General features: G+C 42.6%; 2 protein-coding genes and 1 non-coding gene across 4 annotated transcripts; all 3 read right to left on the bottom strand.

Annotated features, from left to right (window-relative positions):
* Window positions 1–1,329: 1,329 nt before the first annotated feature.
* ache (acetylcholinesterase (Yt blood group)) lies at window positions 1,330–36,277 on the bottom strand. 2 transcript variants are annotated; one of them, XM_036957785.2, is made up of 11 exons: window positions 35,927–36,277; window positions 18,774–19,208; window positions 14,299–14,403; window positions 13,763–13,976; window positions 13,409–13,672; window positions 13,007–13,189; window positions 12,691–12,789; window positions 12,141–12,336; window positions 11,696–11,888; window positions 11,352–11,530; window positions 1,330–5,094 (listed from the first exon to the last, which is right to left on the bottom strand). In XM_036957785.2, exons 2-11 carry the CDS (start codon window positions 19,109–19,111, stop codon window positions 4,973–4,975), a joined length of 1,893 nt encoding a protein of 630 aa, XP_036813680.1. In that variant the 5' UTR covers window positions 19,112–19,208; window positions 35,927–36,277; the 3' UTR covers window positions 1,330–4,972. The 2 variants fall into 2 exon arrangements, with proteins under 2 accessions (XP_036813680.1, XP_036813681.1); XM_036957786.2 differs by having other exon boundaries at window positions 35,673–36,276.
* A 27,772-nt stretch (window positions 36,278–64,049) lies between these two features.
* snapc2 (small nuclear RNA activating complex, polypeptide 2) lies at window positions 64,050–68,497 on the bottom strand. Its single transcript, XM_021577688.3, has 6 exons — window positions 68,367–68,497; window positions 67,738–67,976; window positions 67,184–67,357; window positions 65,854–66,610; window positions 65,317–65,405; window positions 64,050–64,912 (listed from the first exon to the last, which is right to left on the bottom strand). Exons 2-6 carry the CDS (start codon window positions 67,966–67,968, stop codon window positions 64,304–64,306), a joined length of 1,860 nt encoding a protein of 619 aa, XP_021433363.3. The 5' UTR covers window positions 67,969–67,976; window positions 68,367–68,497; the 3' UTR covers window positions 64,050–64,303.
* A 146-nt stretch (window positions 68,498–68,643) lies between these two features.
* Window positions 68,644–68,725, bottom strand: trnal-aag (transfer RNA leucine (anticodon AAG)). The gene has a single exon. It is a non-coding gene; the product is annotated as a tRNA-Leu (tRNA).
* Between the last annotated feature and the right edge of the window lie 3,364 nt (window positions 68,726–72,089).

A 72,089-nucleotide genomic window follows, 5' to 3' on the forward strand; every position in this document is an offset into this window, starting at 1 on the left:
AGCCTGGTTTCTTCCTAGGTTTTGGCCTTTCTAGGGAGTTTTTCCTAGCCACCGTGCTTCTACACCTGCATTGCTTGCTGTTTGGGATTTTATGCTTGGTTTCTGTACAGCACTTTGATATATCAGCTGATGTATAAATACATTTGATTTGATAACATGTATTGACACAGGGGTGTGAATACTTATGTAAAATATATATTTTTGTATTTCATTTTCAATACATTTGCAAAAATATGTCATTATGGGGTATTATGTGTAGATTGGTGAGAAAATAAAATCTATTTAATCCATTTTAAATTCAGGTTGTAACACAACAAAATGTGGAATAAGTCAAGGGGTATGAATATTTTCTGAAGGCACTGTAGTACAGCTTCGCCTCTTTCTCTCTGATCCAGAAATACTTCAGCATAACTAGCAAGCCCAGGCAACCTCTTCCGCATAACTAGCAAGCCCAGGCAACCTCTTCCTCCTCATGTTACCAAAACCCGTTCCACCGTGTTTGATTGACAGGTCTAACACATTGAAAACGCAAAGGAGAAATACATTTTTAAAAAATAGCAAAATGAAGCATTGCTATTGATTTATTTAATTTGATTGATAATTGGAATTTTGCCTGTCTTAAGTATGTAAAAGCATTGTCAGTTGCTAATTGAGAATTATCTTTATCTTTGTCACAATTCATGCCATCAGAACAAGGAAATTAAATGGCAAACATGAGAAATTATTTGTCGTTTAAGCATTTACTTTTAATTATACACTTTGCTATTTCTTTTTCAAAGTGCTAGACATTGTGCGTACTCAATCATGAAAATCATAATGCAATATCTTTTTTTTGCATTTCAATTCAAATTTTGTCACACAAATGCATACCCATTTAGGAAAAGGAATTGCAAACCATTTGCCCATTTGCTTTTCCAATTGAAATGTGTATATTGTTCTTCGTACTTTGTTACTATTGCCTATTGTATGTTCCGTCCGTGTTTGCGGTGTTGTGTAATGTGCAGGTAGCATGCACATTCATACAGTCCTTCCCTTGTTAATAGCCTTCTTGCTCTACTTGTGCCACCAGTTATTGTATTGTGTACAGTGTATTCATTACCCCTGGTTTCTGTTCATTAAGAACCACTAGCATTCCACGTCCTTTCCACATACATCTCCATGCACAGTTCCTCTGTTCCTGTGTGCGTGAATATAGTTCCCTGTACGTTGACTCTTGGGCTGCCTTATTCACCTCTAACCGTGGGCGGTGTCAGTGGGTCACAGACCAGAAAACACGTAACCCGTGTTGCGAGTAAGGAAAGGACGAGAGAGAGAGCTATAGACTCGGTATTAGAGGTAAGCAAGCAAGGTGTCTTTATTTTGTTGCAATTTGACAAACAACAAGCTGGCATTCATGAATACATACTTCTACAAAAGCCATTCTAATGTATTATTTAAAGTACTAGCGACTGTAACAAATGATGCAGAAGTAGTAGTACTGTAATAGTACAGTAGTGTTACTAGTATAAACTGTATATACTATATATACTATATACAGTAGATACTATGCTGTATATACCCATAATACTGTATATACTCTATATACTGTTTAGACTAGTATACTGTAGTAGTACTGTAGTAATACTGTTGGATTGAAAAAGGAAAAAGGAAAAATAATATAACAATTCAAATAAAAATATGGCACTCTTTATATATATTATATTGCTTTGTCAATCTTCATCATCATCGTCATAATCATCATCATCATACAATAAATGTCATATATTTAGTTATCAATGTGTTATATTATTGCTAACATCAACTGTAATTCCAAAGCTATAATAAATGTAATAATAATCCAAATACATATCAGGACATCAGGGGTATTATATTGTTACGGAAAATAACTGTCATAAATTTGGAGTAGGATACAGAGAGGGGGGGGGGGGGGGGGGGTTGTTGCTCTGGACATGCATGAAGGGATATCATTGGGGGAGCAAGGGTAAGCAGGCCCTCTTATTGGAAAAGAGGTGCTTGAGCAGCTGTCACTCAGTCATCATCGGAACACTCACGCAGCCAGTCCATACATACACACATGCATTCTGTTCAGTCAAACAAAGTGGATGCGTCCCAAATGGCAACCCATTCCCTATGTAGTGCACAACTTTTGACCAGAGCCCTTTGGGCCCTGATCAAAAATAACGCACTATGTAGGGAATAGGGTGCCATTTGGGACCAGTATCTAAATAATTACAGATAGTCTTTGACTTTTTCATTTTATATATATATTTTTTTAAAGCTAGACTACTCTACTCCAGTCGTTAAATAGGAGTTGTACATGCCGGTGAATACACCACTCATAATGATTCGATGAAAGACCCACTGACCAATCACAAGGCTGATCCTGATCCCTTCCACAATGTCAACAAACGCACACATACGTACACATATGACATCACAAAAGTATGACATCATGCAAAAACTGTATAGAGACGGGCGGATGGACACACAGACAAGTAGACAAACACAAGCAGAGAGACAGAGGTGGACACAGATGGACAAACAAACAAACAAAAGGTAGACTCACAGTGACAGACAATTAGACACACATACGGAGAACACACAAAGACAGACAGACGGACGGATTTCTCATGTCAAAGTCCCGGCGAGAGCAGCCAAACTCAGAACAATCTCAACAGATACGGAAGTGATCGTTAAACACTCCACACAGACAGTCTCTTACACTCTGACATCTGTAGTTGGTTTAAACCTGAAGAATGCAACTGCAAAATAAAATACTGAAAAAGAGTAACAAAAACCCACACATATAGTACGTATATGTCACATTAATGATAAATAACCTTAGTATAGACAAGAGTGGAGTACGTAACCCTGTTTTCTTTTTCCTTCCATCTTCCCCTCTCTTTTTATCTTTACCCTCTCTCTCTCCATTTCCCACTCACCCTTGCTCCATCTCTCATCTCTCCTACCCATGCTCTCCATCTCTCGCCCCTCTCTCACCCTCCTCCCTCTCTCTCCATCAGCCCCAGCCACTGCAGCAGTGCAGTACAGCCCAGCCAGGGCCTGTCTGTCTCATAGCCAGCGAATGGCTGACGCAGCATCCTGTCGTTTCACTGGAGCACTGAATTTAACACACACACACACACACACACACACACACACACACCGACAGACAGACACACACTGAGTGAATTACTTCAGTCTCCATTAGACTAACGAGAACCGTTCGTCCTCTGGGGACATGGAGAGATGGAGGAGAGAGAGATGGAGGAGAGAGAGATGAGGGGAAGGTGGAGAGAGAGTGGGGGGGGGGGGGGGGGTTGAGACGGGAGAGAGATGGATAGGACAAAAGAGAGAGATGGAGGGGAGCGAGACACATCGACCCGTTGGCACGGAGACAATATTAGTAGTATGCACACACACACACCCTCACGCCCACAAAATATAATACTTTACTGCATTCTGACGCTAGAACAAACAACAGTGGGTGTGACTGACATTCACAAGTGCTTGGCTACATATAGGTGATTGACAGAGGTATGTGGATATATACCGACAAGTGCATACAAACACTATCGCTCTCGCACACACCAAAACACACACACACACACCGAAACACACAGAGTGGATTGAGAAACGTGCACGGAGTTCAGCGATGAAGTTCAGCGATGAACAAGATAGACGTGTGACATATAACATGACTACATGTCTATCTTGTTGATCGCTGAACTTGTGAGTACTGGTCCTCCGTGCACGCTTTTCCGGTGTGTGTGTGTGTGTGTGTGTGTGTTTTGGTGTGTGAGAGAGTGATAGTGTGTGTGTATGAACTTTGTATGCACTTGTCTGTTTATATCCATGTAGTGTAACACACACACACACACACACACACACACACACACACACACACACACACACACACACACACACACACACACACACACACACACACACACACAGTCTTAACTGTGTTTTTTTTTCAGTGTAGTTATTTTCTAACCCAGCACACAGCGATTTACATGGCTCCAGATTCCTATAATAATTGATCAGAGGTTTTAGGTTTGGACCCACGCAGACTACATCCCAAATCCCACCCTATTCCATGTACTACTTCGACCAGAGTTTAGTCGTGCATTATGTAGGGAATAGGGTGTACATTTGAGATGCAAAAGAAGACGCTACACAGACACAGATTGTATTTCTGAATCCCACCTCTTTTCCACATGGATTGCACTACTTTCAACCAGAGCTTAGTAGTGCACCATATAGGGAATAGGGTGTCATTTGAGACACGGGAGAAGACACGACACAGATACAACAACAGATCACCTAACTAATACAGTCAGAGAGAAAGAAAGAAGGATAGAAGAACGGGGGGGGGGACAGATATAAGAGATAGACGAACGCCAAGTGAACGGATACATGGTTAGACAGTGGAACAGTGGTCATAATAGCTGTTTTAAATAAAGATCATTCAAAATAAGCAGATAGCGAGATTTGTATCAACTGGAAAATAATAAAGTGAAGTAAAAAAAAAAAATAAGAGTGATGTGGAACACAGAGGTTCAGTCGTACCACACTTCCGCGCACACACACACACACACATGCCCACGGATGCATGCATACACGCACACACACATACACACAGTCTTCAGAGGTACTGTAATGACACACCTTTGAAATGTTCACCGTTTCACAGCCTTCATCAATGACCACCTCCTTCCATAATACATTTGATGCTGATAAATTGTCAGCTTATGGACGTGTTTTAGACAGCCAAACATCTGCAATGGAAAAACAAAAAACACACAGAAAGTATGAATTGTGACACATTAAATGTGATTTTGTGGGGGAAAGGAATCCACTGTTTGGCCTTCGTCGAGTTAAACTGCAAAGCCTTAACAAATCATATCACATGAAGAAATGTAGGAAACTATGGAAGGACAAGGTCTTCATCATCTCTTTCTCTCTCTCCTCAGAGGTCAGTGCAGCGCTCCTGCTTGCTGTAATGGTCGAACTGGCTCTTCCAGTGCATCATGTAGGAGGACCAGCGATGGAACTCCACCTTCCACTGACGCTCCGCCTCATCTATGTTATCTGGGGAGGAGGAGAAAGAGAGAGAGAGAGAGAGAGAGAGAGAGAGAGAGAGAGAGAGAGAGAGATTACCACAAGTGAAAGACAGGGTCACCACTGTCACCTACAGATGGAATCACACAATATCAGACATAATCCGAAAGGAACCCGAGAGACAGTGGGGACGAGCCAGGAAGCGACATCATCCCTGTTTATCTGACTAGGGGCCATAGGTCATAGGTCAGGAAACTAACCAGACATGTTTCACACAGACCTCTAACAGTGAAACACAGTGGCTTTTGGGGTTTGGAACATTTCCAATGAAAAGTTGGCATTATACTCATGTTTAGGTTTTTGGTATACAAAGATGGATCACACACACACACACACACAGTGAGTCAAGTGGCTATTGACATATGTTCTGTTTCTTATAGCAAAGGCCTTCTGGGAATTGTGACAAAGTAGGAGGGAAAAGAACGAGGGATGAAATTGAAGTGTTGTACATAAAAAAAATATATATATTTTTAAATGCAACATGAAAGGATAAGAAAGTAGAGAGAAAGGGAGTTTTAGAGGCTTCTCACTGCGCCTGCCAAGATTGAGAATGATTTAAAATACCAAAGAGAGGATTGTTTTGTATAAAATAATAGTTGTGAGATAAAATTATATTAGCAAAAAAGATAAGGGAATTCAGATTGAAAGGAGAGTGGATGGTGAAGTCAAAAATAGAAAAAAAGGTCTAAGTTTGGAGAGAACAGAGAAAAGGCATAAGGCCCTAGAATGAGCTAAATAAGGCCTAGGCAGCGGTGATGTCATAGAAGAGAAATAGAACTAGAGATGGCGTGGAGGGACCAGAGGAATTCCATGATTCCCTTCACCCTGCTAACCTTTTTGGCTAAGTCTAACATTTTCTGATCTGATAGTCTATGTATTGATCATTAGCCTGCATTGTACACATTCACAGCTTAAAGCTGAATTGCAGTAAAATGTCAAAATCAGAAAAGGTGATAAAAGTTAGTTCAAGAAGAAAGAAAAAGTACTTTTGACAGGTTCGGATGGTGCCTGCTCTTCTTGCTGAAGGCCTCTAGTCTTGTAGTCGAGTTGAATGGTACTAGGGAGGGACAGGTTTGATAATGGTGATGGTGTTGCTGGAGTTGACTAGACGTCCTGACGTTCCCAATCCTCAGCTCTCTGTGGAAACTGGACGACTCCTCCACTAGCAATGTGTAGCACCCACTTCTTCCCACTGTTTCTTCTGCTGCCGAAAGGGCTCACCACACATCAGTCCAGTGTATAAAGTCACCCTCACTAAGAGGGAGCCTTCTGCCATCTCCACACTTCAGTCCTCTCACTTTGGGTGGCTGAAACTAGAAGCCGGTGCTGAATGATTTTATGCAAGGTGAGGCTTACTGTATGGCTGCCGCCTTGAGCGCTCCGACCCAACTTTGCTATTTTGTGACAATTTTGGTGTTTATCGTTACTTTTCTTGCACTAAATGTATCTGCTATCATTTCATATGATCGACAAAAAAACGTTTGAATATCAGATCGGAAGTTACGAACCTCAATTTTGGCTTCAACTTTGACTCATCCGCCCTGGGCTCTTTATGTACCTCCGATCCAATCTTCGGGCTACCCAAGAGGAAACACGAGCGAAAAAGAGGCAAGAGATCGGGCGTCCTGTTGAGACTAAGGCAAAGGGAAAACCGGCCACCACTTCCCTCCATTCTATTGGCCACTTAATAATAACATGACATCCGATCGTGGATTTGCTATCAACGGGACTCTCGTAACTGCAATATTCTCTGTTTTTCTGAAACATGGCTTTTGGACAAGATACCCCGTATGGCTATTCAACTCGATGGATTCTCCATTCTTCGATGGGAAATCCAGAGGGGGAGGGGTATGTCTCTTCATCAACAACAGATGGTGTGCAGTCTCAGAGCATGCGCAGACCACCTGGTAGGCACCTTCATGTTTATTTTCGACCTCTCCTTGTCCCAGACTGTAATCCCCACGTCTCAAGCTGACCACCATCATTCCTCTTTCCAAGAACTCTACCTGCCAATTTGCACACCACCCCAACAGATCTACAGATGATGCAATCTCAATTGAACTTCACACTGCCCTCTACCACCGGGACAAGAGGAATACCTACAATGGGGAGAACAAGTATTTGATACACTGACGATTTTGCAGGTTTTCCTACTTACAAAGCATGTAGAGGTCTGTAATTTTTATCATAGGTACACTTCAACTGTGAGAGACGGAATCTATAACAAAACTCCAGAAAATAACATGGTATGATTTTTAAGTAATTAATTTGCATTTTATTGCATGACATAAGTATTTGATCACCTACCAACCAGTAACAATTCCGGCTCTCACAGACCTGTTAGTTTATCTTTACGAAGTCCTCCTGTTCTCCACTCATTAACTGTATTAACCGCAACTGTTTGAACTCATTACCTCTATAAAAGACACCTGTCCACACACTCAATCAAACAGACTCCAACCGCTCCAAAATGGCCAAGACCAGAGAGCTGTGTAAGGACATCAGGGATAAAATTGTAGACCTGCACAAGGCTGGGATGGGCTACAGGACAATAGGCAAGCAGCTTGGTGAGAAGGCAACAACTGTTGGCGCAATTATTAGAAAATGGAAGAAGTTCAAGATGACGGTCTGTGGCTCCATGCAAGATCTCACCTTGTGGGGCATCAATGACCATGAGGAAGGTGAGGGATCAGCCCAGAACTACACGGCAGGACCTGGTCAATGACCTGAAGAGAGCTGGGACCACAGTCTCAAAGAAAACCATTAGTAACACACTACGCCGTCATAGATTAAAATCCTGCAACGCACGCAAGGTCCCCCTGCTCAAGCCAGCGCATGTCCAGGCCCGTCTGAAGTTTGCCAATGACCATCTGGATGATCCAGAGGAGGAATGGGAGAAGGTCATGTTTTTTGGTATAAACTCCACTCACTGTGTTTGGAGGAAAAAGAAGGATGAGTACAACCCCAACAATACCATCCCAACCGTGAAGCATGGAGGTGGAAACATCATTCTTTGGGGATGCTTTTCTGCAAAGGGGACGACTGCACCGTATTGAGGGGAGGATGGAAGGGGCCATGTAATGCGAGATCTTGGCCAACAACCTCCTTCCCTCAGTAAGAGCATTGAAGATGGGTCGTGGCTGGGTCTTCCAGCATGACAACGACCCGAAACACACAGCCAGGGCAACTAAGGAATGGCTCCGTAAGAAGCATCTCAAGGTCCTGGAGTGGCCTAGCCAGTTTCCAGACCTGAACCCAATAGAACATCTTTGGAGGGAGCTGAAAATCCATATTGCCCAGCGACAGCCCCGAAACCTGAAGGATCTGGAGAAGGTCTGTATGGAGGAGTGGGCCAAAATCCCTGCTGCAGTGTGTGCAAACCTGGTCAAGAACTACAGGAACGTATGATCTCTGTAATTGCAAACAAAGGTTTCTGTACCAAATATTAAGTTCTGTTTTTCTGATGTATCAAATGTCATGCAATAAAATGCAAATTAATTACTTAAAAATCATATAATGTGATTTTCTGGATTTTTGTTTTAGATTCCGCCTCTCACAGTTGAAGTGTACCTATGATAAAAATGACAGACCTCTACATGCTTTGTAAGTAGGAAAACCTGCAAAATCGGCAGTGTATCAAATACTTGTTCTCCTCACTGTATGTGAGAATGCTGTTCATCGACTACAGATCAGAGTTCAACACCATAGTGCCCTCCAAGCTCGAGACCCTGGGACTAAACACTTCCCTCTGCAACTGGACCCTGGACTTCCTGACGGGCTGACCACTGGTCACTATTACTCCTTTTTACAACTATATTACCATTAGTATATTACCATAGGTATTTATATATTCCTGCCACCAGACACTTTTCAACTCTGATACATGGTGTGCAGACTCTAGTGCAGTGGAAGTCTCAACCTATTGTTCACCCATTTTAGGTCACTTTTTATGACTTTTTACGTATAAACCCACCTCAACTACTCACATTGAATAAGGTACTGACACTGACCTGCATTAACAGTGCATTCAGAAATTATTCAGACCCCTTCCATTTTTCCACATTTTGTTACGTAACAGCCTTATTATAATATTAATTAAACCATTTTTTCCCCTCATCAATCTACACACAATACCCCATAATGACAAAGCGAAAACAGGTTTTTAGAAATAAATAAATAACTGAACTACCTTACGTAGTAAGTGTATATGTATAAGTATAAGTATATAAGTATAAGTATAAGTATATAAGTATATAAATACTTATGTATAAGTATTCATACGCTTTGCTATGAGACTCGACATTGAGCTCAGGTGCATCCTGCTTCCATTGGTCGTCCTTGAGATGTTTCTACAACTTTATTGGAGTCCACCTGTGGTAAATTCAATTGATTGGACATGATTTGGAAAGGCGCACACCTGTCTGTATAAGGTCCCACAGTTGACAGTGCACGTCAGAGCAAAAAAAACAAGCCACGAAGTCGAAGGATTTGTCCATAGAGCTCCGAGACAGGATTGTGTTGAGGCACAGATCTAGTGAAGGGTACCAAAAAATGTATGCAGCATCGGAGATCCCCAAGAACACAGTGTCCTCCACCATTCTTAAGTAGAAGAAGTTTGGAACCACCAAGGTTCTTTCTAGAGCTGGCCGCCAGGCCAAACTGAGCAATCAGGGGAGAAGGGCCTTGGTCAGGAAGGTGATCAACAACCAGATGGTCACTCTGGCAGAGCTCCAGAGTTCCACTGTGGAGATGGGAGAACCTTCCAGAAGGACAACCATCTCTGCAGCACTCCACCAATCAGGCCTTTATGGTAGAGTGGCCAGACAGAAGCCACTCCTCAGTAAAAGACACATGACAACCTGCTTGGAGCTTGCCAAAAGGCACCTAAAGGACTCTCCGACCATGAGAAACAAGATTCTCTAGTCTGATGAAACCAACTCTTTGGCCTGAATGTCAAGCGTCGCGTCTGGAGGAAACCTGGCACCATCCCTATGGTGAAGCATGGTGGTGCCAGCATTATGATGTGAGGATGTTTTTCAGAGGCAGGGACTGGGAGTCAGGATCAATGGTAAGATGAATGGAGCAAATTAGAGAGAGATCCTTGATGAAAACCTGCTCCAGAGCGCCCAGGACTTTAGACTGGGGCGAAGGTTCACCTTCCAACAGTACAACGACTCTAAGCACACAGCCAAGACAACACAGGAGTGGCTTCGGGACAAGTCTCTGAATGTCCTCCAGTGGATCAGTCAGAGCCTGGACTTGAACCAGATCAAACATCTCTGGAGAGACCTCAAAATAGCTGTGCAGCGACGCTCCCCATCCAACCTGACAGAGCTTGAGAGGATCTGCAGAGAAGAATGGGAAAAACTCTCCAAATACAGGTGTGCCTAGCTTGTAGCGTCATACCCAAGAAAACTCAAGGCTGTAATTGCTGCCAAAGGTGCTTCAACAAAGTACTGAGTAAAGGGTCTGAATACTTATGTAAATGTGACATATCGGTTTTTATCTGAAATAAAATTGCTACATTTACTAAAAACCTGTTTTTGCATCTTTTGAATGCAGTAGACAGTTAGCTATAGCTAGCTAACTACCTAGCTAGCTAGTTTAGCAAACTAAACAAATCGATCTGCCATCAATTCTGCCAGCGCTCTCAAGGTAAGTCAACTAGATACTGTATATTAGATAAACATGTAATACGTTATCAAACACACCCCAAACAACTACAACACGTAAATCAACTAAATATGCACAATATTTTTTACAGAAACTCTCAGATAACTCCGCTATTATGGCGCCATGGCTACGGGCCCATGGGCTACGGTCAAAAGTAAAGCACTATATAAGGAATAGGGTGCCATTTGGGAAGCAACAGTCCTATCCTTCTTCATCCAATCTGACCCTGGGTCAGTTTAGCAGGGAAGTGTTGTAGCTACTGTAGTGTGTGCTATGCGCTTTACTGACCATGCACAACTTTCCATTGCAAAACCAAGCAAACCACACCACCATCTCTCTCTCTCTCTCTCAGTTATTTTTTAAAAGTTCTGTCGGTTGATTGAGCCTTTTTCCCTGTAAAAGACTGTAAGCCGCAGCTAGCTCTCTTTGAATATTTCTTTGAATATTTATGTTGTCAGTATGGTTGTACTGTCATGAGCATTGCTTTGATGTCCTTAATGTGCTGTTAGAGGCCCAGATTGTGTCATTGTAGTGTGTGTGTGTAACCCTCTTACCGGTGATGTTGAGGAGGCGTGGCAGGAAGCGGTTCCAGAATGCACACAGCTGATTCCGCAGGCCCTTGTGGATCTTCATGGATTCCGTGTTCAGACCCACGTGTTTTTGTTCACTGTTGGTGAACTGGGGCCACTTCCGCCTGCTATCCACACTGCCATCAAAGTTGATATTGGGGTTACTGGAGAGAGAGAAAGGTGGGAGAGGGTGGGAGACAGAAAGAGAGAGAATAGAATTAGGGTTTGACAGCTTTCAGTCTGCTACGATAGACACACACACCAACCCATGCCCTTTTACAACTCCCCATTTCTCTATCTCCCTCTCACCCCCCCCCTCTCTGTCTTACCCGGTGCGTGCAAAGTTGGCCCAGTATCTCATCATGCGTCGGCTCAGTTTCTCCTCCTCGGCTGTGTAGTTCAGTCTCTTCTCAAGCGGCATGCCGAACACAAACTCTATCTCGTAACCATGGATGACGCCCATCCACTCAGGCCACGCCAGGTTAGACGCACGGTGGTCAAACAGGTACAGGTACACTCCACCTAGAGAGTTTGGAATAGAGCATAGAATGAAATAGAACATGTATCCCCACTCTAGTCTTGTATATGTCCCAAACAGGTACACTCCACCTGGGAACAACAATAGGATAGGAGAGACATTGGCATGGAATATTGACGCAGGACTTCGAGTTCGCCTTTTGGTTTGAACAACTTCAAATTTGTGTTATTCCTTTTGAGCACCATTGAAATAACATGAAATAACGTCTTTGAAAAACATTCGTGAACCATTCTTACCTTGTGAGTTCCCATCCTTCGCCGTGGCCCCTGCGTTGCCCGCTGGTTGCCCATTGTTGGCACCCTGGTTAGAGTGAAACTGGGCATAGCTCCTGGCGAAGTGCTGCAGGGGGCAGATGACATTATGGTCTCCGACCACATCGTCCAGGGCATCACGGTTCTTTACCCCGTTGTTCTCATCGAACCAGTCAGTATACTGCAACACAATACAACTGTATTAATCAATAATATTTATTATATACAATCACTTGTACATCCACGGTTGTCACAAAGTACTGTAACACAATACATGGTCAGACATTAGTGGTTACCCGATTGCCCTCGAGAGGGCATGTAAACTGAACTGCCATGCAAGTAGAGTGTGCTCTGTGCTGTGGTTGCCCTGATTGATACAACTTTATTAGTCCATACGTCACAGCGAACAACTAAAATCTGTCTTCTAGCTGTCCATATCAATTCCCCTTTTCTTTCCAGCACATGGCCCAACCAGGATTCGAACTGGCCACCTTTCAGCTACAGGTCCACCTCCTTAACCGGCTGGGCTACTTACCTGCAGAACCACAGCCTCCTGGCCGATCTCATTGGCATGCGGAACGCTCAGTTTCACGCTTTCCAGGAAGTCCTCGCGCGAGATCAGTGACTCATTGTCCTATGGGGAGTCAATGGAAGGTTTGTGTGAAATTGTATCAGTGACAGTGGAACACACACACACACACAAAACAGGCATTAATGTACAAACACACACACCCACGCTACAAATGCACACACAGAGAAACACACACCAGGCTCACACACAAATGCACATTTGTAGCCGCTCCTCCCCGCACCCCCCCAAAACACTCCATCCCCTCTCTCTCCTCACGTACCTTGCTGAAGCCAGGGGCTCCATAGAGGAGGAAGAAGGACCCCTCATCCTGGTTGACCCCCAGCAGGATTTGGGTGTCCTTGAAGTTGCCTGAGCTGAGCATGGCCTCGGGGTTGTCTGGAAGCACCACGCCGTCGATGACGGGCACAAAGGAGAAACGGAAGATGGCAGACCACGGCATGACCTGAGAAGACAAAACAAAATTTATTTATTTCACCTTAATTTAACCAGGTAAATAATTGAAAACACATTCCTTACATTTAACTATCGTTAAATGTGAACTTAAAACATAAATGTATACGGAAATGCTATGGAAATGCACATTTAAATGTCAAACGTAACTCTAAAAGTAAACATAAATGTAAGACTTAAACCTAAACATAAATGTAATAAATGAATGTACCTGCCACTCCTGGTCAATGAGCTCCTGCGGGGGCTTGTTGCGAAGACAGTCCACCAGCTCCGTATCGTTACCCCCCGAGGGGCACCCGACGAGCTTCCCCAACATGACGGCCCTCCGGTGGGCTTCAGCTGGCGTAACAGTGGCCCAGGGGCAGTTGGGGGCTCCACTCTGGAGGATGGCTCGGGTGAAGGTGGGTCGACTGTCGGGAGACAGGAGGTGCATCCCAACAGAGACTGCTCCGGCACTCTCCCCAAAGATGGTCACCTACGAGTAGTAGTAGTTAATAACAATAATATTGAATTTATAGAGTGCACAAGCTTGCTGACACATACATTTCCTCTTTATTATCATTACCTGTTTGGGGTTGCCCCCAAAGAAGTGTATGTTATCCTGGACCCACTGGAGGGCCATGCGTTGGTCTAAGAGCCCCACGTTCCCAGGGGCCTCTGAGGAGCCGTGGAGAGCCAGGAACCCAAAGGCCCCGATGCGGTAGTTCATGGAAACCACCACCACCTTCTCCGAGTGAGCCAGGTAGCGCCCGTCGTACACATCCAGGGATGATGATCCGCTGTAGAACAATACAATACAACTTTATTGTCCATCTGTTACAGCGAACAATGAAAATGCGTTTCCTGCTCAATACCCCCAGATAGCACCTTCATGCATACACACAAACTTGAAAAGAGCACAGGGTCCTAGCCGCAGTGCAGCATCCCTGGATGGAGAGCATGTTGTACAGTTACGTGCTTGTGAAATGCTGCTGGGATGTGAAAGCCTTTCACTTTCCAGATACAGATCAATTCCCTCCTTTCCTCCAGTGCCCTGCCTGCATTTCGAACTGGTTACCTTCCGGCTACAGGTCAAGCTCCTTAGCCCACTGGACTACCTACCTGTAGAACCCTCCTCCGTAGATCCATACCATCACGGTGAGGTTGTGAGGTCTGGCGGAGGTGGGGACCCAGATATTGAGGTAGAGGCAGTCCTCGCTCATCTCCCTGTTGGAATTAAATCAAACTTTATTTTGTAAACATCTAGCTACCACCTGGTATAACAAAACTTTATTTCAAATGAAATCAAACTTTATTTAACCCTTCTGTGGTGTTCGGGTCTGTGGGACCCATTTTCAATGTTTACTAAACCTGAGACTCATTGGCCTTGGCTCATTAACACATTTTCATTGAGTGCACACTGTGCACCCCCCTACACATTTATATTACATATGTGGTGTTCGGGTCCACTGGACCAGAGGGTAATAAAAGTGTGTGTGTAGGTGAAAACAAGTAAACTTGAAACAAAAAGGTTTGCTGTGTGCCTTCACTCTGTCTTCCTCCTCCCTGGGCCTGCTGTTTCAACATAGCACCAAGAACCTGTCTGTCTCCCTGCCTGTCTCCCTTTCTCCCGCTTTTCTTGGACTCTTTACCCTTTTTAGTGTGAAACTACACAATGTCTTGCGGGAACCTGCACAATGTTATTACAATACATTATTTCAACTCATTGTAAAAAAAAATCTGTATTTTTCACGCTCTACCCCAGCCAGGTGCAAATTGTGGGAGGGACATAGCAAATAAAAAGCTTTGCATGTGTGGCTCATTACCACAATCAATCAGTATGGCAAAAAGGATCTCGGCTCAACTAGTGTGGAAGGAACGTCTTCCACTTTGGAAGATGAAGAATTTTCAGAATATGAGGATCATGTCTCTGCCAATTCGGAGTCTGACAGTGAGTTGGAAGAAGAGGATGAGATTGACCCTCAGCTAGCCCCAGGACCAGCCCGTCAGCAACCAGCTCATCAGCAGCCTGCAGGAGGAGAAATATGGATGTTCAAAAATTGGGAAATTGAATGGTCTTCTTGCCCAAGGAATGAGCCACCCCACATGGCTGCCAATGTGATAAGGATGTAACCAGGGTCGACACGGATGGCGGTTACTCATGTGCAGGACATAAAGTCTTCTTTTGAACGGTTCATCTCAGACACCATCCAGAAAATCATTCTGGACTGCACTAATTTGGAGGGAAGGTGTGTTTTTTTGGAGAGAGATGGAAAGAGATGGACCAAAGTCATTTACATGTATAGTTTGGGGTTCTTATCCTTGCTGGTGTTTTCAGATCCAATGGGGAATCCACAGAATCCCCGTGGGATGCAGAAACTGGCAGAGAACTTTTCCTGGCAACAATGTCTCTGGAAAACGTCCAAATTATTTCAGGGATTATCCGCTTCGATAACCGTGACACCAAACCAGCTCGGCGGCAGAGAGACAAGCTAGGTGCAATCAGGTCAGTGTGGGACAAGTGGGTCAACTGCCTTCCCCTGTTTTACAATCGTGGGCCCAACATTTCTGTTGATGAGCAGCTTCTGCCATTTAGGGGCCGTTTCCCCTTCAGGCAGTACATACCATCTAAACCCGCAAAATATGGAATCAAGATCTGGGCTGCCTGGGATGCTGCTTCATCATATACGTGGAACTAGCAAGTGTATACGGGGAAGCCAAATGGAGGAGCCCCTGAGAAGAACCAAGGGATGCGGGTTGTCCTGGACGTGACACAGGACAACATCAAATGCAATAACTTTTTTACTTCGCACAAGCTGGGACAGGAGCTCCTCAAGAGGAAGCTGACGATGGTAGGAACAGTACAAAAAAACAAGCCAGAGCTCCCACCTCCACTGTTGAATACACTGAACAGGCCTATCAATTCCTCTAAGTTTGTGTTTCGGGCCGACACATCCCTAGTGTCCTATGTGCCAAAGAAAGGCAAAAATGTGGTACTCATGAGTACGCTGCATAGGGATGGGAGAATTTGTGGCCAGGAACATCAAAAACCAGAAATCATAATGGATTACAATGCACATCCAACCCGGAAGCCAGCCGCACCAATGTGTCAGAGGAAACACCGTACACCTAGCGACCTGGTCAGAGTGCACTGCACCCGGCCCACCACAGGAGTCGCTAGTGCGCGATGAGACAAGGATATCCCTGCCGGCCAAACCCTCCCTAACCCGGACGACACTGGGCCAATTGTGCGCCACCCCATGGGCCTCCCAGTCGCGGCTGGCTGCGGCAGAGCCTGGGCTCAAACCCAGAATCTCTAGTGGCACAGCTAGCACTGCGCCACCCGGGAGGCCCTCAGGGGTGGATAATTTAGACAAGCTGGTGACTGGCTTCAGCTGCAAAAGAAGAACCCTATGCTGGCCACATGATATTATTCAACATGTTGTACATCTTGGCGTACAACTCGTTTGTCACCTGGATGGCATTGAACCCAGATTGGAACAGAGGGAAGCTCCAGAGGAGACGGCTCTTTCTCGAGGAAGGAATTGGTAAGACCTCAAATCCAGAGGGGGCAATATATCCCAAGGATGCCAGCTTCTGCAGCCACTGCAGCCACCCAAGGACCCCAGCTTCTGCAGCCACTGCAGCCACCCACGGACCCCAGCTTCTCCAGCCACTGCAGCCACCCAAGGACCCCAGCTTCTGCAGCCATGCTGGTGCCCCATCCGCTCGACCCACAGTACCAACAACTCCAATACTGGAAGTAAGTGTGAGTGATGTTGTTGCATGTGTGTGTATCTGACTCTCCTACCTTGGCCTGCTGTAACTATACATGTGAGTGAGTGAGATGTTAGCAAAATTCTTGAACTAAGTGTTTTCATCATTCTAGATTGCAGCCGGTAGCAACAAGAAGAAGCGCTGCGATGTGTGTGGACCCAAGAAGGACAGGAAGACGCAGTACACATGCATCAAGTGCAAGAAATACATTTGCAACACACACACACAGTAAAACTCTGTCCCTCATGTGGTGTGTAGACCGGCCTTGACTTGTGTTCAATGGGGCTAATTTATCATTTCCATACAATAATGTATGTAAAATGTATCTTTCCAAATTGTTCAGTTCAAAGCAATAAACATCGATAGTGATGAAAATCTTTTTTCGTTTATATTTGTTCAAGATAAACATGATTTATTCCACCCATGTCTTTATTCCGCAAATAGCGTTTTTTATTGATAAATGTGATCTAGCAGAGGTAAATGGCAAATATTAACCATGTATGCTCTCTATATTGCTTGTAATTGATATCAGTCAACATCGAAGTATTTTTACGTAAGTCGTTCTGGCTGCATTGTTTTAAAAACCCAATAATGTAGTGGGTCCATCAGACCCGCAAACATTGGGTGAATAACAACAACATGAACACCAAGTGCATTTAAAATCGCAAACATACTTTAAAGTAAAACAAGGAAATGAAGTAAAAGCAAACAAGTAGCAATAAAATAGATTAATAATACAAAAGTTAAATAAAATGCATCCCAAATGGCACCCTATTCCCTACATAGTGCATTACTTTCAACCAGAGTTCAACCAGAGTCCAACCAGAGTCAACCAGAGTCCAATCTAGCAAGCTAGATCTAGTCAGGTTTTTATGAAGCTAGCCATCTTCAGTTAGTGTCACATTAAAGATCAGCCCAACTCATTGTCTCCAACTGAGACAATGCTGAAACATCAATCCACGGGCCGAGTGAGGGACACATTTTCATTTGTGCCAAAATCAAAATGAAGGAAAAGTTATCTTGCAAATTCTGCAGACTACGGTGTGAAATAGACTTTTAGAAGTGCTGTCTTTTTGTTATTACCTATTGTTAAGGCCGTATTTGGTGTGCTTATCAATACACAATCATCTTTTTTTCCCCCACCTATTATACATCTACTGTATAATGCTATGCATGATGTTTCAAATGCATTTATTTAACTTGGCAAGTCAGTTAAGAATGACGGCCTAGGAACAGTGGGTTAACTGCCTGTTCAGGGGCAGTACAACAGATTTGTATCTTGTCAGCTCGGGGATTTGAACTTGCAACCTTTCCTAGTCTAACGCTCTAACCACTAGGCTACCCTGCCGCCCCAATGTGATGCATGCCAATTTTTTATACACAAAAAAACATTTGATGAATACAATATTGAATCAGTCATCTTTCTCAAATGAAGGGGATGATGATGCAATCTTTGCGAGAGGGAGGGAACCTAATTTCATTGGTCCTCAATTCGTGGCTCAGTTACTTCATTCGGGATAAATTAAGTTAGCCCTGAGTTAGCCTGTCCCGGAGCAAGGTTATAAGAAGGATTTGTTGCCATTGAAAAATGCCTTGCTAAAAGGTGAGTCACTTTCGTGGTACGGGTTATCCTAAATTAAAGTTACCTTGCTAACTCCTCAAACCTGATTTGTAGTATACTCCTCTGGTCAAAAGTAGTGCACTAAATAGGGAATAGAGCGCAATTTGGAACCCAAACAAAGCATGTCTAAAACCATAGACCTCTTAAGAGTTTCGCATCTTGGAAACCTGGAAAATGTAAACGTGAAAGAAATGTAAACCTGTTGGGGTTCCACATCTCGCTTCCCTGGAACCCGGGGAAAGAGGTGTCAACGAACTGGTAGCAGGCGTTGGGATAGGAGCTAGCTTCGAACAAGTCCGACCATGGCTTCTTGGGCTCCGCCTTTCGGAAGCGCTTCTTGCCCAGTGGGGGCTCCGCGAATGGGATTCCGAGGAAAGCGGTCACGTGACTCCGGTCCGGCGTCGGTAGGCGGACGCCGCGGACACGTCCTGCCCGCGTGGCGACGACGAGTTCCGGAGAGTCACTCTGGGAAGAAGAAGAGGAGGCGAGGAGAGAGAGGAGGAAGAAGGGGAGGAGGAAAACGATGGAGGTATGCATGGCGCTGTTGCTGTTGTTTGCTGATTGTGGACTTCTTGGTTCTGATGTTAGGTAGTCGGAGGTGTGTGGTCTCTGTTCTGTCTGGAGTCCCTCAGATCTGTAGGAGAGAGGAGCAGAGGGAGGGGGAGAGCAAGAGAGAGGAAACGTGATTAGGAGAAAGAGAGTGACAGAGAACAGATGACACAAAGGAGAGAGGAAGATAGAGAGAGAGAAAAAGGGATATAAATACTAGCAGATATATATGGAGAAAGAAAGGGAGTTGCGTGTTGGAAAGAGGGAGAGCTTGAGGAAAAAAACTGCGGGGCTTGATAGTATTTACTAAGCAGATATTTACTAAGCATGTATTTACTAAGCAGGTATTTACCCTAGCAGGTATTTACTAAGCAGGTATTTACCCTAGCAGGTATTTACTAAGCAGGTATTTACCCTAGCAGGTATTTACTAAGCAGGTATTTACCCTAGCAGGTATTTACTAAGCAGGTATTTATCCTAGCAGGTATTTACTAAGCATGTATTTACTAAGCAGGTATTTACCCTAGCAGGTATTTACTAAGCATGTATTTACCCTAGCAGGTATTTACTAAGCATGTATTTACTAAGCAGGTATTTACCCTAGCAGGTATTTACTAAGCATGTATTTACTAAGCAGGTATTTACTAAGCAGGTATTTACCCTAGCAGGTATTTACCCTAGCAGGTATTTACTAAGCAGGTATTTACTAAGCAGGTATTTACCCTAGCAGGTATTTTTACTAAGCATGTATTTACTAAGCATGTATTTACTAAGCAGGTATTTACTAAGCAGGTATTTACTAAGCAGGTATTTACCCTAGCAGGTATTTACTAAGCAGGTATTTACCCTAGCAGGTATTTACTAAGCAGGTATTTACCCTAGCAGGTATTTACTAAGCAGATATTTACCCTAGCAGGTATTTACTAAGCAGGTATTTACCCTAGCAGGTATTTACTAAGCAGGTATTTACTAAGCAGGTATTTACTAAGCAGGTATTTACCCTAGCAGGTATTTACTAAGCAGGTATTTACCCTAGCAGGTATTTACTAAGCAGGTATTTACTAAGCAGGTATTTACTAAGCAGGTATTTACCCTAGCAGGTATTTACTAAGCAGGTATTTACTAAGCATGTATTTACTAAGCAGGTATTTACTAAGCAGGTATTTACTAAGCATGTATTTACTAAGCAGGTATTTACTAAGCAGGTATTTACTAAGCAGGTATTTACCCTAGCAGGTATTTACCCTAGCAGGTATTTACCCTAGCAGGTATTTACTAAGCAGGTATTTACTAAGCAGGTATTTACTAAGCAGGTATTTACTAAGCAGGTATTTACCCTAGCAGGTATTTACTAAGCAGGTATTTACTAAGCAGGTATTTACTAAGCAGGTATTTACTAAGCATGTATTTACTAAGCAGGTATTTACCCTAGCAGGTATTTACTAAGCAGGTATTTACCCTAGCAGGTATTTACTAAGCAGGTATTTACCCTAGCAGGTATTTACTAAGCAGGTATTTACCCTAGCAGGTATTTACTAAGCAGGTATTTACCCTAGCAGGTATTTACTAAGCAGGTATTTACCCTAGCAGGTATTTACTAAGCAGGTATTTACCCTAGCAGGTATTTACTAAGCAGGTATTTACCCTAGCAGGTATTTACTAAGCAGGTATTTACCCTAGCAGGTATTTACTAAGCAGGTATTTACCCTAGCAGGTATTTACTAAGCAGGTATTTACCCTAGCAGGTATTTACTAAGCAGGTATTTACCCTAGCAGGTATTTACTAAGCAGGTATTTACCCTAGCAGGTATTTACTAAGCAGGTATTTACCCTAGCAGGTATTTACTAAGCAGGTATTTACCCTAGCAGGTATTTACTAAGCAGGTATTTACCCTAGCAGGTATTTACTAAGCAGGTATTTACCCTAGCAGGTATTTACTAAACAGGTATTTACTAAGCAGGTATTTACCCTAGCAGGTATTTACTAAGCATGTATTTACCCTAGCAGGTATTTACTAAGCAGGTATTTACCCTAGCAGGTATTTACTAAGCAGGTATTTACCCTAGCAGGTATTTACTAAGCAGGTATTTACCCTAGCAGGTATTTACTAAGCAGGTATTTACCCTAGCAGGTATTTACTAAGCAGGTATTTACCCTAGCAGGTATTTACTAAGCAGGTATTTACCCTAGCAGGTATTTACTAAGCAGGTATTTACCCTAGCAGGTATTTACTAAACAGGTATTTACTAAGCAGGTATTTACCCTAGCAGGTATTTACTAAGCATGTATTTACCCTAGCAGGTATTTACTAAGCAGGTATTTACCCTAGCAGGTATTTACTAAGCAGGTATTTACCCTAGCAGGTATTTACTAAGCAGGTATTTACCCTAGCAGGTATTTACTAAGCAGGTATTTACCCTAGCAGGTATTTACTAAGCAGGTATTTACTAAGCAGGTATTTACCCTAGCAGGTATTTACCCTAGCAGGTATTTACCCTAGCAGGTATTTACTAAGCAGGTATTTACTAAGCAGGTATTTACCCTAGCAGGTATTTACTAAGCAGGTATTTACCCTAGCAGGTATTTACCCTAGCAGGTATTTACCCTAGCAGGTATTTACCCTAGCAGGTATTTACTAAGCAGGTATTTACCCTAGCAGGTATTTACTAAGCAGGTATTTACTAAGCAGGTATTTACTAAGCAGGTATTTACCCTAGCAGGTATTTACTAAGCAGGTATTTACTAAGCAGTTATTTACTAAGCAGGTATTTACCCTAGCAGGTATTTACTAAGCAACGGCGTGAGGTCGGGTTTAGAGAAAGAGGACAAGAGGCGAAGGAAGGGAAAGAACTTAAGCAATATTAAATATTGAAGGACACTCTACACCACAAAGCACCCTATAGTCAAAGGAATCTAATTAAACAAACCAACTGTGTTGATATGACTGTAAGGATCTCTGAAAAACACACACACACACAGCCATGCAAGCGCTAACATGCACTCACACACACACAAACCTGTGAGGTTGTAAGTTGTTGTTCTTGTTTTTGCGATGCGTGGTTGCCATAGTGACAGGATTCGTTTGGGAGTCACAGATAGGGGTACATGACTTTCACTGCAGCTGTGTGTGTGTGTGTGTGTGTGTGTGTGTGTGTGTGTGTGTGTGTACTATTTCGGTTCTCTTTCTCTTCGCTGTATGTTGATCTATTTTTGGTGGTGTCACCTCTCTCCCGATCCTCTCTCTCACGCACGCACACACACACAAATGCACGCATGCATGCACGCACGCACACACGAATGCACGCATGCACACACACACACACACACACACACACACACACACACACACACACACACACACACACACACACACACACACACACACACACACACACACACACACACACACTGCATCCTCTTCTCATATAGGCCAACTGTACGCTTATATGGCATCATCACATACAGTCAGGTCCAAAATGATTGGCACCCTTGATAAAGACAAGCAAAAAAAGCCTGTATAAAGTAAATAATACTAATACTGAGCTTTATTGTGTGCTCAAAACATTGGGGAATTATATACTTTTTTACAATTAATCAGAGAAATAGATTTTGTTTAACTAAGTAAAAATGATATACACTACCATTCAAAAGTTTGGGGTCACTTGTTTTTTGAGAAGACAAGCACATTTTTTGTCCATTAAAATAACATCAAATTGATCAGAAATACAGTGTAAACATTGTTAATGTTGTAAATGACTATTGTAGCTGGAAATTGCAGATTTTTTTATGGAATATCTACATAGGTGTATCGACGCCCATTATCAGCAACCATCACTGCTGTGTTCCAATGGCACGTTGTGTTAGCTAACCCAAGTTAATTATTTTAAAAGGCTAATTGATCATTAGAAAACACTTTCTGTTAGCACAGCTGAAAACTGTTGTTCTGATTAAAGAAGCAAAAAACTGGCCTTCTTTAGACTAGTTGAGTATCTGGAGCATCAGCATTTATGGGTTTGATTACAGGCTCAAAATGGCCAGAAACAAATTATTTTCTTCTGAAACTCATCAGTCTATTCTTGTTCTGAGAAATTAAGGCTATTCCATGTGAGAAATTGCCAAGAAACTGAAGATCTCGTACAACGCGGTGTACTACTCCCTTCACAGAACTGCGCAAACTGGCCCTAACCAGAATAGAAAGAGGAGTGGGAGGCCCTGGTGCACAACTGAGCAAGAGGACAAGTACATTAAAGTGTCTAGTTTGAGAAACAGATGCCTCACAACTGGCAGCTTCAAGAAATAGTACCCGCAAAACACCAGTCTCAATGTCAACAGTGAAGAGGCGACTCCGGGATGCTGGCCTTCTAGGAAGAGTTCCTCTGTCCTGTGTCTGTCTTCTTTTGCCCATCTTAATCTTTTATTTTTATTGGCCAGTCTGAGATATGGCTTTTTCTTTGCAACTCTGCCTAGAAGGTCAGCATCCTGGAGTCGCCTCTTCACCGTTGACAATGTTATGTTATTTAATGGACGAAAAATGTGCTTTTCTTTCAAAAACAAGGACATTTCTAAGTCACCCCAAACTTTTGAACAGTAGTGTATATTAAAAAAAATAGCAGTCAAAATGATTGCCACCCCTGCGTTCAATAATCTTGCACCCTCTCATTGCGAGGATAAAAAAAATTCATTGATTCATCCATTGATCTCAGTGGAGGAAAACTGATATTCCCTTGTTGATTATTGGATATTATTAGTGCACGAAATGACATATTAGGATCTCGACCCGTAGCCACTGCAGAATTTACATAAGCTGCATTCACTGTTGTCTTTTTCATCCCTAGAATCAATGCTTGGTTCGAGTGTGTAAATCTGTGTGTACTTCAGTAGATAGATTTCCGATAGGAAGGAGGAAATGCACATTTTGGGAGGAAGGAGAGATAATTGGGACATAGCCCATGTTCAGTCTTGAAGGAAACTCAACTACCTCAATATATACAATACAGTATACACCGTACACTGAGTATACCAAACATTTGGAACCCCTTCCCTTCCCCTGTTGACCTCAGAACAGCCTCAATTCGTCGGTGCCCATGTTAACTCCAATGCTTCCCACAGATGTGTCAAGTTGGCTGGATGTCCTTTGGTAAGTGGGCCATAGGGATGGGCATTTGACATTAATATTGTGAAAAAAACATAATATCCAGTTAAAATATTAAAGAAATCTTGACTCTTGACCAATCTGTAGTTTTGGCTAAAAGCAAAGGTGATATATTTTAAATGTCATGGTATTTTAAATGTCATGGTATTTTAAATGTCATGGAGTATCCTTGTAGGTAACAATGTCACAAGGATCATCTAATTTCATTTATAAACAACGCTTTTTCATTGTCAAAATAGACACTGACTCCAAGTAATCGAATGACAACGTCCGTTCGGATATTAGATGAACCGTGTCCCTCCCTAGTGAGTGTGTGTGCGCGCGTGTGTGTGTGAGTGTGGTCACTGGTCAGGCTACAGTACACTCATGATGTCTAGTCAGTAGACTGGACACCCTATACTCTTCTCAAATGTAGGATGAGCTAAGTGAGGACTGACTTAAGGGGGGGGGGGGGGGGTGAAGGAGTGAGAGAGAGTGTGTGTGTGTGTGTGTGTTTGATTTATGTGTGTGTAAGACTGTGTGTGTGTGCGTGTGAGTGTGTGTGTATGTGTGTTTGAGAATGCATCTGTGTCTGGGTAGATACTAGGGAGCGCCAAAGAAAGACTACAGGATACAGGTTGGCTAGTCTGGGGGCTGCTTCCCAAATTGCATCCTATTCCCTATTTTTGTGCTAGTTGTACCTTCACCAAAATGTTTCCTTCATAGCTTGTTCTCCATCTTTAAAAAAAAAATAGGGAGCCCATTTTTTTCAGCACATTTATTTCCATGACTGATCAAAACTAATTTTCTCGTGGCTCTCTCTTTTCTCTGCAGCAGACAAATGTTGAGCAATATGTTAGGAACATCGAATCGCAATAAAGACCCAGTATCGAATCGCAATACATATAGAATCGTGAGACTCGCAATAATTATCGTATCAACACCTAAGTATCATGATAATATCGTATCGTGAGGTCCCTGGCAATTCCCAGCCCTTCTATTTAGTACACTGTTTCATCAAAACTCAATAGGGCTCTAGTGAAAAGTAGGGGAATAGGGTGCTATTTGGGATACAACCTGGGTGTCTCAATTGAGTTATTAATATCTGAAAGGACAGCTGAGGGGCGGAAGTGGGGGAGGGAGGAGTGAGGAGGAGGAGGAGGGGGGGGGGGGGGGGGGGTGAAGAGGGAGAGGGGAATGAGAGGGGTGTCCGTTCTAGAATTAGCTCCTGGAATCTGTGTATGAAGTTCACAGGGGGATATGTTTCAGTGTGGGGGTTTACACCGCCGTCATATATACGTTATGCGTACGCGCTCTCCTCTCTCAGGCGTCTGTCTATCTTTTTCTCTCCTTTCGTCTCTCCGTCACTCCCTTTCTCTCGCCATCTCTCTCCCTCTCGTTCTCTGCCTGAGCCTCAGTGTGAACTCTGGCTTGGTTGCTGTGGAAACGCTGGGCCCACACCACCTACTGCATCCTCTCTGTCCATCTCTTTACCTCCTCCTCTCTCTCTCTTCCTCCCTTTTTCTCTCTCTCGCCCTCCTCTGCCGCGGCCTCTTTCTCTTTTCACTCCACCGTCTCTTCACCTCCGCCCTCTCTCTCTTTCTCTCTTCCCTCACCATGTCCATCTCTCGCTCTCTCTCTCTCGTCTCTGATTCTCTCGTCATCTCCCACTAGCACTCTCTCTTCCTTACTCTCTCCTCATTTTTCTCGCCGTCCATCGCTCTTTCTGCTAATGCAAACTCCCTGTTCGACCTATTAATCCTCTATCCATTCTCTACCCACACTTCTGTCTCTCCATCTTTCTCTTTCCTTCCCGTCTCATCCTTTATCTCCATCCATCTCTTTCTGCTCCATTATGTGTTCTTAGAGCTTTTCCTGTTTCCTGTATGTCTTCCTTCATGCGATCTTAATTCAACCCCCCCCCCCCCCCCCCCACACACACTGCACGAGAGATCAAGTGCCACTAGCAGCAATGGCACTGGTGACATCACTGTACAGTCATCGGTCTAGTAGTTCCACTGTCTTGCTTTTGAGAGACCGTGGATAGGTTCATATTTGCCTACTAGTATACTATACTGTAAAGTACAAGTTAGGCAATAGAGCTACTGTATAAGCCTTATAGCGAGAGACAGTGGCCTAGTACTTCTGTACAGTAATGTAGATCTAGGATAATTTCAGCTTTGTTCATTTGTAATGAATGACCATGCTGATGTTGATCTATATCAGGGATGGGGAACTTTGACGGGGTCCATAAAAATCTGAACTCCACATGATGGGCCGCAATTGCTTGCGGGTCTGCACACACACACACACACACACACACATATTCAAACGCACGCACACACTCGCTCACGCACACACAAACACACACACTCATCTTTGCCTTTTTGTTGAGGAACACGCCCCAATCTGTCACTCTGGGTGACATGGAAGATGAGCGGCACAGGAATCGCTGGAATTTTCCATTTCGTGATTGGCACGGCTAATGTTTCACCCACCAGACTCTTTACACACGCACACACACAAACACACACCGGTATTGGAGGTAGGCAACCATGCATTATACTGTACAAAGAGTCTATTGGCTATCCAATATAGGCCTATTTCGTTGAAGATAAAACTGGTTACGGGATCAGATGGATCAGAGTAGAGAGAGTAGAGTAGATTAGAATAAAATAGAATCTGAATATGAGCTTGCCTACTCATCACAACAAATACTAGACTACTAGACATGGGCATGCAGGGTCCTGGGCGGCGCCCAATCAGGAAAATACCATTAGGCCAAACCAGTACAGTGGTTGCTGCAGCAAATGACAGAGTGGGCTTATCTAAATTGTATCAACATGTAGTAGAATGATTGAAGATATATATTGGGTCTGTGGGGGCCTGGGGAACAGAACCAGCGTGATGTTCTACAAATAAGCATGCTTCTTCATCTTTTGATGACATCATTTCCAATATGAAACTGGCGGCCAATAAGCGATTCAACAATGTAAAGACTATTCAAGTTTAGTTCAAATTTTACGGCCAGTAAAGTTGAATGGTCTATACCACAGCCAACCGCGCCAACTAACATTGTGATATTTTAAGTGTTCACGTGAGTCTGTGATGTTTTCTGGGGCGCGTCTTTTAGCGATTCTAGGGGCAATAAATGGACAGATGTTGCGCACGGCCCCCTCACGCTTTTAATCAAAAGTATAGATACAGTGGGGCAAAAAATTATTTAGTCAGCCACCAATTGTGCAAGTTCTCCCACTTAAAAAGATGAGAGAGGCCTGTCATTTCCATCATAGGTACACTTCAACTATGACAGACCAAATGAGAAAAACATTTCCAGAAAATTACATGGTAGGATTTTTAATGAATTTATTTGCAAATGATGGTGGAAAATAAGTATTTGGTCACCTACAAACAAGCAAGATTTCTGGCTCTCACAGACATGTAACTTCTTCTTTAAGAGGCTCCTCTGTCCTCCATTCGTTACCTGTATTAATGGCACCTGTTTGAACTTGTTATCAGTATAAAAGACACCTGTCCACAACCTCAAACAGTCACACTCCAAACTCCACTATGGCCAAGACCAAAGAGCTGTCAAAGGACACCATAAACAAAATTGTAGACCTGCACCAGGCTGGGAAGATTGAATCTGCAATAGGTAAGCAGTTTGGTTTGAAGAAATCAACTGTGGGAGCAATTATTAGGAAATGGAAGACATACAAGATCACTGATAATCTCCCTCGATCTGGGGCTCCATGCAAGATCTCACCCCGTGGGGTCAAAATGATCACAAGAACGGTGAGCAAAAATCCCAGAACTACACGGGGGACCTAGTGAATGACCTGCAGAGAGCTGGGACCAAAGTAACAAAGCCTACCATCAGTAACACACTACGCCGCCAGGGACTCAAGTCCTGCAGTGCCAGACGTGTCCCCCTGCTTAAGCCAGTACATGTCCAGGCCCATCTGAAGTTTGCTAGAGAGCATTTGGATGATCCAGAAGAAGATTGGGAGAATGGCATATGGTCAGATGAAACCAAAATATAACTTTTTGGTAAAAACTCAACTCGTCGTGTTTGGAGGACAAAGAATGCTGAGTTGCATCCAAAGAACACCATACCTACTGTGAAGCATGGGGGTGGAAACATCATGCTTTGGGGCTGTTTGTCTGCAAAGGGACCAGGATGACTGATCCGTGTAAAGGAAAGAATGAAATGGGGCCATGTATCGTGAGATTTTGAGTGAAAACCTCCTTCCATCAGCAAGGGCATTGAAGATGAAACGTGGCTGGGTCTTTTAGCATGACAATGATCCCAAACACACCGCCCGGGCAACGAAGGAGTGGCTTCGTAAGAAGCATTTCAAGGTCCTGGAGTGGCCTAGCCAGTCTCCAGATCTCAACCCCATAGAAAATCTTTGGAGGGAGTTGAAAGTCCGTGTTTCCCAGCAACAGCCCCAAAACATCACTGCTCTAGAGGAGATCTGCATGGAGGAATGGGCCAAAATACCAGCAACATTGTGTGAAAGCCTTGTGAAGACTTATAGAAAACGTTTGACCTCTGTCATTGCCAAGAAAGGGTATATAACAAAGTATTGAGATAAACTGTTTTTGACCAAATACTTATTTTCCACCATAATTTGCAAATAAATTCATAAAAAATTCTACAATGTGATTTTCTGTATTTATTTTTCTCATTTTGTCTGTCATAGTTGAAGTGTACCTTTTATGAAAATTACAGGCCTCTCTCATCTTTTTAAGTGGGAGAACTTGCACAATTGGTGGCTGACTAAATACTTTTTTGCCCCACTGTATATCTATCAATCAATCTAGGCCTATCTATCAATCTGTCTGTCTTTCTCTATGGAGTAGCCTATGGGCATTTCCATCTAAAAGGACCCATGAGCACCAACATGTTGAGTTCATAGGAGCATAACAAAATGGGTGTCAAATGAAAGATACGAGTCTATATTTTGGAAATAGATACATTTTTCAACCTTTTTCCATCTTAAAAATGAGGCACAAGTAAAGGCTTTGATGTCTGGATAAACAGATGGAAAAGGGGTCTTAGGAAACATCTACTAGAAAAAGTCTTCAACTGTATCAGAAATACATCAAAACAATGATGTTCAATGTAAAGACCCCTGCCAACTAATATCAACACACATTTAGTTTTGGAGAAATTGTTTACCTTCTGTAAGTCTAAGAAATATTGGCTTGTAATTCTGTTACCTAAAACCCACGTATCTTTATGTGGAGGTAGGATAATGAAAGTTTAGAGGAGAAACACGTAATGGTACACCTAACAATTCATTATAATGATTTTACTTATATAAATGTTGTTCATAAATTATTAAGTGATTAAAACTTGTAATTATGTTACAAAATTGGTAACGGAATTACGTAAAAATCAGTAACGGAATTACTGCAGCTGAATTTGGCTACAATGGGAAATCTTAATAGTCACAAACCACAGTTGGGTCACCTGCTACTGTCCTCCGTTCCACTGGCATACTGTTATGTTCAGCACATTACTGTTTTCTTTCTGTTTCTGTCATCTGGTAGTTAAACCAAGAGTGTTAAAAAAGTCTGAGTCTGGACAACCCCTCCCTCTCTCTCTCTCTCTGCCTTTCGCTCTCATTCTCCAGTGAAGGTCACCTCTCCCAGCTCTTACTGCCACCTACCCATTAGCTCCCTCTCTTTCCATTTACTGTAACCAGCCCCCTCACCCACTGAGCACCGACCGACACCGGACGTTCATGGACGTTGAAAAGTAGTTGAAATTCGGTCAGTTCACCCTGGCCTTGATGTTAACGTCCACAGACAAACCGGACTGGACCAAATCTGAACCTATCATAGACGTACAGAACCGGTCAAAAGTTTGGACACACATACAGTGCTTTGAAAAAGTATTCATCTCTCTTGGTGTTTTTCCTATTTTGTTGCATTACAACCTGTAATTTAAATGGATTTTTATTTGGATTTCATGTAACGGACATACACAACATAGTCCAAATTGGTGAAGTGAAAAAAAAAAAAAAACGTTTCCATTTTTTTTTAAACATTTTTAAATGGAAAAGTGGTGCGTGCATATGTATTCACCCCGTTTGCTATGAAGCCCCTAAATAAGATCTGGTGCATCCAATTACCTTCAGAAGTCACATAATTAATTAAATTAAGACCACCTGTGTGCAATCTAAGTGTAATATGATCTCAGTATATATACACCTGTTCTGAAAGGCAAAAGAGTCTGCAACACCACCAAGCAAGCGGCACTATGAAGACCAAGGAGCTCTCCAAACAAGTCAGGGACAAAGTTGTTGTTGAGAAGTACAGATCAGGGTTGGGTTACAAAAAAATATCCGAAACTTTGAACATCCCATGGAGAACCATTAAATCCATTATTAAAAAATGTAAAGAATATGACACCACAACAAACCTGCCAAGAGAGGGCCGCACACCAAAACACACAGACCAGGCAAGGAGGGCATTAATCAGAGAGGCAACAAAGAGGCTGCAAAACTCCACAGCGGAGATTGGAGTATCTGACCATTGGACCACTTTAAGCCGTCCACTCCACAGAACTGGGCTTTACGGAAGAGTGGACAGAAAAAGCCATTGCTTAAAGAAAAAAATAAGCAAACACGTTTGGTGTTTGCCAAAAGGCCTGTGGGAGACTCCCCAAACTCTGTTCAGATGAGACTAAACTTGAGCTTTTTGGCCATCAAGGAAAACGCTATGTCTGGCGCAAACACAACACCTCTCATCACCCTGAGAACACCATCCCCACAGTGAAGCGTGGTGGTGGCAGGGATGTTTTTCATCGGCAGGGACTGGGAAACTGGTCAGAATTGAAGGGATGATGGATGGCGCTAAATTCAGGGAAATTCTTGAGGGAAACTTGTTTCAGTCTTCCATAGATTTGAGACTGGGCCAGAGGTACACCTTTCAGCAGGACAATGACCCTAAGTATACTGCTAAAGCAACACTCGAGTGGTTTAAGGGGAAACATTTAAATGTCTTGGAATGACCTAGTCAAAGCCCAGACCTCAATCCAATTGAGAATCTGTGGTATGACTTAAAGATTGCTGTACACCAAATCAAATCAAATTTTATTGGTCACATACACATGGTTAGCAGATGTTAATGCAAGTGTAGTGAAATGCTTGTGCTTCTAGTTCCGACTGTGCAGTAATATCTAACAAGTAATCTAACATTTTCACAATAGCTACCTTATACACACAAGTGTAAAGGAATGAATAAGAATATGTACATATAAATATATGGATGAGCGATGGCCGTGCGGCATAGGCAAGATTCAGTAGATGGTATAGAGTAATTTAGGGTATGTAAACATTATATAAAGTGGCATTGTTTAAAGTGACTAGTGATACATTTATTGCATCCAATTTTTTATTATTAAAGTGGCTAGAGATTTGAGTCAGTATGTTGGTAGCAGCCACTCAATGTTAGTGATGGCTGTTTAACAGTCTGATGGCCTTGAGATAGAAGCTGTTTTTCAGTCTCTCGGTCCCAGCTTTGATGCACTTGTACTGACCTCGCCTTCTGGATGAGAGCGGGTTGAACAGGCAGTGGCTGTTCACCAGGGGAACCCATCCAACTTGAAGGAGCTGGAGCAGTTTTGCCTTGAAAAATGGGCAAAAATCCCCATGGCTAGATGTGCCAAGCTTGTAGAGACATACACCAAGATACTTGCAGCTGTAATTGCTGCAAAAATAAAGCTCTAAAAAGTATTAACTTTGGGGGGTGAATAGTTATGCACGCTCAAGTTTTCATTTTTTTTTGTCTTCTTGTTTGTTTCACAATAAAAAATATTTTGCATCCTCAAAGTGGTAGGCATGTTGTGTAAATCAAATGATACAAACTCCAAAAAAATAATAATTTTAATTCCAGGTTGTAAGGCAACAAAATAGGAAAAATGCCAAGGGGGGTGAATAATTTTGCAAGCCACTATACTAATTCATGGGTTTTTCTTTCCTTGACTATTTTCTACATTGTAGAAAAATTGTGAAGGCATCAAAACTATGGAATAACACATATGGTATTTTATATTCTTCAAAGTAGCCACCATTTGCCTTGATGACAGCTTTGCACACTCTTGGCATTCTCTCAACCAGCTACTTAGTCACTTGGAATGCATTTCAATTAACAGGCGTGCCTTGTTAAAAATTAATATGTGGAATTCCTTTCCGTCTTAATGCTTGTGAGCCAATCAGTTGTGTTGTGACAAGGTAGGGCTGGCATACAGAAGATATCCCTATTTGGTAAAAGACCAAATCCATATTATGGCATCTCAAATAAGCAAAAAGAAACAACAGTCCATCATTACTTAAGACATGAAGGTCAGTCAATACGAAAAACTTCTAAAACGTTGAAAGTTTCTTCAAGTGCAGTCACAAAAACCATCAAGCGCTGATGAAACTGGCTCTCATCAGGACCGCCACAGGAAAAGAAGACCCAGAGTTGCCTCTGCTGCAGAGGACAAGTTCATTAGAGTTAACTGCATCTCAGATGGCAGCCCAAATAAATGCTTCACAGAGTTCAAGTTACAGACACATCTCAACATCAACTGTTCAGAGGAGACTGCGTGAATCAGGCCTTCATGGTTGAATTGCTGCAAAGAAACCACTACTAAAGGACACCAATAAGATGAAGAGACTTGCTTGGGCCAAGAAACACGAGCAATGGACATTAGACCTGTGGAAATCTGTCCTTTGGTCTGATGAGTTCAAATTCAAGATTTTTGTTTCCAACCAACGTATCTTTGTGAGACGCAGAGCAGATGAATGGATGACCTCTGCATGTGTGGTTCCCACCGTGAAGCATGGAGGAGGAGGTGTGCTTTGGTGGTGATACTGTCAGTGATTTATTTAGAATTAGCATGGCTACCACAGCATTCTGCAGCGATACGCCATCCCATCTGGTTTGTGCTTAGTGGGACTATCATTTGTTTTTCAACAGGAGAATGATCCATAATACACCTCCAGGCTGTGTAAGGGCTATTTGACCAAGAAGGAGAGTGATGGTGCTGCATCAGATGACCTGGCCTTCACAATCACCCGACCTCAACTCAATTGAGATCGTTTGGGTTGAGTTGGACCGCAGAGTGAAGGAAAAGCAGCCAACAAGTACTTAGCATATGTGCAAACTCCTTCAAGACTGTTGGAAAAGCTGGTTGAGAGAATGCCAAGAGTGTGCAAAGCTGTCATCAAGGCAAAGGGTGGCTACTTTGAATCTCAAATATAAAATAGATTTTGATTTGTTAAACACTTTTTTTGGTTACAACATTATTCCGTGTGTTATTTCATTGTTTTGATGTCTTAACTATTATTATACAACATAGAAAATATTAAAAAGAAAGAAAAGTCCTTGAATGAGTAGGTGTGTCCAAACTTTTGACTGGTGCTGTATGTTTCACAAGTTTGGACAGTACAGTACAGTACAGTGAGTAGAACTCAGTCAAGAACAGTACAAGACAATACAGTGGTACAGTACAGTACAATAAAGTAGAGTAAAGAAAATGTGGCATAGTACAGTAGAGTACAGTATATTGTATTGTACTCTACTATACTGCGATCCTTTACTTTACTCTACTCTTCTATTGCACTGTACTGAACTCTACCCTACCCTACTCTGCTGTGCTGTATTGTACTGCACTGTATTGTACTGCACTGTATTGTACTGCACTGTACTGAACTCTACCCTACCCTACTCTGCTGTGCTGTATTGTACTGCACTGTACTGAACTCTACCCTACCCTACTCTGCTGTGCTGTATTGTACTGCATTGTATTGTACTGCACCATGTCCAAACTTGTGAAACATGACTATGCATTTCTGTATAGTACAGATCCGGGGCCCATGATGTAATAATCCATTTCCATAATTCTGTCACCGGTTGTAAAGCCACTTCACTTACTGTAGTTCAGTAACCAAATTAGATTTTTTCAAACTCAAGGTGCCATGTCATAGCTGACACCCCATTCTTTCGGCAGACATCTTTGAATTGGGGCGGCAGGTCGCCTAGTGGTTAGAGCGTTGGGCCAGTAACCGAAAGGTTGCTAGATCAAATCCCTGAGCTGACAAGGTACACATCTGTCGTTCTGCCCCTGAACAAGGCAGTTGACCCACTGTTCCTAGACTGTCATTCTAATTAAGAATTTGTTCCTAACTGACTTGCCTAGTTAAATAAAATAATAATAAAAAACATATTTGAATCTTAATTCAGAGCAGATATTTAATTAACAGAGTTTTTGGAAAATTTGGTCTCATAGAATCCTGAGGGAGATTTTACCGTAATTCCGTTACCAAAGTTTGCATCTGCACAGTTCTTCCACTAAATTTGTTTGTGCAAATGTTTCAGTGGAAATGTTTCAAAGCTGTACTGGTGCATAGAGTTGTATGGTTTGTTCTACTTTTAAATCATTGTTTTTTGTTTGGCAGACATTTTAAAGTGAAAAATCTGAGTCAAAGCCTAATTCCATTATCGTGGAATTGCCCTATACATTATCTAGTAATAAGGCTATAACATGATTCCCAGCACATAGGTAGACTAGATGTATAGTCTAGTCTGAAGATGATATGGCATTATGGCAGGAAACCATGCCATCTTATTTTGACAGCAGTGCCACAGACAGTCGTTATGCAACATCAAGGAGAGAGCATCTCTCTCTCTCACACGCACGCACGCACACACACACACACACACACACACACACACACACACACACACACACACACACACACACACACACAGGATGGCTCTGGTAACGGTTATCAAGCTAACCCAAACAGCCAGCTGAAGTAAACAGACCTCAGACATTTGTGACATGGCCAGTTCAGGAAATCTCTCTCTCGCTATCTGTGTGTGTTGATCTGTCCAACATGGCACAGGATCACAGCAATTAGGCTACTAGGTCTAGGCTATGAAATTGGCTGCCATAGTCGTGTAATAACGCAAGTACAATAATAATAATAATAATAATAATAATAACAATAATAATACATTATTATTAACATTAATAATATACCTATAATAAACACTGATTAGGCTTACAAATGCCATGTTTCTCAACAAACTGGTTTCATCCGATTTGCAACAATTTTATTTGGACCATAATAATAACGCTAGCTCATAATTTGTTGCGTTTCCAATGCAGCGTCGATGTTCGTGTAAACACCACGTCGTCCACTGTACTGTCTATGAAATCTATTAAAAACACGACATACGAGACATCGGCTACCTTCTGCGGTCCCCAACCAAACAGATGTGCGCGAGGCGAGGAACACCAACAAACACACATGCGTCTCGCTCAGTGGTCTCGCCATGGAAGGCGCGTCACACACGCAACAGCATCAGCACAGTAGTCTGTACCCCACCACCACCACCACAGATATACGCACCGTCAACCACTATACCTCACCATGTCCAATTGCATGGTCATGATGCCTGGGTGAATTGAATTCATATCCCGATTCGAATGTTCCAAGTCCATTCCACTCACTGACGGGACTGACAGAGGCACGGGACTAGATCGAGACATTTCGAGCTAAATTTCTATAAAAGGACAGACACAGCAGCCTGCTGATGCACGCACGGACGGAGCTCGAGAGGCGCGGAGCGCGTGGCTGGGTTCATGCTGTGCGTTTACCCTTACCCAGCTAGTTAGTGGTGGGTCCTCCAGTGGTCAAAACCAAATCAACCCTGATTCAGCTGCTGCTTCGCTGAATCCCCCGGAAGGCAACGTTCCCTCCTCGCCCTGTCACCGTCTTTAGAGGACGTTAAACCCCGTGTCACCGGCACCGTTCATGGGGTGAGGAGGGTTTCTAGTTGGGGAGCGAAGACGCGCGGTTTAAATTACGGTCTTCGCTGCCTCGATGTCAGACACAGATGTCTTCTGTTTATTGTGCCCCTCTCTCTCGGTATTGAGTGGAGGTAGTGTCAGAGCCGTACTATGCTGTTATGACGACAGGGGGAGACTGCCACTGATAAAGCTCTTCCACGAATGGGAAAAAAAAGGAAAAGGGGTAGGCTACTCAAAGAAACTCTCGCGAGAAGAAACGCAGCTATCCCATACGCATCTATTCTTCATGGATCAACAAGGGTTTGCTTGCCAATACACTTGCCAGTACACTGACCACACTTGGTATGTAGGCTGATATGATGTTCTGATATTTGTATTTCTCTTTCAAAATCGAATTGCTTTATTGACATGACATACTATTAGTAATAATAAGACGGCAGTAGGCCTGATAACTGACAATGATGAAACAGCCATTAGGGAGGTCAGAGACAACAACCTCTCCCTCAATGTCAGCAAGACAGAGAAGCTGATCATGGACTACAGGAAACGGAGGGCTGAGCACGCCCCGATACACATCAACAGGGCTGTAGTGGAGCGGGTCGAGAGCTTCAAAGTCCCTCGGTGTCCACATCACTAAGGATCTATCATGGTCAACACACACCAACACAGTCGTGAAGAGGGCACAACAACGCCTCTTCCCCCTCCGAAGGCTGAAAAGATTTGGCATGTGCCCTCAGATGCTCAACAAGTTCTACAGCTGCACCATTGAGAGCATCTTGACTGGCTGCATCACCGCTTGGCGTGGCAACTGCTTGGCATCCGACCGGAAAGCCCTACAGAGGATAGTGCGTACAGCCCAGTACATCACTGGGGCCGAGCTGCTTGCCATTCAGGACCTCTACACCAGGCGGTGTCAGAGGAATGCCCTAAAAGTGGTCAGACTCCAGCCACCCAAGTCGTAGACTGTTCTTTCTGCCACCGCAAGGCAAGCGGTACCTTTGCACCAACTTTGGAAACAGCAGGGCCCTGAACAGCTTCTACCACCAAGCCATAATAAGACTGCTAAATAGTTAGCAAAATAACTACCCGGACGATCTGCATGGACCCTTTTTGCACTGTTTTGACTTCATCACAAACGCTGCTCCTACTGTTTATGATCTGTTACTTTATTCCTAGTTATATGTACATAGCTACCTCAATTACTATCGCACCCCTGCACATCAACTTGGTACTGGTACACATTGTGTATTTAGTATTACGTGTTTTACTTTTCTATTATTTCTCTATTTTTTTTCTCTCAGTATTGTTGGGAAGGGCCCGAGTTAGCGTTTCACTGTTAGTCTACACCTGTTGTTTACCAAGCATGTCACGAATAAAATCAGATTTGATTGAAATGTTGTCAAAGTATCAATGGTACTGTAGGCCTACAACTGCAGTGGGTCATACTATACAGTACCAGTCAAAAGTTTGGACACACCTACTCATTCAAGAGGTTTTTCTTAATTTGGACTGTTTTCTACAATGTAGAATAGTATTGAAGACATCAAAACGATATGGAGTCATGTAGTAACCAAAAAAAGTGTTAAACAAATCAAAGTGACCAGGAGTGGTGTGATGCTGATTTCGTGTGTGTCAACAGCGCAAAAGGAGAAAACTCTTTGGCTCAACAAGATTTCGACATGTGAGGTGGGAAGCTAGGACTTTCAGAGTAGGGCACCGGTTAAAGGTGTCATCTCTGGTGTCTCGTTGTCTCGACATCTCTGGTGTCTCGTTGTCTCGACATCTCTGGTGTCTCGTTGGACATAACGACTGTGTGGGTTTAGGGAGAACATTCCAGGAGTGGTAGACGCACATCGATTGAATCGAATGAAAGACGGAAGGAATCGGTTTTACTGTCGTTCGGTGAAGGGGTTCTCCCTACTTATGTAAAACTTGGGTAGGTGAGATATGCGGTGAGATCGTATGTACAGAAACCGTTGCATTGTTACAAGTGTAAAAAGTCTGGACACGTGGCAAGTGTTTGTCGAAGGAATACATATGTGGTAGTTGAAGAGTCAGATGAAGAATGTTGTTGTAATTGTGATGGGAACCACGTTCCCAAGCTCCCGGAGTGCTCTGTATGGATGAAGAAGGTCGCAGTAGCTAGGATCAGGGCCATCCAGCAGGTCTTCTATGTGGAGACAGTGAGAATAGCTGAAGGAGTGAGTAGAGAGGAGATGGTAGTGGATGTCCCACAGTCTGCAGTGAATGACAAGTATCCTGACGTACGAATAGTGAAGAAGGTGGCGTTTGTAGTGCAAGTGATCAATTCCACTAGTCAAACGAATCAAAAAAATAAAAGAAGCTAGACATCATTGCGAAGGCGGCAAATACATTTCTGGATCTCCAGAACTCTACAGCTGAAATGTTACAGGGAGTACTGAATGAAGAGGTCCCCTCCCTCCCAGGTTCCTGCTTCCTGAGCTTGTACTATCTGAACTATCTGTACTATCTGAATATCTGAATATCTGTACTATCTGAACTATCTGAATAGTACAGGTTTGGTTTGAAATTCAGGGTGGTGGCATGAATTTTATTTATGTTTTTTATTAGATTTTTTTCATCCAAACCATTTTTTTTTGTGGGGGGGGGGGTATTTTTTTACTACGCTGCACAGTGGCGGCAATACACCTTATGAGTGTAGTCTGCCAATAAACCTCAGAGAAGAAGAACTCTGGGGTGGCTCCTAGAGGAGGAAGACTGCCACCAATGCTATCACCGGGACCACGGCACACCCAGCCACGGGTGACCTGCAGCCAGAGGAGGGCCAAGCATGTGTAAGTGTTGTCCAATACATTTGTTCAGAATGGCTCCTTGCTCATGCATGTTTTCCTCTCTGCCCTCTGTGGCCTGCACTAGACTGTTACTGATTGTTACTGTCAGTAAGAATAGGAGTAGTATCTCTCACAATCTCTTCCCGCACTCACGCTCTCTCCCTCTGTGTGCACGCAATGAATGTCCTCCTTTCCTCCAGTCAATCTTGAGAAATGTTGATACTGGACAAGAGAGGGAGGGGCACACCGATGATGAGAAATGGGTGTGTGAGAGAGATGGACTAGGTTGGTCAATACTGCGAGTTCAGGGAGGGCAGAGAAGTATTAGCTAATTAAGGAGAGTGCCTAGACTCGTCTGGTCAGCCTCTCTCTCTCTCTCTCTCTCTCTCACACTCACACTCACACACACACACACACACACACACACACACACACACACGCGTATTCTCGACTGCCCAGCCTCTCATTTCTTCTGAGGGCACGTCGTGAAACATGTCGCTAAAATACTTTGACATTCTTGTCCTTCAGAGACACACACACATGCACACACACCCTTGCACGGGCTCAGACACACAAACACACATCTCACGGCAACTGGCAAGATACATATTATAAACATGACAAGAGAGGGCTATAACTGGTCCTCAATACATTTCCTTTCAGCCAAATCACCAACTTAAAAGGCTACATTTTAATATCAGTAATTTTATTTTACTGACACTGCGCTCTCTCTTATTTCACACTGCTTTGCTCTGCCCTTACTGTACAGTATTGTATGACATCATCAGTATGGGACAGAGACTGCACCAAGGCTGCACCAATGGTTCCCTATCCCGCATAGGGCTCTGGTCAAAAGCAGTGCACTAAAAGGGAAATAGGGTGCCATTTGGGAGGTAACCTATAAATGCCAGCGGCGGCACCAGTGGAGATAATTTATACCCGGTCTGATCAATTGTGTAATAAAACATTACTGGCTGTTTGTCTGTTTAATGGACGAGAGGGGAAATGAAACCCTGCCTTTCCTCTCATACTGCAGATATGCTACTGCTACTAGGGCCAGGAGTTATACCTGACAACATTTGGACCTGAACAGGAAAAACTCCTTTGGACAAAGGCTTTAAACTTGTTGTATTTGGCGCATGTGACAAATAATAATAATATATATATATATATATATATATATATATATATATATATATATATATATATATTTTAACACTTGGTAATCCACATTCCAGAACTTTGTAATCTGGAAGTTCTGTGGGACATTGAAGGTTTGATGTGGCTGCTGGCAATGATAGAGACGTAGAGGTTGTGCAGAAGGTACACCCCCCTGTTCACAAAAATGGATCGAGGCATTCGGTTACTGTTCGGTTAAACGTTAGAAGGGCAAAACGAGTGACCTAAGCGACTTTGAGCGTGGTGTGATCGTCGGTGCCAGGCGCGCTGCATCCAGTATCCCAGAAACGGCTGCCCTCCTGGGCTTTTCACACACAACAGTGTCTAGGGTTTACCGAGAATGGTGCGACAAACAAAAAACATCCAGTCAGCGGCAGTTCTTTGGCCGAAAACAGCTTGTTGATGAGAGAAGTCGAAGGAGAAAGGCAAGAACCGTGCAAGCTAACAGGCTGGCAACAAAAAGGCAAATAATGGTGCAGTACAACAGTGGTGTGTAGAAGGGCATCTTGGAATGCGCAACTCGTCGATCCTTGTCACGGACAATTGAAGGTTGGAAAAACATCACCTGGTCCCACGAATCCCAGGTTCCTGTTGCGTCATGTTGATGGCAGAGTCAGGAGTTGGCGTAAACAGCATGAGTCCATGGACCCATCCTGCCCTTTACAGGCTGGTGGCGGTGGTGTACTGGTGCGGGGAATGCTTTCCTGGCACACGTTAGGTCCCTTGATACCAATTGAACAATGAACATTTCCGACACCTTGTAGAATCCGTACCCCGGAGAATTCAGGCTGTTCTGGAGGCAAAGGGGTCTGGCCCAGTACTAGATGGGTGTACTTAATAAACTGGCCGGTGTGTATGTCTATGAGTGTAAGAGGTAGAGCAAAAGGGAAGCCGTGCAAGGTGAACGACCGTGAATGCTTCCTGGGTTTTTCTAATGCAGTTGTCATTGATTATCTGTCTCCTTGGAGGCTGAAATATACAGCCTCTCCCACAGCCCAGCTATTAATTCAGCCTAACTCAATCACAACTATTACCCATTACACAAACACAGACAGAGAGGAGGAGACATTCAGGTTGGAGAGGAATAGGCAACAGAGATGGAGTCTGTACAGATAAAGAAAGGGGGAGAGGCAGAAGGGAAGGGAGGAGAGAGAGAGAAGAGATTCAGGTTGGTGAGAAGTATACGCAATGCACTAGAGGTGGAGAGGGCAGGGATAAAAGGAGGGAGGGAAAAGTGCGGGAAAGAGGGAAGGGGAAAGAGAGCAGTGAAAAGCGGGAGGGAGAGGTTGGAGAGGAGTAGGAAACAGAAATGGAGAAAATTAGGGTAGAGAAAGGGAAAGAGGGGAAAAAGTGAGAGAATTTATAAGATGAGTGTTCATGGTCATGCATGTGTGTGTCCTCTCAAAATGTGTGTGTGTGTGTGTGTGTGTGTGTGTGTGTGTGCACGCATGCGTGCGTGCGTGCGTGTGTGAGAGAGTGTGTGATTTTGGAAATGACCATTCTCCATCCCACTCTCCAGCCTTCTGACTTTGTACTGCTGACCTAGGCGGGCTATTTTGTATCCCACTGAAGGACACACTGACTATGTCACACAGTTTTTAGTATTCAGCTCCACAGAACACACAACAGGAGGTCCTGTTACACTACACCGTCTCTAATGTCAGTGTCATTGTGACGAGCTGCATTGCCTGACTACACACAGTAACAGTGCAACTGAGAAAAAGAAACTAAAATAATGAAAATGGACCTTAGAAACCGCCAACAAAACTCCATACATACTCTCTCATACAAGATATCTGTCTCTGTAACCCCGCAGGCTACATACAAGTAACTAGACAAACGAGCCAAGGTAAATCAACAATAAAACGGATCGTCAAATAATCATTTTCTACGATTAGTAGAGCTGGAGATGGAACCACCTCGGCCACCGCTCACTTTAAACACCATCAAAAAGTACAAAAAATTTAAAAACATAACACCCGAAGCCAATTTCACCCATGTATGGAATCAGTAGGTTAGGCTCTATAGCCCCACATGAACCCACGAGGAGACCCTATTACTGCTCTCTTTCTCTCCCAGGGAGAGAAATACCCTGGTTAGAAGGAGGAAGGGAAGGCATCCTTTGGATAAAGAGACCCTATTTCTGCCCTCTGTGTCCCAGGCAGAGAACTACTCTGGCTGAACGTTAAGTGGTCCTGTCCTAATAAGCGAGCTTCATCACGGCCCCATCAGCACCATGGGATCCATATAACTACAGCCCTTAGGTAGCTCTTAGAGTGGTGGCCTGGAGCGAGAGAGTGAGGGATGGAGGGAGAGAGGAGGGAAAGAGACAGAAAGAGCTCCTTTAGGCTGAAGAGGGAAAGAGAGAAAAAGGCCGGGGGAGAGAAAGAGCTTTACCAGAGGCAGTGAGAGAGGTGGAGGAAGGGATGGAAGGATGGAGGGTGGGAAGGAGAGGAGGGGGAGAGAGAGAAAGAGCTTTACCAGAGGCAGGGAGAGAGGTGGAGGAAGGGATGGAAGGATGGAGGGTGGGAAGGAGAGGAGGGGGGGAGAGAGAAAGAGCTTTTACCAGAGGCAGAGAGAGAGAGGTGGAGGAAGGGATGGAAGGATGGAGGGTGGGAAGGAGAGGAGGGGGAGAGAGAGAAAGAGCTTTCTCAGGCTAATCTATAATGGGGCGGTTAAAAGCATCAGTGTGCTGATTCAGAGCTATTATCTAATTGCTGCTGCATTGCTGATTGGCTGAACACATCAATCTCTCTCGCTGGCTCCTGCTGGCTGGCTCACCCATCTCCCGATGTTGCACTCCTCTCTCTCGCTCTCTCTCTCTCTCTGTCTCTCTCTCTCTCTCTCTCTCTCTCTAAAAGATGTGGGTGTTTATCAAAATTGGATTTGTTTTTTAATTATTTCTGAGTCTGTGTAATCTGAGGAACATATGAGTCTTCATGGCCACCCTGCTCTCCCTCCCCTTCTCACTGCTACAGCACCACTTGTCCTCTTGTCTCCTCTTTGTTCGTTCTTGAAAAAAATACTGCAAATGAAGGATGAGGATGTTGCCTTGTTATGGGGGACCTGGGAATCTTATGACATAAAATCACTATAAACTCCATAGTCAGAAGGAGGAGAGATAGGTAGGTAAATAAACAGCACCCGGTGTCACAGGAAGGCCAAGAAGATCATTAAGGAACTCAGCCATCTGAGCCGGTTCACCCCACTACCATCTAGAAGGCGGAGACAGTACAGTACATCAAAACTGGGACCTGAGAGACTGAAAAACAGCTTCTATCTCCAGGCCATCAGACTGTTGTACAGTCACCACTAGCCGGCCTCCGCCCAGTACCCTGCCCTGAACTTTAGTCTGTTACTAGCCGGCCTCCGCCCAGTACCCTGCCCTGAACTTTAGTCTGTTACTAGCCGGCCTCCGCCCAGTACCCTGCCCTGAACTTTAGTCTGTTACTAGCCGGCCTCCGCCCAGTACCCTGCCCTGAACTTTAGTCTGTTACTAGCCGGCCTCCGCCCAGTACCCTGCCCTGAACTTTAGTCTGTTACTAGCCGGCCTCCGCCCAGTACCCTGCCCTGAACTTTAGTCATTGTTACTATCCGGCCTCCGTCCAGTACCCTGCCCTGAACTTTAGTCTGTTACTAGCCGGCCTCCGCCCAGTACCCTGCCCTGAACTTTAGTCTGTTACTAGCCAGCCTCCGCCCAGTACCCTGCCCTGAACTTTAGTCATTGTTACTATCCGGCCTCCGCCCAGTACCCTGCCCTGAACTTTAGTCATTGTTACTATCCGGCCTCCGCCCAGTACCCTGCCCTGAACTTTAGTCTGTTACTAGCCAGCCTCCGCCCAGTACCCTGCCCTGAACTTTAGTCATTGTTACTATCCGGCCTCCGCCCAGTACCCTGCCCTGAACTTTAGTCTGTTACTATCCGGCCTCCGCCCAGTACCCTGCCCTGAACTTTAGTCTGTTACTAGCCGGCCTCCTCCCAGTACCCTGCCCTGAACTTTAGTCTGTTACTAGCCGGCCTCCTCCCAGTACCCTGCCCTGAACTTTAGTCATTGTTACTATCCGGCCTCCACCCAGTACCCTGCCCTGAACTTTAGTCTGTTACTAGCCGGCCTCCTCCCAGTACCCTGCCCTGAACTTTAGTCATTGTTACTATCCGGCCATCACCCGGTACTCAACCCTGCACCTTAGACTGTTGCCCTACATATGTAGTCATGTAACACTGGTCACTTTAATCATGTTTGCGTACTGTTTTACCCACTTCATATGTGTATATTCTGTATTCAAGGCTCATCCTATATAACTACTGCTGTACATACAGTGGCAAGATAAATTATCTGAACCCTTTGGAATTACCTGGATTTCTGCATAAATTGGTCATAACATTTGTTCTGATTTTCATCTAAGTCACAACAATAGACAAACACAGTCTGCTTAAACTAATAACACACAAACAGTTATACATGTTCATGCCTTTATTGAACGCACTGTATAAACATTCACAGTGCAGGGTGGAAAAAGTATGTGAACCCTTGGATTTAATAACTGGTTGACCCTCCTTTGGCAGCAATAACCTCAACCAAACGTTTTCTGTAGTTGCCGATCAGACCTGCACAAAGGTCAGGTGGAATTTTGGACCATTCCAACAAAACTGTTTCAGTTCAGCAATATTGTTGGGATATCTGGTGTGAACCGCTCTCTTGAGGTCATGCCACAGCATCTCAATCGGGTTGAGGTCAGGACTCTGATTGAGCCACTCCAGAAGGCGTATTTTCTTCTGTTGAAGCCATTCTGTTGCATCACCCAACTTCTGTTGAGCTTCAATTGGCGGACAGATAGCCTTACATTCTCCTGCAAAATGTCTTGATAAACTTGGGAATTCATTTTTCGGTCGGTGATAGCAAGCTGTCCAGGCAGCAAAGCAGCCCCAAACCATGACGCTCCCTCCACCAGACTTTACAGTTGGGATGAGGTTTTGATGTTTGGGTGCTGTGCCTTTTTTCCTCCACACATTGTGTTGTGTGTTCCTTCCTTCCAAACAACTCACCTTTAGTTTAATCTGTCCACAGAATATTTTGCCAGTTGCGCTGTGGAACATCCAGGTGCTCTTTTACGAACTTCAGACGTGCAGTAATGTTTTTTTGGGACAGCAGTGGGTTCTTCCGTGGTGTCCTCCCATGAACACCATTCTTGTTCAGTGTTTTTCGTATCGTAGACTTCTCAACAGAGATGTTAGCATGTTCCAGAGATTTCCGTAAGTCTTTAGCGGACACTCTAGGATTCTAATTAACCTCATTGAGCATTCTTGCGGCGTGCTCTTTCAGTCATCTTTGCAGGATGGCCACTCCTAGGGAGAGTAGCAACAGTGCTGAACTTTCTCCATTTATAGACAATTTGTCTTTCTGTGGACTGATGAACATCAAGGCTTTTAGAGATACTTTAGTAACCCTTTCCAGCTTTATGCAAGTCAACAATTCTTAATCTCAGGTCTTCTGAGATGTCTTTTGTTTGAGGCATGACATCAGGCAACGCTTCTTGTGAATAGCAAACTCAAATGTGTGATTGTTTTTTATAGGGCAAGGCAGCTCTCACCAACATCTCCAATCTCACCTCATTAATTGGACTCCAGGTGAGCTGACTCCTGACTCCAATTAGCTTTTGGAGAAGTCATTAGCCTAGGGGTTCACATACTTTTTCCAACCTGCACTGGGAACGTTTTAATGAGGTATTCAATATAGACAAGAAAAAGACAATAAGTTGTGTGTTATTAGTTTAAGCACACCGTGTTTGTCCATTGTTGTGACTTAGATGAAGATCAGATAGAATGTTATGACCAATCTATGCAGAAGTCCAGGTAATTCCAAAGGGTTCACATACATTTTCTTGTCACTGTACCTCTTCTATTCCTTTACTGCCCATAATGTATATACACACCATCATATACATATATATTTATATTCCAGACTCTGACATTGCTACATAGATTTCACTTAACGTCTCTGCCTTTGAATTCGGGCAGACATTTTTTTAGCATCATTCCACCTTTCTCTAACACTCCAAGATTTCATATTGGTATCTTCTATTGTAGTTCAGCAGCCACGCGTGCAGTGAACATCTGTGGCTGGCTATAGGGCCCTGAGTGGAATCTACTGTACTGTATGTTGCACTCTGTGGTTTAATACTGTAATATTAACAGCGTTACACTGCCACCCTATGGCCAATAGTTGACGGTGCACCCAGCAGCCTACATCCAGAGGTAAGGTCAGTTTTTTCCAATCATGTCACGTGACCTATCCTCTCTCTCATCCCTCTCTTCCTCCTTCTAATATCATTCCCCACCTCCTCCTTCTCCATCCGATATCATTCCATCCCTCCACCCTTCCATCCATCCCTCCCTCCATCACATATTGCTCCTAGCCAACAGACAAATCCTGTCTGTCACCAGCAGCTGTTATAGTGTTTAGGGCCATGAAATAATGTGTGGATGAAGGACAGGCAGGTTGAACAAAGAGAAAACAAAGCATACAAATCCATAGATGTATATTTCTTGTGCAATTCATAGGCCACATTGAGTTTTTTCTTTCATAATTTTGATCTGGTGTTAGAGCATAAACCTAAGCTTATAAATCCAGGCCGCATCACATCCGGCCGGTGATTGGGAGTCCCATAGGGCTGCGCACAACTGGCCCAGTGTTGTCCGGGTTTTGCCGGGGTAGGCCGTGATTGTAAATAAGAATTTGTTCGTAATTGACTTGCCTAGTTAAATAAAGATTAAATACACATATATATATATATATATTTTAATTATAAGCCTAACTGTACGCACCCCAATCTCCAAATGCTTTTGGGAACTCGGACAGAAAAAAGTTCATGTTGATCCACTGAGTCAAAAAGGTTTAATTCATTAAGAGAAACGCTGTGAAATGCAGAGTTGAAAATAAAGAGTAGGGAGGGTCAGAGCAGTAGCCTAACGTTTGGGAAAGACGTGTGATTATTGTGAGGCGCAATACAAATTCGACAGTCACAACACGGGACGTCAAGGGGCTGTACTGTCAGAGTTAATTGGAGTAGTAACTGAAATCTGGACACTGACTGTAGGTCTATAACCTCTCACAAAGCCTAATATAATATGAACTACTACAGAATTAAGCAGTTATTGCTGTAAAATGATACACCGAATCAAATGTCAATTCTGACCGGGGAACAGGAGTAGAGAAAATATGATTTATTTCTTTCAGTATTTTGAGAGAATAAATGTGCAGTTAGGGACCGTCTGTAAAGGTGCTATCTTTATCAGCTGATAGAATTTCAACCACAAAATATGCATCCAAGCCGAACTGAAATCTTATCGAAAAATCTTTTAAATCTTTTTTTTTTTTAGATGAATTGAATTTTCTCTCCGGTCCCTAAACATCTTTGCTGCGGGAGAGAAGCAGAGAGGAAAGAGAACTTTACCTATGTCAACTGGACGGAAGTGTTCATTCTATACATGTATGAGATATATTCTAGGGCAACAAGTAATGAAAGAAGAGTAGCTGCATGTATATATACTGAACAAAAATAGAAATGCAACATGCAACAGTTTCAAAGATTTTACTGAGTTACAGTTCATATTAGAAAATCAGTCAATTTAATTAAATTAATTAGGCCCCAATCTATAGATTTCACGACTGGGAATACAGATACCTTTTTAAAAAATGGGTCTCACAATGGGCCTCAGGGTCTTGTCGCAGTATTTTTGTGTATTCAAATTAACAATCAATAAAATGCAATTGTGTCCGTAGCTTATGCCTACCCATACCATAACCCCACCCGCACTCTGTTCACAATGTTGACATCAGCAAACCGCTCGTCCCACACGACGCCACTTCTGCAATTGTGAGACCAGTTGGGCGTGCTGCCAAATTCTCTAAAATAACGTTGGAGGCGGCTTATGGTAGAGAAATGAACATTAAATCTTCTACCAACAGCTCTGGTGGACATTCCTGCAGTCAGCATGGCGATTGCACACTCTCTCAATTTGAGACATCTGTTGCATTGTCTTGAGTGACAAAACATTTTAGAGTGGCCTTTTATTGTCTCCAGCACAAAGTGCACCTGTGTAATGATCATGCTGTATAATCAGCTTATTGATATGTCACACCTGTCAGGTGGATGGATTATTTTAGCAAAATAGAAATGCTCAGGGATGTACAGGGATGTAAACACATTTGTGCACAAAATTTGAGCGAAATAAGCTTTTTGTGCATATGGATCATTTCTGGGATCTTTTATTTCAGCCCATGAAACACGGTACCAACACTTTACATTGCGTTTATATTTTTGCTCAGTGTAATTATAGACAAGTTGACCAACAAATAGCCTACCAAAATGTCGGAAATTATATCCAGAAACATAGGCCTATCTACATGAGGCTTTAAAAAAAAACATGGGCCTTAGATTTTCACTTTATGGGTTATTAGCAATTGCGATCTAGAAGAAAAAGAAATGCACACCTATTTAGGCGAGGTGCTGGCTAGCGGAGTAGAAAACTACATAAACGAGTCATCCCGCAGTGTTTGTGATTATACCCTGATGAAGACAGCTTGGCTGTCGAAACGTTGGTAATTAAATGTTGCATCTGAACTCCTAGAGTATGCGGCTCTCTTTTATTTTCAAGTTATTAGCAATTGCAGGCAGGTGCGGGTGAACAAACAGCTGACCCGCGCATCACTAGTGACCACACACCACACCTCAATCGGCTAAGGCCCTGAAGAGCAGCCGATTAGTAGCATCCGGTGTGTTTGAGCAGGGTTAGAACGAAAACTTGCTAGCCCAGTACACCAGCTTTGACCCCCTGTATTCAGATGCCTGTATGATGTTATCAGCTGGGGACAGCTGCTGTTATTCTGGCTGTGGTTCAAACTCAAAGTAAACAGCCCTCGGCCCTCAGCCCTATGCCCTTGGGGGAATCCCCGCGGCCATATTTGTCGTCGGTCCAAATGATTAGCCAAGCAAGGGAAGTTTGCAACCCCCTCAGCCCTCGTTTTTAATTTTGTTTGCGAGTGTACAATTATGTTCACCTCGGGGACTGAAATGCCCCATAATTAAATTCGCAATGATTGTTCATCCGCTAAGAAAAGTCCACCAAAACTTAAAACCTCAACATCAATATGAAATCAACATACAAGTGTAAGTAAAAAAATAATGTAAATAAGTTAGAAATTGTGCTACTAATGCATAAACATGTATCATAAAAGTAATTATGTTTTTGTTTGGTTAGCTTTTGGAAATGGTAGAAATAAAACATTTTCCTTCTTCAGAAGTAGCTAGTTAGCTAGCAGTAGGCATATATTGATAATTATATAGTTAATATAAGTAGACATGCAATTATAATTGACTGTAGTGCATATAAAGCACCCACCTACCGGGTGGCTGAAAACATAATCATTGCGGGATGAAAGAGTGACAAATTTCCGGGCAAGGGCGGTACATTTAACTTATGTCAGAGTTATGCTTAAACTAAATCTTTGAGTGCTTTACGATAAGGATGGCTGGTCATGGCTGGTCGACGATTCACGCTCAGATAATTCGTTGAGAGCCCCGAGACAAAAGTACAAAGGTATTTTATAGCCAAGATACACCCCTTTCAACCTACATGACGGACAACAGATATATAGAATGGGTCACAAGGTTAAGATCTGTATGAAAGATACCTATTGTCACGTCTGCTCCCGCTCTTCCCTCTCCCTGGCGCTTGAGGGCGCCAGGTTGCCCTGCATCACGCACTCCTGCCATCCATTACGCACACCTGCCTTCCCTCGTTACGCGCATCAGCGATATTGGACTCACCTGGACTCACTATTCACCTGTTTATTTCCTCCCCTATATTTGTCAGTTCCCCAGCTCTGTTCCCTGCTGCTGCCTTAATTGTTTTTGTCTGTGTTATTAGTTTGCTGACACTGTTCCTGTCTCGTGCCATGTCTGTACTTTATTACATGTTTTACTCCCAGTACCTGCTTCGACTCTCCAGTGTCCTCCATGTGACACCTATAATACATAGCAGACAGTATCTGCTGTGTCAACAGTTTTCATTGTGTAGAGACCAGTGTCTGGCCCTCCGACTCCAAACTAGAACCATGTCGGCCTGGTACAGTATAGAACAGAAACATTAATTCATGCTCTGGAATGCTCTTTAGGTTTTATCACCCAAAAGACATTGTAGATCTCCTGTCAGTGTTATTTCCCAGAGGCCCATCCTCAGTAGAATCCCCACACAATAGTTAACAGAATACTCTATTATGTTGACTAAAACAACCATTTGATGCAATAAAAGTATTATAACATAATCTTGCAATTTTTCCACCATACTCTCAAACCCCAGCTGATGGTGCTTCCGTTTGTGTGTGTGTTTCTGATGGTGCTTCCAGGTGCACACTAAAATATTAACGAAAGGTAGGTGGCATCAGAGTTGGCCTCATTTATAATTCAGGACACACACACAGTGGAGGCCCCTCAGAGGAGGAAGGGGAGGACCATCCTACTCAGCGAATTTCATAAAAATTTAAATAGTGAAATATTAAAGTTTATTTCTAGATTCAACTATAGAAAACATATTAACATCACCAAATAACTGATTAAAACACACTGTTTTGCAATGAAGGTCTACAGTAGCCTCAACAGCTATTTTCAAAAACATAGGAGGCTTATTGTTCTCACCCCTTTCCATAGACTTACACGGTAATTATGACTACTTCTGGAGGACGTCCACCAACCTATCAGAGCTCTTGCAGAATGAACTGACATGTTGTCCATCCAATCACAGGATCAGAGAATGAATCTAGTACTGAAAGCACAAGGTACAGCTAGCTAGCACTGCAGTGCACAAAGTGTGGTGAGTAGTTGACTCAAAGAGAGAGAAAGACAATAGTTGCACAGTTTAAAACAAATATTTTTTTCTGAAATGAAGGAGAAGCAGCAGAGATATATTTTGTAGCATTTTATTTATTTTTGTATACCTTTCACGCTAACTAATGCAGCTAATTAAGCCTACTCGACAACCTGACTCAGAGAGGACTGCTATTTATGTTAGCTAGCTGGCCAAGGCTATCCAACACTGCAACTCAAATCGAGCTAAACATTTGTTTTTATTAATTTATTGCCACCGAGGACTGCCGGTGTAACTGCTAAACTCCTTTCTGTACTGCGTGATTGTACACATGGATTGGATTGTGGGTTTACTAAAGCGTTAGTTCTGGTAGCTATGTAGACTATGGCGTTAGCTAATACGGTGACAATGATGTAGGCTGTGTATCGGTTATGGTATGAAGGTTTGGCTTAGAGAGGTTTTTTCGCATGGTCACAGGCAGCTGTTGTGCTGTGCACTAATGTCCACAAGCGGAGAGAAAAGATGAGAGGAGGAGAGCACATACAGTGCCTTCGGAAAGTATTCAGACCCCTTTACTTTTTCCACATTTGTTACGTTACAGACTTCTTATAAAATGGATTAAAACATAAATAAATCCTCAGCAAGCTACACACAATACCCCATAATGACAAATTAAAAACAGGTTTTTAGACATGTTTGCAAATGTATAAAACATTTCTAACAGAAATACCTTATTTACATAAGTATTCAGACCCTTTGCTATGAGACCCGAAATTGAGCTCAGGTGCATCCTGTTTCCATTGATCATCCTTGAGATGATTCTACAACTTCATTGGAGAACACCTGTGGTAAATTTAATTGATTGGACATGATTTGGAAAGGCACACACCCGTCGCTATAAGGTCCCACAGTTGACAGTGCATGTCAGAGCAACAACCAAGCCATGAGGTCGAAGGAATGTCAGTAGAGCTCTGAGACAGGATTGTGTCGAGGCACAGACCTGTGGAAGGTTACCAAAAAATGTCTGCAGCATTGAAGGTCCCCAAGAACACAGTGGCCTCCATTCTTAAATGGAAGAAATTTGGAACCATGTGGTGATGGGAGAACCCTCCAGAAGGACAACCATCTCTGCAGCACCCCACCAATCAGGCCTTTATGATAGAGTGGTCAGACGGAAGCCACTCATCAGTAAAAGGCACATGACATTCCCCTTGGAGTTTGCCAAAAGGCACTTAAAAACTCTCAGACCATGAGAAACAAGTTTCTCTGGTCTGATGAAACCAAGATTGAATTCTTTGGCCTGAATGCCAAGTGTCACGTCTGGAGGAAACCTGGCACCATCCCTACAGTGAAGCATGGTGGTGCCAGCATCATGCTGTGGGGATGTTTTTCAGCAGCAGGGACTGGGAGACTAGTCAGGATCGAGGCAAAGATGACCGGCGCAAAGTACAGAGAGATCCTTGATGACAACCTGCTCCAGAACGCTCAGGACATCATACTGGGGCAAAGGTTCACCTTCAAACAGGACAATAACCCTGAGCACACAGCCAAAACAACGCAGGAGTGGCTTTGCTTCATAATTATGGGGTATTGTGTGTAGATTAATGAGGGGGAAAAATAAATATTTAATCTATTTTAGAATAAGGCTGTAACATAACAAAATGTGGAAAAAGTCAAGGGGTCTGAATACTTTCCGAAGGCACTGTAGATGAGAGAAGGACTTATACAATGAGCACAGTGATGGTGTATGTGTTTTCTATGAAAGTGAACTTTGTGTGAGGGGGATCAGGGGTGAGTTCATCCTACCGATTCTGTTGCAAAGCATTTCTTGGACAGAAGCAAACAGAACCAAACGGGGATGGACTTACCTGAAGTTGTCCAATAAAAACTCTAGTTTTTGTACTATTGATTACACCCCAGATCAGCTAGATGCAGTCAAACGTGTGCAAGGCGGTACACACTGGGCAAAAACTTGTTGAATCAACATTGTTTCCACCAAAACATCTACGTGGGAAACTCATTAGATTTGCAAAAAGTCATCAACCACCAGGGCATTTCATATTTTTTTCACCTGACTTTTAACCTGCCGATTTTGTAGATATCCAACTGGTAGTTACAGTCTCGTCCCATCGCTGCAACTCCCATGCTTGTGTTAACCCGGAAGCCAGCCGCACCAATGTGTCGGAGGAAGCTGGCGCCCGGATGCCACAAGGAATCACTAGAGAGTGATGGGACAAGGACATCCCAGCCGGCCAAACTCTCCCCTAAGCCGGACGACGCTGGGACAATTGTGCGCTGCCTCATGGGTTCCCCGGAAGCGGACGGCTGCAACACAGCATCGAACTCAGATCTGTAGTGACGCGATGCAGTCCCTTAGAACGCTGCGCCACTCGGGAGGCAACATTAGCTATTATTTTGCCTCAATCACACTAGACCTGAATCAGAAGATGAAACCATAGGCCAAACAATTGAAGATTGTTATTCTGACGTTTTCTCAGTGCAATTTGAGTTATATTAGTCAATCTGACAGTGTAAAGTTATTGATCTGTCAGTTTCCCAAGCTAATTCCCTACTTTTCACAGACACAGTAGTAAACAGCTCTAATGTTACAGGTTTCACTGTCATGGTGCATAGTAGAGGTCTGCACACAAATGCATGTAAAGATGTAAAGAATGCATGTAAAGATGTAAAGAATCAAGCTAGCTAAAGCATTTACTGCATATGAATCTCTGTGAGACATTCTTTTTCAGTCATATCCAATACCAGGTGTATCAATCTCCATTCTTTGAATGATGCTGTGTCTGCATGTATGACTGACAATTATACACTTCAACAGTGTTTACCACTCCTGCTCCTGGGACATCAATGATTACACATTGTAACTATGCAATAGACTAGAAACATGATTTAAGTAAAGGCTGATTTGTAATTCATATATACAGAAAAAAAACCTATGCATATCTATCTCCCTTCATAGTATTTCAATGTGATACTTAATTTCAACAAGTGGAGAATGTGAAACACTTGATTGAAATACGTTAATTATCCAGGTGTTATAAATACATAATAAATGCATTATAATTATGATAATTGTAATATTATATTATAAATACCAGTTCAATCTATACTTCAATGCACATATGGTGTGCATTATAAAACGAGGAAGAAAGACGAGGTGTAGAAGACAAAGGGAAAGAGGTAAGAACAGAGGCAGACAGCATATGATTCATGAATTTACAGTGCTACCCTAATATTCTCTCAGTTCAACACAATTACAGTGTCTCTAGCGGTGTCTCCTAACCAGCCTTGGGCCCCCAGTTGGCCTGAAGGTTATCTTAAGAGTGGGTGAGGTGGTGATGACGGGACTGGCTTCCTCTCTCACGTCAAAACATACATGCAGACGAGAGACATGGATAGAAAGAGAGCATGATTAAGCCTTGTTTTTTTTTAGTTCTAACACGATCAGTCATCATAATCATCAGGAGGTGAAATCACCCTGTTTTTGTTTGCTTGGAAATGTTGATACTGGGGACCGTTATCTGAAGAAACTGTGTAACCAAGCATTTATAGCAGCTAAGAAAAGCATTGCCATTAATTGGAAGGTTGGTTATCCTCCCACAATGTCTAGTTATGTGTCACTAGATTTGATTTATTACAAGATTAAGAAAATACTGAGCAACTTTCATAAGGTCTGGATGCCTTATATGGAATTTCAGTACGACTAAAGGAGTCTGTATTGAAAACATGCCCACGTCAGGGGAGATTCCTATTTAGGCAATCCCTAGAGGCTGGGCTGCTCAGTCCTATGGAGGATGTGCTATTTCTGTGTGTTAATGTATATTTGAGGTGTTTTTTGTTGTTGTTTCCAAACCTTTCCCTTGGGAATTAAAAACACTAAAGAGGTGAACTGGGAAGGAAATTGTGTTGGGAGAGAGTTAAGTTATTACTAGACTGATGGGGGTCGGGCGTGCAGGGGGCTTGGGCTGGCTGGTCGGAAAATTTTCTATATGGAGGCGGCATATTGGATTGTGTAAAAATTAAGGAAATTAGCTTTTGATTCCAACAAAAATTCTGGGGAAAAGTACCGCAGACCCCCCCACCAGGTTATGTCCCCCCACTTCTAAAACCAAAGTGGCGCCATTCTGTAGACTAGGTTGAAGCAACCTCATGATAGGTATAGGGAAAAATCGAATATCATGTAGGAGCCTAAAACTATTGATGTAATATGGAGCTGGGTGAATGGAATATGAATGACAGTCACCCAATATGCTGTAATAGAAATAAGAACATGCTCATAACAATTTTTTCAAATCCTCCATAGTCTTAAGCAGCACCGGTCACACACACACACACACACACACACACACGCACTATTCTGTGTTGAGCGGTTAACAAATAAACAGGTCCTCCTATATGCTTAATTCATGCAACTTTAGTTGTGATACAAACGTTGGGATATATGTTTAGATTTTTAATACATTCTAATGCTGCGTGAGGCAATTCTAATGATGATTTGAAAAAGTTGCATGAAAGGCATGAGCCCTGATTTGTTTCTTGTGCACAAGCACTTGATAATATTCTCACCAGGCTTCGAGTATCCCAGCGGCATGCCCCTAGTGTGGCCGCAATATAACCTAAAAAATCCATGCCTTTTGCAGCCAAAGTGGCCGTTTTGCCCTTGGGCTGAATATAATAATTATAATTCCCCTCTAGCTGCCGTGCTCCGAAGCACCTCTCACTCACATGGATCTCTCAGATATCTCAATTCTTATTAGTCAATGCCCATCACGTGATCGATCGGGTCCTTCTCACAGACATCTCGGCTAAGAAGTAGGCTACAAGTGAAGACAGACACATCGGGGATGCAACTGCATGTCCCTCTATTGAATTCTCATATTGAAGATGTTAGAACTGTCAACATTTAGCCTACTTTTAGTGAGCCAACAAGATGATCAGGCCTAACGAACAGAAAAAACATGTCAATCTACTATTCCCCCATAGTACAAAAGTTGACATATTCTATTGGTCAACTTGTCCTTCTGTGCAATAAATAAATATTCCAAACATACTCTGGGACAGTTGTGGGATGCGATAGATTCTAAATTCATAAATTCAGACTACTCTTGGTGGACTAAGATTTTTTTTTAGTTGGGGCCAGTCCTAGAAATGCAGGAAATGAGCTATAGATGCCCCCCAAAATTCTGAGGGCAGACCCCCTGCCAGGTTACCCTGGCAGGGGGTCTCGGAACAGGAACATGGGAATAAAAGAACATGTCATCTATGCATTTATATAGGGAATGGAGGACGCGTTTCCTGTGGTTCACATTCATGCCAGGTAATGTGCTTAATATTAGGAAATCTGATAAATAAATAAATATAGTAGGCCTAGTCAATAGAAAGCTGATAGGATCCTCTTTTTTAAATAGAGGCCATCAAAACTCTGTTTTCTCAAGCATAGCCTATACAAATGTTGCGCAGCATGACCTCATGGGGTGTTCGACTAGATTTCTTCGAAAACATTTGCAATGATGTCAGAGTGATTTGAGGGACAATAGAATGCTGAGTGCCAGGCAGTCAGCAAGTTTGAGAAGCTACTAATGACCATCAGCAGCATCAGAGAGTGGAGAAGCCTAGTTACCGTGTCTAAACGGTCACATGGAATGTGACTGCGCTCATGACTCGTGACTGCCGGTGTGGCGGTAATATGGTCACCATAACAGCCCTAGTACTATCTCATGTCAGTGTTGTAAAACTTTAACAGGCGGGATTGACCTGTGTGAAATAATGACTTGTGTTGAAAAGACATTATCAGCGAGTTTGCCATGGAGGAATCACATGAGTTGAGGATCACATTCTGCTTCTTATCAGAGATTGGGAGCGTGGTAAACCATACAACAGTGATACAATTGAGAGTGCGAGCAAGTGTTTCCTGTAGATGGATCTGGCAAAGGACGGCTTGCAGTAACTGCAGGATCAACAGAAGTCCCAGTGAACTTTCTCATGGACACTTGACAAATTCACAGCTGATTCCACTCAATTACTGCAAAACCGTTGATAAAAATTAAGTTAATTTATAAGGGAGTATAAATGTGTTGGATTGCATTGGAACCCTCTTGTGCTGTAGTGGTGCAGAGTCATATACAGTCAGGTCCATAATTATTAGCACCCTTGATAAAAATAAAGAATACAAATACTGAGCTATATTCTATGCTAATTATACTAATACAATTGCTCAGAGAAAGAGATGTTTAACAAGTAATACAAAAAATGTCTCAGGAAGATAGGGGTCAAAATGTTCAATACTCTAGCAACCTCCCCTTGGGAAGATAACACTTTTCTTCAAATGTGTTATGAGATTGGAGAACACATTGGGATGGATCTTACACAATTCCTTATGGACTGCCCTCTTCAATTCAAACCACAGGTTTTCAATGGGTTTCAAGCCTGGAAACTGAGATGGCCATTGCAAAATGTTGATTATGTGGTCAATTAACAATTTTTTGGGTGGATTTTGATTAGTGCTTGAGGTTATTGTCTTGCTGGAAACCTTGAATCCAAAACAAGACACATTCATTCATTAATTAATGCATTTGTCCATCCATTCCATTGTAAACAAACAAGGTGTAGCTTCAAAACATGGTTAAAGAAATCATGTGGTTGTCACGGACTGTGAGTCCTTGCATCTAGAGCGTTGATCGGTTGGTTGGTTGCAGAGAATTAAAAAATAAAGTACGAAGAACATTTATTGCCGCATGTGAATAACAAGCTATACAATTTACAACCCTTTGTTATCTTCTACAATGGTAGCTCCATTGGAGCTACATATCTCTTATTTATTGCCTTGCCATCGCATCACTTCCCTCCTGTCCTCACACCAAGGCTATAATAAATCCTATTTAGAGATCAAAGAGAGGTGATGGTTAAATATTGGAGCAACAGCTCGTTTGACACAGACCACCTCCCTTTAGTCACTTCTAAGTCATTGTATATACAGCGTAATATGCACCTCAGCTCTTGTTGAATGTCATGTTAAGATAGCGGTTGCCCCTGAGCAATCATGGCTCTCAAGAGAACCCATGCTATGGATATACTATGGTGTTTTCTACTATTGATGGCAGTTATAGGTAAGATCCCATACTGAATGCATTTGAATGGAAAATACTTTCCCTTTTCTATGCTTTGTGTGATTTTAAATTACATTTAACCCAAAAAATGCAAACATATTTTGAGCTTAAAAGTCCAATACAGATATTTTTGGGTAACAGTTAGTAATGTACCTGTGTCCCCCCCCCACCCCAATTAGAATGGTGAAAAATAAACAAAAACAGCTTCTTAGCAAAGAGCAATTTCTCAAGCAAGAATTTAGCTAGGACTGCCTGGGAGTTGGTCTGAGTGGGGAGGGGAAAATTAGCTATTTGGAACTTTCTGTCTTATTGGTCTATTAACTAACCAACTCAGATCTAATTGGATCTGAAAGATGAGACTCTCAACCTGGTATAAATACATTGACTGGAAGCTAAATATGTACAGTGCCTTTAGAAAGTATTCACACCCCTTGACATGTTCCACATTTTGTTGTGTTACAGCCTGAATTTAAATTGAGATTTTTTGTCACTGGCCTACAGACAATAACCCATCATGTCAACGTTGAATTATGTTTTTTGAAATGTTTACAAATTATTAATTAAAAATTAAAATCTGAAATATCTTGAGTCAATGAGTACAGTATTCAACCCCTTTGGTATGTCAAGCCTAAATAAGTTCAAGAGTCAAAAGTTGCTTAACAAGTCACATAATAAGTTGCATGAACTCACCCTGTGTGCAATAATAGTGTATAACATGATTCTTTATATTAATACCCCATCTCTGTACCCCACACATACAATTATCTATAAGGTCCCTCGGTCGAGCAGTGCATTTAAAACACAGATTCAATCACAAAGACCAGGCAGGTTTTCCAATGCCTCGCAAAGAAGGGCACCTATTGGTAGATGGGTACAAACAAAAGCAGACATTGAATATGCCTTTGAGCATGGTGAGGTTATTAATTACACTTTGGATGGTGTATCAATACAGCTGTCCTTCTTAACTGAGTTGCTGGAGAGGAAGGAAACCGTTTTAAAGATTTCACCATAAGGCCACAGGTGACTTTAAAACAGTTACAGAGTTTAGTGGCTGTGATAGGAGAAAACGGACAATTGATCAACAACATTGTAGTTACTCCACAACACTAACCTAATTGACAGAGTGAAAAGAAGGAAGCCTGTACAGAATGAAAATATTCCAAAACATGCATCCTGTTTGCGACAAGACACTAAAGAAATACTGCAAAAAATGTGGCAAAGTGTTTGAATACAAAGTGTTATGTTTTTGGAAAACCCAATACAACACATTACTGAGTACCACTCTCCATATTTTCAAGCATAGTGGTGGACGCATCATGTTATGGGTATGCTTGTAATTGTTAAGGACTGGGACATTGTTTTTCAGGATAAAAAAAAATAAAATGGAATGGAGCTAAGCACAGGCTAAATGCTACAGGAAAATCTTATTCAGTCTGCTTTCCACCAGACACTGGGAGATGAATTCACCTTTAAGCAGGACAATAACCTAAAAGAAAAGGCCAAATCTACAATGGAGTTGCTTACCAAGAAGATTGTGAATGATCCTGAGTGGCATAGTTCCAGTTTTTACTTAAATCTACTTGAAAATATATGGCAAGACTTGAAAATGGTTGTCTAGCAATGATCAACAACCAATTTGACAGTGCTTGAAGAATTTGTAAAATAATAAATGGGCAAACATTGTACAATCCAGGTGTGCAAAGCTCTTAGAGACTTACCCAGAAAGACCAAAGGTGATTCTAACATGTATTGACTCAGGGGTGTGAATACGTATGTAAACTAGATATTTCTTTATTTTATTTTCAAAAAATGTACTAAAATGTCAAAAAACCTGTTTTCACTTTATCATTATGGGGTATTGTGTGTAGATAGGTGAGAAAAAAAATATTTAATCAATTTTGAATTCAGGCTGTAATGCAATAAAATGTGGAATAAGTCAAGGGATATGAATACTTTATTTAGTTATTTTTTAGTTATAGCGGTTGCCATGCCCTCAAGGGGCCTAATCTGGGGTGGCTCCATATCGATATCTTTTCAGGGTACATACCTCTGTGCCAAATTCGGTGCTTTAATCTATTTGTGATGGTAAACACAGAAATCATGTTAAACATATATTATTTTGTTGGTAATCATGGTAAAAAAAAAAGGAAAAGAAAATTGGTAACTAGCTGATTGACAAAGTTCAGAAATTTCAGAAAGATTAAAAAAAAAAAAAAACTGGTAAAACGGACCTCTATTGCCTCTGTTAGGGTTAACAGCTGGTAACTTAAGTTAGTGTTAGTCATCAGCAATACAATACACTTTCTATGGCTGTTATAGGTATACTTAATGGGTAGGCTAATTAAGTTGAATGGAACATGTATTAGATTCTCTAATGATGGGTGTGGTTTTAAACTGCATTTGGCTGCTGGTGAAGTTATAGTCAGCAATACAATATACTATACCACTTTTGAGGATTTATCAGGCAATTTTTTTAAACCTCACTGATTGAACCTCCGAAAAAAACACAAAAATGCATGCATTATATTAATTACGACTTTTTAAAGTATCAGTGAGTGAACTGTGAAATTATGGCAATGATAATTAGACCTGAGAACTTGGGAAAACTTTCTATGTGTATAATCAAATTGTAGTCATACTACTGTATAGTCAAACTCGGAGCTTAATTCGAACTGGATCCAAGATCCGGCACCTCTCTGTTTCATACCGGAGCCCCAGACCGAGGGTGATTGACGGTCATCTTGAACTTCTTCCATTTTCTAATAATTGCGCCAACAGTTGTTGCCTTCTCACCAAGCTGCTTGCCTATTGTCCTGTAGCCCATCCCAGCCTTGTGCAGGTCTACAATTTTATCCCTGATGTCCTTACACAGCTCTCTGGTCTTGGCCATTGTGGAGAGGTTGGAGTCTGTTTGATTGAGTGTGTGGACAGGTGTCTTTTATAGAGGTAACGAGTTCAAACAGGTGCAATTAATACAGGTAATGAGTGGAGAACAGGAGGGCTTCTTAAAGAAAAACTAACAGGTCTGTGAGAGACGGAATTCTAACTGGTTGGTAGGTGATCAAATACTTATGTCATGCAATAAAATGCAAATTAATTACTTAAAAATCATACAATGTGATTTTCTGGATTTTTGTTTTAGATTCCGTCTCTCACAGTTGAAGTGTACCTATGATAAAAATTACAGACCTCTACATGCTTTGTAAGTAGGAAACCTGCAAAATCGGCAGTGTATCAAATACTTGTTTTCCCCACTGTATGTAACCACATTACCGTAAATGTAAAAAAAATGTTTTTTTGTTATTTTACAGCGTTATTCTAAAATGTGTTAAATTGTTTTTCAATCTATACACAATACCCCATAATGACAAAGCAAAAACAGGTTTTAATAATTGTTTGCTAATTTGTAAAAATAAAAACTGAAATATCACATTTATAAAAGTATTCAGATGCTTTACTCAGTAATTTGTTGAAGCACCTGGCAGCGATAACAGCCTGGAGTCTTCTCGGGTATGACGCTACGAGCTTGGCACATCTGTATTTGGGGAGTTTCTCCCATTCTTCAAGTTCTATCAGGTTGGAATAGGAGCGTTGCTGAACAGCTAGTTTCAGCTCTCTCCAGAGATGTTCGATCAGGTTCAAGTCCGGGCTCTGGCTGGGCCACTCAAGGACATTCAGAGACTTGTCCCGAAGCAACTCCTGCATTGTCTTGGCTGTGTGCTTAGGGTCGTTGTCCTGTTAGAAGGTGAACCTTCTGAGGTCCTGAGCGCTCTGGGGCAGGTCTTCATCAAGGATCTCTCTGCAATTGTATTTGTTATTCTTTCCCTCGATCCTGAACATTCTCCCAGTCCCTGCCACAGAAAATGGTAGTAGGTGCCAGGCGCACCGGTTTGAGTGTGTCACGAACTGCAATGCTGCTGGGTTTTTCACACTCAACAGTTTTCCGTGTGTCAAGAATGGTCCACCGCCCAAAAGACATCCAGCCAACTTGACACAACTGTGGGAAGCATTGGAGCCAACATGGGCCAGCATGTTGACACCTTGTAGAATCCATGCTCTGAGAATTCATGCCCTGACCTGAGGCTGTTCTGAGGACAAAAAGGGGCATTCATTTTTATAAACTCGTACCGGGCTACTTTCAGACGAGTCTCGTGAGCGTCCTGGACCGACATGTAGGTGTTCGTGAGAGTCTCACCTTTCCAAAGAGGGTTCATATTAGTGTGTGGCCCAAACTGTTCGGATGCTGCAGACAGAAGTTGGCAGATTGGCAGTACCGAATTCAGACGAGTCTGACGCTTGTGGGGGCCGTAGAGCAAAACGGAGAACACCATCGTGTGTGTGAGAGTGTCATCTTTCCATAGAGGGGTCACAATAGTTTGTAGGACGTTCGGACACTACAGACGTTTTTGTGAAGACCGATTTTTCAGGATGTCTCTTGGTCAGACAAACACAGCTGTAGCGCTGCCACCTTTCACCGCAAGTGCAGAAGGCCAAAACAGAAGGCCAGCAGTGTTGAGATGCAGCCCATGCAACAACAAAAAAAGATATAGCTTAGACAGATTTTTATGTGTATTTAAAAATAAAAAAAATGCTAATTATATCCCATGTGGGCGCGGACATCGACTCTAGTTAAAGGGATAATATGCCATTGTTATACAAAGTCTGACTTTAAAAGTGTGGCATAACACCTTCACCAAAAAAGTTTTTATTAATTATCCTCCTCAGTAAAACATGATTAGCTTGGGGGACCATTTGTAAATATATTTTTTCTCCACTATCATAGAGAATAACCCTAACCCACCTTATGGTGGCCGAGTGGGCTTGCAGTACGAGGCAGAGGGAGACTCCTCCACCGTCTCCCTACCATGGAACACAGGCACAGGTGGGGATTCTATTCAAACCTATACTAGATGCCATCTCCTGACGCTGTCACCCTTGAGCAAGTCACTTAAACACTTTCTCAAGGGGTTAAAAAGCAACAAAAACATGATAAATAAAATTGGACAGTAAAGCTTTGTTCTTACTCTTTCTTCTCCTAAAGGTGTCCATCCAGGAGACCATCTACCAGTTCCTGGGGGGCTGATAGGGACGCAGACACCTGATAGGGACGCAGACACAGACACCTGAACCGACCGACCTCTTCAGGGCAACGTTTTGCATTGAGTGACCCTGGCAGCCAATCAAAGGCGGAAAGAAGGACAGAATGCCACATTTAAAATGTATTATATACTGTATTTCTTTGTCGTCAAAATTTGCAAAAATTAGTCTAGCGCTTTTGGAATTTCTGATGCTCCCAGAATGTCTAGCTTTCATTTCAATGACTGTTAGCAAGCTGGACAAAAGTGAAGAGACTATAAATGAAGGTCCAATATAATTTCTACAAACTTTTGATTTGGTTTTAGTAATTTCAATGTCGATAGACATCGTTTTGCTGCGACAAAAAAAAAAAAAAAAAACAGATTGTATAGGCTCTCGGGCCTTGAGTTTGACAATTGTCATTCAACCGGTTTAAAAAAGCTGTAAAATATGTTATACTGTGGTTGCACTTTATAAACTGGTGTACTTTCATGGTAAATTACTACATAGGGATACTATGGAGGAGCTAATGTTGACTTTAAAAACCTATTCCATACTTAAATACCTTTTTTCAATATTGCCTGACAGTTTATGATAAGCAGACCGGAGATAAAGTCACTCTGAGATGTCTTGGATCATCCTTTAAATCAGTGTTTCATCGACCACCGGGAAAAAAACAGACTGGAACAAGATCTGTATTGGAAGGTCTCCTCTTTGGGAGCGACGACTGAATGAAACAGCAAAAACTGTTTTACCAATGATATGATGCAACTTATGCCAGTTTGACAATTAGCAGTACTCATTTTTAACGTTGGTACTAAAGCTAATGAATAATGTTGTAATATCACATGTATATAATAACATGGCCTAACAACGTGTCTGTATACAGAGAACAGATATTGAACACTCAAAACATCTTTGAAATGTGTAATAAAATCAAAGATTTATTTCCTGACTCATTTTTGTAAACTGCATAATATCAAAGCAACCAAAAATGACAAACCACAATCAAATGAACCATGAATGAAGGTTAAAGTGAGACATTTCTAATTAAAGAACTTAAGTACTGCTGTACTAATCCAAGGCTTTAGAACATTCTATGAAATCCTCAAGTTGTCAGCTATTTTGTTTTTTTTTGTTTTGTTGTCTCAAAATGTAAACAAAATGGAGGCTACTGTAACACAACCTCGTCCAGCGACTGGATCTGTTTCCGTGCCAACAGTTTCAAAGGCACCATGAAGGGGTTAAGGGGACAGAGTCCCGCCTTCTCCCAGTCAGATTTTCTTTGCGTAGCCGTCCCTGACTTTGCTGACGTGTCATTGGTCGTGGGCGTTTGTCCCTGGGCTTGTCCATTGTCCTGTGAAGGCGCGACAGTCTCAGTTCCCGCTCTTTCCTCTGTACTCCCCTGCAACGGCACAGCCCCATCCTTAGCAACGGAATTGGAACACCCGGCGACCAGGTTGGCAGGCACCACCGTTGCAGCCACACCCTGATTGGTTGAGGTTAATTCCATCCCATCACTTCCCAGACCATCTGGCATTCCACTAATAGCCACACCTCTTCCTCCTTCTACCTGACTCCCCTGTTGTACTTGAAGTGGGGCCCCCACCTTGTCACCAGCATCTAGACTTGGGGGCGTTGTCACAGCAACAAGTATTGCTCCTCCATCTGTTGCTCCATCTTGTCTTCTTTGATCTCCCGCTGCTGAGGACCAGGGCCTCCCAGTACCAGTGCCCTCCTGGGTCACTTTGGGAACCGGGGCTGAGAACCGTTCATGGACCTAGGGGTGAGAAGAAAACAGAGCAATGTTGTCAAAAATCTCTCAAAAAGGGAGAGATGGTGGAAAGAATATATTAAAAAGAGAAAACGTAAGATGGTGGAGAGGTCTGACTAGCAAAAGGGCAAACTCCCTCACACAGAAATGAGTGAGGTGGAGATCTATGACCCATCCGCAATTCTAGGCCTGGGCCCGTACTCACAAAGGGTCTCAAAGTTGGAGTGGTGATCTAGGATCAGGTCCCAACTCGTATTCCTTGCTAAATTAAAAAGATAAACTGATCATAGAGCTGCACTAATACTTTGTGGATAAAGTCCCAGGTCTTATTCATTATGAATTAAAAAGCTAAACTGATCCTAGATCAGCTGGGCAATCTGATCTTAGATCTGCAGTTGAGTGTACAGTACCTGGAGCAGGTGGTGCTGCAGTCTGGCACAGTCCAGGAGGGGGAGCTCTTCAGGCAGAGACATCAGCAGGTCCAGTATTATAGCACTTTCTGGGGAAAAAGAAGTCAAAGAAGAACAGGAACAAGAAGAAGATTATGATGAGGAAATGGGACAGACTGGCCAATCTTTTTGCAACATATGAATGTGACAGAGCATGTTGACCACATTGGAAATAGCCTAGTGCTCTAATGTGTTATCCTCTTGACCCAAATGCATCTTTACAAGCAATTGGTTGTATAACAAGCAGGGTTGGGGTCAATTCCATTTCAATCCCGGTATATTCCAGAACTACACAAAAATTCAAATTATCTTCAACGCTTTTCAAATGGGAATATGAACAATTAAAATTTGGTTAACTTTCTGAATTGACTGGAATTTAAAATGGAATTGACCCCAAACCTGGTAAGACATGTAGAAAGAAAGAAACCAGATTATCGACTGTCATAAGGTAAAAAGTGTATAACTTACACCCCACCCCAACAATAGCTATCATCTCACCCATAGGAGTCAGTTTGAAGCATTCACTCTGCACATGGACCGTACTTAAGAACCGATAGATTTTCTCAAAGTCCACAATGCTCCCCAGGCCTGTGTATCTAGGTGTGTTCTCATCCGCATGTTTACTTTTCCTTGGCCCAGCCCCGGGATGCTGAGGCTGCGGCCTAATAGAGGAGGCTGCAGCAGAGGGCTGTTGTTGTTTTGACACATCGGCTGGGGCAGGAAAGGACGTCACTGCCAGCTGAGCGGAAGGGACGTTGGACATGGTCTGCCCATGCGCGCCACCTTGTGCCACCGACTGGGACTGCAGTGTTGTAGTAGGACCAGACAATGAGGCAGAAAGGGACTGTACAGGCATTGGTACTGTAAGCAGAGTGGAAATGGCAGACCCTTCTTGAATCTGACTGAGGATGCTGGAGTTAGAGCAACCAGGCTGGGGTAGGGCTCCAACCGTAGAGGCTGGTGTAGTGGTCCTGCCTCTCTGTTTGGACGCGCCAGAACCGGGGTTCATTGTGGACGGCTGGGTGGCAGGAACACCAGAGACTGCAGGTGGTGGTTGGGGTGTAGAAGCAATGTTAAACACTATAGGGCTCTTAGATACCCCTGAGGGGGCTAGGGTTTTTGGGGAGATAGGTGTGGGTATGGGTCTAGGTGGTATGGTCTTGAAGTTGGAGCGTTGTTGCTTAGGGAGGTAGTCTTCTCGAGGCGGGTCCGAGTTGGTCAGGCTGCCGGGCTCTGTGGCTGAGATAACTAGCATCTGGAGAGAAGATTGAGGGAGAAGGGAAGAGAGCGATAGAGGGGAGATGGGAGAGAGAGAGTTTGTAACTTTCAATCTTGAATATGCCTAGACTATCATCTAAATATTTAAGCCTCGTCAAATCAAATGTTATTGGTCGCATACACATATTTAGCAGATGTTATTGTGGGTGTAGCGAAATGCTTGTGTTCCTAGCTCCAACAGTGCAGTAGTATCTAACAATTCACAACAATACACTCAAATCTAAAAGTAAAATAATGGAATTATGAAATATATAAATATTAGGACGAGCAATGTCAGAGTGGCATTGACAGTAGAATCAAATACAGTATATACATATGAAATGAGTAAAGCACTATGTAAACATTATTAAAGTGGCCAGTGATTCCATGTCTTTGTATATAGGGCATCAGCCTCCAAGGTGCAGGGTTGAGTAACCAGGTGGTAGCCGGCTAGTGATGTTTTAGTCCATATGTTTGCACTGTTTTCTAACATAATTGCCCCTTTTGAGATACTTTCACCTTCCCTTGAAAGACGTGGTATTGTGAAATATATATATATAAGTGAACAGACCTGAGCGAAGGCTGAGGTAATGGGTTCCTCCAGAGCTCCAGCCATATCATGGGCCAGTTCAGCCCACAGCTGGATGGGCTTCAGGGCTGCCTTCTGCTCAGACCTCTGCTTCTTCACCTGGCCCACCACCGCTCTCAGCACATGCATCATCAGAGACTCCAACTGGGACTGGATCTGGGAGGGAGAGTGGATGGAAGAGAAACACTAATTGGTGTGTTGTGTATGAACGTACGATACAGAACTGGACACACACACAGTCATGCGCAGCTAACCTTGTGGGGCCATACAATTCAGTCCCATTCAACATCCTATTTTCCCTAACCCTAAATCGAACCTTAACCCCCCTAGAAATAGCATTTAAACTTATGGGAACCAACATAATGTCCCCAGTTGTCAAATGTTTGTTTACTATTCGTGTAGAGAGCGAGACACCGAGAGAGACACAGAAAGAGACAGACAGACAAACAAACAGAGAGACAGAGAGAAATACATATCTCACATGCACAATGAATGATCGTGACCTCAATTTGAAATGCACTTTCTAGCTAACTTACTTCTTCTCTGGACTGCTTGGGAAGTTTTTCGTGCAGGGCCTCTAGGTCTATTGCCCCGTGAATCCCGCCAGTCATCTTGTTCTGCTTGTTGAGGCACCGCAGCAGGACCTGTTGCTCCGTCCGACTCCATCCCGTGCAAGCGAACTTTGGTTTTCGCTTCGAGGCAGTCTTTTCGGTCTTCTTGTTCACATAGCGCGTCGGTTGTATTCGAGAACGAGAGGGCGGCTTCATTGTGTTAGCTAGGTAGCAACGTTTAGTTAGATGGAAGACAAACAATTAGACAGGAGCTATCGTAGCTAGCACTGGTCCACGCGCATGCGTCGGGTTTCCAATTAGCGTTACGCGCTGACGTATTCGCGTGGACCAGAGCTAGTCTGGCGGTATACAAAGTGCTCAAGTCGTTTTCCTATTTTGGAGTAATGGCACCCTGTACAGACAGAGACAACTTATCCAGCAACACATTTGCTTTGATGAAAGGATATAGTAAAATGGAACGCGACAAAAGAGTGCAGAGGCAACTCGTTGTCGTCGCGCGAAAGACCAGAGTTAGCTTGCTAACTACAAAGCTATCCTTGTCCCAGTCCCTAAATTATAGTTTGTTATCGACGTGATAAAGTGCAAGTAGATACCTGTAAATGTTGAGTTTTATCCGGAAAGAGTGAATCCTGTTCTGTTTCTACACCTAACCTTGACAACACGTTTTCTGCTCAAGAATCAATACACTACGGACTGCCGCAGGTTAAAAAAAAGTACGAACAATGTACCACTCGAGAAACGCGTTCGGGAAATACAAACTACATTTTGTAATGATGTGAGTGACTTTTGCACATTAAAGGAAATATATCATAGATTATAGTCGTATATAAAATATAATTATTTATGAAAATTTAAACAAAGAAAAAACATTGGCAGCGGTGGGATTCGAACCCACGCCCCCGAAGAGACTGGAGCCTTAATCCAGCGCCTTAGACCGCTCGGCCACGCTACCGTTGCGCCCAGAATGAACTGTACAAGTTTATGTTTCGTTCCTTTGAATTCATCTGACTCGCTAATGAAGACCAGCAGACATATCCCACCATTTACACTACATAACCAAATGTATGTGGACACCTTTGCTGATATAACACCCTCCACTCTTCTGGGAACGCTTTCCATTAGATGTTGGAACATTACTGCAGGGACTTGTTTCCATTCAGTCACAAGAGCGTTAGTGAGGTCGGGCACTGATGTTGGACGATTAGGCCTGGCAGCCAGTCGACGTTCCAATTCATCCCAAAGGTGTTCGATGGGGTTGAGGTCAGGGTTCTATGCAGGCCAGTCAAGTTCTTCCACACCAATCTCCACAAACCATTTCTGTATTTTTTCTACTTTGTGCACCAGTAGCTGTGTGTGGGTAAAATCACTGGGAAAGCAAAGCCACCTATATTACTTGCTATGTGTTGTAATAGTTCAATAATTTATTCAAATGCCTTGCGAATGTGATATTGGCCTAAAGACCGAGACAATAAGAAGACACAGTGGCAGGATAAATTCACTGCACCTTTATTTGATCACAAAAAGTCCACAAAGCATATTGCATGTGGGTGATTTTAGCAAATACGGGGCTTCATGTGTCTCAGGGTTAGATCTTTAATACAACATTTTCATTTAGATTTGTTTATTTCACATTAAGTAGAGACTAAAATAACCTTACATTTTTCAGCTTTCAAAATGTTTTTTAATTTTATTTTCTAAAGTATTTCATGTCTGTATTTCACTGTTTTGCACTATTTTTGTCCTGTCTCACCCAGACACTTTACATTCTGTATGTACTACACTTATAAAAGTCTTGATAATTATAACATTTTTAATGCACTTGTTGTATTTAGGATCGGACCCTTTTTTTCAATTTTCGCCTAAAATGACATACCCAAATCTAACTGCCTGTCACGCCCTGGCCTTAGTTATCTTTGTTTTCTTTATTATTTTGGTTAGGCCAGGGTGTGACATGGGTGATTTATGTGTTTGTCTTGTCTAGGGGTTTTTGTAGATTTATGGGGTTGTGTTCTTTTAGGTGTCTAGGTAAGTCTATGGTTGCCTGGATTGGTTCTCAATCAGAAGCGGGTGTTTATCGTTGTCTCTGATTGGGAGCCATATTTAGGCAGCCATATTCTTTGGGTATTTTGTGGCTGATTGTTTCCTGTCTTTGTGTTTTATGCACCAGTTAGGACTGTTACGGTTTTCACGTTTATTGTTTTGTAGTTTGTTCATGTTTGAGTTTTCTTATTAAAAAACCATGAACTATAACCACGCCGCGTTTTGGTCCGCCTCTCCTTCCCAGGAAGAAAGCCGTGACACTGCCTGTAGTTCAGGACCTGAAGCAAAGATATGCATGTTCTTGATACCATTTGAATGGAAACACTTTGAAGTTTGTAGAAATGTGAAATTAATGTAGGAGAATATAACACATTAGATCTGGTAAAAGAAAAAAAACATTTTTTTCAATATTAAAAAAAAATCATCTTTGAAATGCAAGAGAAATGCCATAATAAAATATTGGAGTTTAGGCGCAATTTAGATTTTGGCACTAGATGATGTGCAAAGTTTCAGATTGATCCAATGAAGCGTTGCAATACTGCACAATATTTTGTATCAAGTCTGCCCAAATGTGCAGAATTGGTACGTAACTATAGAGAACATACAAAAATGATATGGTAATACAAAATTTAAGTTTACACACTCCCAGGAATGTCATACATGATGGATCATTAGCTCATTCACTAACTTTCACACATCTAGATGGCCGGGCGTGGTGGGTGTGGAGCCAGAGACAGCAGGGGTTCAAACTGTAGAACCCAGTTCCTACATTTGAATATAAAAAATGATTTTATCAAACAAATCTATGCTACATTTTATCTCTGGGTCCCTCAGGATGACAAATCAGAGCAAGATTATTGAATGTAAGTACATTATTTACCTTTAGAGGTGAATGTATCAAACCAGTTGCCATGATAAAACTGTTTTGTTGTTGTGCACTCTCCTCAAACAATAGCATGGTATTTTTTCACTGTAATAGTTACTGTAAATTGGACAGTGCAGTTAGACTAACAGGAATTTAAGCTTTCTGCCCGTATAAGACATGTCTATGTCCTGGAAAGTTAGCTGTTACTTCTAATGTCATTCTAATCACATTAGCGCAGGTTAGCAACAAACATTCCGGTATAGGGACACCCCGTAGCGGTTTAAAAAATAGTCAAATAAATGGAAACTACGTATATATTAGATATGCATAAGCCATTTTATACTTTTTTTTTACACAAAATACAGTCATCTCTAAGTATTGTGTCATCACCACAAATAACAAATTACATGATAATAACCTTCTTTCAACATGTTGTGTACTTGGTTACCATGGATATGAATAGTAACATGGATGTCATGGAGGTGAATTCCAATTTAGATGCCAGGAAATTATAGAAAATAAAGGTAAATATGACTTTATACATCATTACCAAATAGGCTATAATTTTATCAAATTAGGTTAGATTTTTGAAATAATGTTTTAATTATGTGTATTTAGGATACATTGTATGCTAGCTGTTCAAATGGAGTTAGCATTCTATAATCCCTACTATTTACAGTATGACCAAATACTGTGAAGATGTCATTCCCAACACATGTCATTACCACCATATAACTGTGATGGTAAGGACAGAATGTGGTGGTAATGAGTGGTGATAATGGTGGTAATGAGTTCATACATTTTACTTACCTTAAGACCTGAAAAGACAAACAAATTACATATATGATTATGGTTAAGTTGAAATTGGACACCTATTTGCAAAATAAGACCATTACATGTTGTATTAGGATAGGACGATTGAGTGCTTTTGATGTCTATTTATGTGACCTATTATGGTTATTACTGAATTTAATTATTTATTAAAAATGTTTCTGTAAGATGCCCTCTAAATCAACCAAGGAGAGGACAAGGACATACGCTATATATACATAAGTATGTGTTCACGCCTTCAAATAAGTGGATCAAATTAGTGGATTCGGCTTTTTCAGCCACACCTGTTGCTGAAAGGTGTATACAATTGAGCACACAGCCATGCAATCTCCATAGACAAACATTGGCAGTAGAATAGTCCATACTGAAGAGCTCAGTGACTTTCAACGTGAACCGTCATACCGTAGGATGCCACCTTTCCTTCAAGTCAGTTTGTCAAATTTCTGCCCCGCTAGAGCTGCCCTGATCAACTGTAAGTGCTGTTATTGTGAAGTGGAAATGTCTCGGAGCAACAACGGCTCATTCGCAAAGTGGTAGGCCACACAAGCTCACAGGACGAAACCGCCAAGTGCTGAAGCGC

Source organism: Oncorhynchus mykiss, chromosome 21, assembly GCF_057628025.1.
Source record: "Oncorhynchus mykiss isolate SJ-2025 chromosome 21, ASM5762802v1, whole genome shotgun sequence".
In the NCBI taxonomy this organism is placed as follows: Eukaryota; Metazoa; Chordata; class Actinopteri; order Salmoniformes; family Salmonidae; genus Oncorhynchus; species Oncorhynchus mykiss.

What these genes read in the sequence shown, in the direction of transcription:
- ache (XM_036957785.2), bottom strand. Translation starts at nt 19,111, where the DNA reads ATGCATACCTCCATCGTTTTCCTCCTCCCCTTCTTCCTCCTCTCTCTC. An exon ending in GAGCCCCTGGCTTCAGCAAG is followed by an intron (nt 12,790 to 13,006) that starts GTACGTGAGGAG and finishes GACTCCCCATAG; the next exon opens with GACAATGAGTCACTGATCTC. An exon ending in ACGCCTCCTCAACATCACCG is followed by an intron (nt 5,095 to 11,351) that starts GTAAGAGGGTTA and finishes CCTCCTCCCCAG; the next exon opens with ATAACATAGATGAGGCGGAG.
- snapc2 (XM_021577688.3), bottom strand. Translation starts at nt 67,968, where the DNA reads ATGAAGCCGCCCTCTCGTTCTCGAATACAACCGACGCGCTATGTGAAC. An exon ending in TTACCTCAGCCTTCGCTCAG is followed by an intron (nt 66,611 to 67,183) that starts GTCTGTTCACTT and finishes TCTTCTCTCCAG; the next exon opens with ATGCTAGTTATCTCAGCCAC. An exon ending in CTTCAAACTGACTCCTATGG is followed by an intron (nt 65,406 to 65,853) that starts GTGAGATGATAG and finishes CTTTTTCCCCAG; the next exon opens with AAAGTGCTATAATACTGGAC.